The sequence below is a fragment of the Gracilinanus agilis genome, chromosome 3 (genome assembly GCF_016433145.1).
Source record: "Gracilinanus agilis isolate LMUSP501 chromosome 3, AgileGrace, whole genome shotgun sequence".
Lineage (NCBI taxonomy): Eukaryota > Metazoa > Chordata > Mammalia > Didelphimorphia > Didelphidae > Gracilinanus > Gracilinanus agilis.
Window position 1 is genome coordinate 515,276,458 of NC_058132.1, and position 72,089 is coordinate 515,348,546.

Sequence of the window (72,089 nt, forward strand, 5' to 3'; positions counted from 1 at the left end):
AAATATATTTACTTCTATCAGTAATTGTCTTTTGTGTAATAAGTAGAGAAGGGAAGCAAAACTAGACAAAGTTAGCTATTACTTTCTAGATCAGGAGTGGAACTATTTCCCCAACCATGGCCAGAGAATTCTATATTCAAAAGACATTAAAAGAAGAAGAAGAAGAAGAAAAGAAAAATAATCTGATGTCCAAAATTGAGCAATGCCTGAATAAATTGTGGCACTTGAATGTGATAGAATACTATTAAGCTGTGATAAATATGGAAACAGATGATTTGAAAAAAAAGGCAAGAATATTTTTAACTAATACAGAAATGAATAGAAACAGAAAGATAATTTATAGTATAACAGTAATATTATAAAAATCAACAATCTGAAGACTCATAAACTAATCGAGAATGAAATTAACAGAACCATGAGAACAATTTATACAACCTCATAAAAGCAAACAGCTTTGAAAGGTATAGTATCTATGATCAATTCAGTGACCATTCACATTCCAAAAGACAGATGATGAAACACACTATTCCTTGTAGAGAAGGGTGTAGCCATTGGAGGAATTTTTCTTGCTTGACTTTCTTTCCCCTCTCCCCCCCCAGTGGAGTTTGGAGAAGGATAGAAGGGAGAAAAATAGATTTTTGTTATTTTTTTTAATAGAGAGGTGGGGAGTTCCACAGATGTGAAATATTACATGAGGTCAGTGTATTGTTAATTTTACTCAACTGTTTTTCTTTGTTATAAGAGATTTCTTCATAGAATAGAGGCAATCAGTAAATGTCTATAATATAAAAACAAAACAGCAATCAATTAAAGGTGTAAAAAGTGTTTTTTGTCTTTATTTTCCCCCCAAAAGTCATATCCCTAGACCTCAAATCTTAATATGTGTTAGATAGGTATAATTCTAGATCAATGGCTCCTCAAGGATATGAGAATGAGGGAATGACCACCTAGTCTTGCTCCTAATCCTTCTGAAGGTGTATTTCAGTCTCTCTAAGACATGGAAGGGGGCATTCTAAATCTATCTATCTATCTATCTATCTATCTATCTATCTATCTATCTATCTATCTATCTATCTATCTATCTATCTATCTATCTCTATCCACCCTTCCATTCCTGTTAGATGAAGGCTATTTGGTCCTTTGATTACTGGCCCACAAGTTAAATATGCATAGAAAAAAAACCCCCAGTGGATTTAAAACCTCTGAAAACTTTCATTGTTTTTAAAAGAGATAAACACATTTACAAAACAATATCCATGTAATGGCACTCAGAAGTACATCATTGTCTCTTATGGGTAGAGTGATTTACAGTAATTAAATATAGTAGTCAGTGGGACAGAAAATGGAAAATTGCTGGAATAAATTGAATACATTTTCCCATTTGGCAAAGAAAACAGACACCTTTGGTGATTAGGACCTTCCATCCACAAGAAGACACAATTAACTCTTTTTCAATTTGTTTCCAAAAAAAGATATTTAATGATGTAGTACACTGTGTTGCAATTCAACATAGAGCATTTTGTCAACTGCTTGATATAATTGACAGATGTTTAAACTTAATGGAGCTGCAGAACAAATTTTGTTTTAAGAAGGCTACAAACCAGATGTTCACAATATTGCCATTTTGAAAGGAAAACTTTTTTTTTCACATTGTCCGTATCTCATAAGCTAAAAGAAAATTGGCCTATCATAGGAGCTTATGAACACATGAACATAGGAGCTTATGAACTAATGAACATAAAAATGTATTGGAATAAAATTTAGTACTCCAAAAATGGGAGATCACAATATCACGACATTCATCTTTTCTTTATGTTTAAAAGATTAATTTCATTGTTCTTATGAATTCCAAATTATTTTGAATAAGTGAAATATGATCCTTTTTATGGCCAAAATAGCAGCTGTGGGGTCAGGAGGCAAAGATGAGGTGGGAAGCCTGGTACTTTTTTCATCTTTAGCATCTTGAGTTCCCAGAGAAACCCCTAGGGCATAGCAAATGGTAAGGTCTCCCAGGTCAGGAAGTGCTTCCTGGGACACAGATCTGGGGGTGGAGTGAAAGAAGGTAGCAGCTGCTGCTTCAAAAACAAACAAACCCAAAACAGAAAATAAAACCTGAGGCACTGATATATGCCTCCCCTTTATTTTAATTGCATTTTTTCTCCACCTGTATTAAAATGTGAAGCAGTAGGCACCCAGTGTCCTCTAGCTCCTCATCCCCTTAGGGATGGGCTTGGACTCTTTGTGGATAAATCTGAGGTCACTGTAGATGTTAGAGGTAGATCCAAGAGTACAATTGCTCTTCCAAATTAGGGAGAAGATAGAATAATCAGGGGCATTACCTCTTCTCCCCCACTGCCTACTTTTCCTCACAAGATCACTTAATTTATTTCAACTCAATAAATATTTGTAAGCAACTGTATAGGCTACATAGGCAGGGCACTGTGAAAGTCCCTGGAGGAGATATAAAGGTTAGACATAACAATGACATCACTGAGTTTGTGTTGGATGGGTCAAAGATAAATATACAGATAACTTTAAGATATAGTAACTCACTAGAAGTGTATCCATGAGGGAAAAAAAATGCCATGTGAGGTTTGCTGGGGAAAGTATTTAATGGTTGGAGGAATGATGAATTCTTCATGGAAGAAGTGGCATTTGAGTTATTAAGGTTTTAAAGGATGGCTGGGAATCCAACAGCAGACAGAGAAAGTGGATATTCCAGGCATAGAGAATAGTGGGGACAAATATAGTGGAATATAGGTGTAGGAAATAATAGGGATTATTGGATTGTCGATATAAATCTGGAAGGGATCCTAAGAGATGATGTAATCTAGGTCTCATTTTCTAGAGAAGAAAACTGAGGCCCAAGGGGGCTTAAATGACTTGTTCAGGGTCACACAGGTCATAAGCATCAGAAGTAGGATCTGAGGCCGTATCTTCTGACTCCAGAATTATTGCTTTTTTCCCTTTCATTGCTTTTAAAAGAGAGAGATACATTTACATAGTAATATCCATGTAATGGCACTCAGCAGTACATCATTATCTTTTATATGTCCATTGATTTACATTAATTAAATATAGTAGTGAGGGGGAGAGAAACATCTTTGTTCCTAGAATGTATTTAGGAGGACAAAGAATTGTGTTATTTGGCTGAAGCATAGAATGTATGGGGAGGTATGAACAATAGCTGTAAATGTAGGGTGGACCCATTGGAGGAGATACTAGGTAAAAGAAGTTGATCTTTGCTCAGTGGACAAAATGGAGAATTGAGCATCTTTTTAAAAGAAACAAAAAAGAAACTCTTTACCTTCCATCTTACAATCAATACTGGGTATTGGTTCCAAGACAGAAGAATGGTAAAGGCTAGCCAATGAAAGTTAAGTGACTTGCTCAAGGTCATCCATCTAGGAAGTATCTGAGCCCATGATCTCCTGTCTCTGGGTCTGATTCTGAATCCACTGAGCCACCTAGCTGCCCCCAGCAGCTGAGTGGAGATGGGAAGTTCAGCAGCAAAAATATTGCATTAATCTAGGTAGGTGGCAGAGGTCTATATTCTGGTGGTAGCCACAGTAACAGACAAAGGAGAACAGGAGATGGATGACAAAAATGCTTTGGAGGTAGACTTGATTGTGATTTCTGATTTCTCATAATAGATAATGTGAAACAGAAAGATGGAAGGATCTAAGATAATTATTATATATTACATATGGTAAGTACCTTATTATATATGATAATTATATTAGTTATGAATCTAAAAGACTAGGGGCATAGTGGTCCAATAATATGTCTGTTATACCCTAGCCTTCCAACAACTACTTTTGTCAGTGTTTGTCATGTTTTCCATTCTGATAGGAGTGCTCTTAATTTGTAATAGTCTCTTTACAGACCTTCTAACTTCCCACCCAGCCTGCATACCTCTGCCAGTATAACTGTTCATATCTACTCAAAAATTTTTGGTGTGGCTACCTATTGCATTTTTTTTTAAACCCTTGTACTTCGGTGTATTGTCTCATAGGTGGAAGATTGGTAAGGGTGGGCAAAGGGGGTCAAGTGACTTGCCCAGGGTCACACAGCTGGGAAGTGGCTGAGGCCGGGTTTGAACCTAGGACCTCCTGTCTCTAGGTCTGGCTCTCACTCCATTGAGCTACCCAGCTGCTCCCTACCTATTGCATTTTGAATAAAGCTTAAAACCTTCTGCCTGTATTCAAACTTGTCCACAAGCTGTCATGATTCTTTCAATTTGCAACACACATTAACCTATGGTTCAAACAAACTGGACAATTTACCCCTCTCCACTCCATTCTACCCTCTCCCCCATCCATGGTTCAGGGGAAAATGTTGAAATTCGAGTTAAGAGTATCTAGATTCTGCCATTTCCTAAGTCTGTGTCTTTAGATAAACCTCTTAATTAATCTCTTTGGAGCTCACTTTCTTCCTCTGTAAAATAATGGAAGATTAAACCAGATAACTTTCATAGGCACTGGGTTCTCCTGCCTCTATATCTTGGTTTACCCTGTTCCTTGTTCTTACAATGACTGTCCTTTAATTTATTGAATTTTTATCCATTCATTGAAGACCAATTCAAGTGCTATCTCCTAGAGAAAGTCTTCACTTATCATTCCCTTCCAGCTGATATCTTATATAGCATTTTGGTGGTGGTGGTGGTGGTGGTGGTTGTTGTTGTTGTTAACACTTATTCAACTACATCATATTCTAAATTATAGCTATCTATGGCTGAGTCTTAGATTTTTAATAGATTGAGAGTTGGTCTCTGTGTTCTGCCTTTGACTTCTTTGCCCATGTGACCCTGGGCAAGTCACTTAACCTCTCAATATCATCAGGAAACTGTTAAGCCTGTTAATTGCAGAGCAATTGCAGATTTGCTTTGGTAGAATGAATTTACTCACATGATTTAGCCTATACAAGTGAAATCACAGGTCCAGATGAAAGTAATGTGTCTTCACACCTTAATATGCTGTGAGATCTCTGAAGTTAAGAACCATCTTTTATCTAAATTTATAACCTCCTGCTCCTGGTACTGTGCTCTGTATGGAATGGATGCTTCATGAATTTTTTTGTTGTTATTGTTTGACTAGACTTTTACAACTGAATGCTTATGTAAAAAATCTTTGTGTATATTCTGATGTGGAGTTATAATAGATTTTTTGGACACATCAGAGTGTCAGGGCTTCCCAAACCTTACCCTTGGCTTCATTTGTTCAGCAATTCAGTATAGGTTCAACAGAACCTAATTCATGTATTTTGGTAAGAATGAATTATGGTTAGGTATTTCTTGTTTTAAATTGACTGGCTTAGTAATTCAAGCAAAATATAGGGGAGAAGGCTCCTGATCTTTTATTATAAAATGATTATTGCTTAAATTATCTGGATTTATGTGTTTTTAGGCATCCCAATGGCTCTGGTCTGATATATCAACGTCTTATGGTTTAACCTGGAGGTTAGGTAAATTTTGCATGCAAAGATATCTCCCTTCATGAAACTGACTATTTTCTTTAGCATTTAATTGTACTGAAATGCCCAAATTCTTTTTTTTATTACAGGGAAAATGTTTATTTAGATCACCATGAAATTCGTAAGAAGCAGTGAAAGAAAGTGTTTTATATCCTCTTTGATTTTAACTAATTGCTATTTTTTGTACATTTAAGTGGAAAGTTAGTTTCAGTCCATCTTGACAACTCCTATTAGGTGAAAATGCCAATTATGATCATTTCACTTATGAAAACTTTAGGAAGATTGCTTGTGCATCAACTGTTGCCAAAAAAAACAGCATGACTAGGGATTATTGTGTGTATTGTACTTAGCATTACAGAGACCAGCAGTGAGGCTGCCCTTCAGGGGTCCTGCATCATCTATTTTGGTTTCACTGAATACTTTCTGGTGAGGATATATAATAATTGCAACAGAATAGTAACTTTATGCTCCAACATAGTGATTAAAGAATATCAATAATGTAGGCTCCAAGGCACAAAACAGACTCAATGTTATTTCCTTTTCAGTCTAGAGAAAGCCAAAATGAACTATCAATGAAGGTTACGGTCCATCAGCCTAGAAATCAATAGAAAAACAAGTCATTGCATAGCTCAGCCCAGCTCAGCGAGGGTCTTTAGGCATCTTTTAGGGAAAGAAGTGCATCTTCCTTCTTGCACTTTAATTTTTAGAACATTTTTAGTTCATCAGCCATCAGCATCACACCTCGCTGGAGTGCAAAGATACCAGAACAGCTATAAGTCAGGTATTTGTAGTTTATTTTATTAGTACTAACCAAACCACAAAATAGATAAAACAGTTTTATGGCTTACATCTGGTTGAATAATAAAACATATGGCTTTGGAGTAAAGTATGTGCAGCTGTAATTTACTGTAAATATCCAACTCAAGATAGCTATAGAGATAAAACCCTACGCTATCCACTCAGGGTTTATCCTACTATACATCACGGGCTGAATATTTATGATACTCAGACATTTGTGGTTTGTATGTTAATTAACCACTTTGGGGGCATTCTCTTTTTTATGTAATAGGGAAATTGTGGATTCAAAAAGAGTGGAAATGTAGAAATACTTTATTGCTCCTTTGCTTTATATTTTTATAGTGATTTTCATACTGGGAGGCTCAATTTTGTGTGAGTTTTCAGCTGACCAGTCCCTACTGACTTCATGAAGTGATAAATCCAAGACAAACAGAACATCTAGCCCATGCTTCTTTGTCCTCAGATGTGGAGACAGGTTCATGATTAAGATGTAAGAATTTAAAGGAGTCATAATGAGAGGAGTGAAATGAAAGACTGTAAAATGAAATAAGGGGGAAAAAGGTTAGATGTCTGGATGAATTTAACTTCAAACATTAGCTCCGGCTGCAAAGAGAAAAATATGTGTGTGTGTGTATTTTCCAACATGTGTGTATGTGCACATTTACACACACATACACACATGTGTATATATACTCTTAGAAATATGAATATATATACATATAATCTTGGAAAATACATTATAATAAATTCTTTTTTTAAATTGAATTTTTGTGAGACTTTATATAAGATTATAGTTAATGATTTGCTTAGTCCTGAACCTGCCATTCAATAACCAGTTGTTGGTTTGGAAAAGACCTGGAGAGCCAGATGTAGCTGTGATACGTTCTTATAGTCTGCTGGGGAGGCTGAGGCAGGCATGTCACTAGAGTTTGGGAGTTCTGAGCTGCAGTTAAGCTAAAACTGATCTTTAGTATGCACTTAAATTTGGCAACAACCAATATGGTGAGTCTCTGAAAAGAGAGGCCCATCACCTGGCTGCCTAAGGAAGAATGAATCAGTGTAGATGAGAAAAACAGCAGGTTCAAGCTTCCACTTGAGATTGGGTTTGTGAATGGCCATTGTACTTCCAGTCTGGGGGAGCTAGATAGACCTAAAAACAAAACAAAACCAAATATCAAAAAGAACAACAAAAAGAAAGAAAAAACAACCCAGGAATCTTAGAGGACTTTAACTTAATGTTGTGATATCAATTTAGCAAATATATACATGCAATTTTAGATTCCATTACAAATATATAGTATGCAGAGCTCTCCATAAAGTTCTACTATGATACCTCTTCTTAGGAAGCCCAAGGCTAAGCCAGTGAAACAAAGACTAGAAAAGCTTCTACTAAGCTGAAAAGACTTTCTCTTTCTATGGATCAGCACTACTAATCAAGGAGAGGCTCATCCACCAGTAGCCTGTACTTGTGGTGATGAATCCTTTGGAAATGACAACCCATGAAACAATGAAAAATAAAAAATGGTCCTCAGTTCAGTGCAGCCTCATTCTGACAGTGTCAGAGAGATAGAAAAGGGTGCAAAGGGTACTAAAAATGATATAATGTTCACAGAGCATCTATAAACATTAACTTTGGTATTGTTATTCTAAACATCAGATCCTTGCGCAGTGACCAAAAGAATGAATATCCTGCCAAAGGAGCCGAGTCCTATCAATCTTGACATTCTCATTATAAATGAAGCTCAGTGACTGAAAGTGCAGCTAAATGGAACAAAGTTTCATACAATCTTTTCAAAGATACAAATAAAGGATTTGCAAGACTTGATTTTAATATGAGTAGCAAGACAAGAAGAAGAATTATTTTATGGCCTATTTGGTAATCTTATTTTTCAATGTTCACGATAAGTATTTTAAAAGACAACAATTGCCAAGGATGACTGAGAGGAATTCTATGAAGAATTTGATGAGATCTTCTAAATGAAATTAAAATATACTTTGGTACTTTAAAATAAAAGTGATCTTAGAAGAGGTAAGTGAAGTACGTCAAAAACATGAGTTCAGGAATAGGGAGTGAGAGAGAGCAAGAGCTTTTAGAGTACCTAGAATCCTTACACCTATTCATTGACATTTCTTGTTTTGAGAGGAAAAAAAATTGGAAGGTGCTAATATGTAAAGTATTGGATAACATTAAAAAATTGCTTATATTTCAACAGTCAGGAAACAAGTTGTTACTAATATGAGAGTCATTCCTGAATCAGCTTTCTGTATAAGGTAAGACCACTGATTTTGTTATAATAAAGATCAAAGTTTAAAGAAAGAATAAAAATGAGAAAAAGATATGAGGGGCAATAAAAACAACTCCAACCTGACCTACTTAAACAAAGCAGATGAAACAACTACAAATGAAATATGGAAAAGGTCTGCAAAGATTTTTATAACAATTCTTTTCAACATCAAGGACAATAGAGCCACCACACTTGGATCTGAACATCACAGTTCAAGACCTGATTCTAAAAGAAGTGAAATTGGCACTGGAGAAAACAGAGAGGAAAAGCAGCTGGTCTTTTTTTTTCCTCCTAGAAGTCATACAGTTTTGAGGGCATTGAGGGATTGAATCTCAAGCTATTTTATGGATGGAGGGATACCAAAGGTGGGCAGGGGGGAGGGTTGGTAAAACTCAGGTATTATTATTACCAAAAAAAAGAAAGTAGTAGAGAGAACAATTATTTCTCCATCTATATAACATGTTTTAGTGAGAATAATCTACTTCTGTATCAGAAGGGACTCTCTTTTACTTTTTTAAATTTAAAATTTTTTTAAATTTTCAGGTTTAGCACATTGTCGGAAACATTGGAGGTACATAATAACTTCTTAATGACTTGATACATCAGATTTCCTCAATGAATAGAAGGGAAGTTAAGGGGTAGCTAAGCGATTCAGTGGACAGAGAGCCAGGCCTGGGGACAGAACAACCTGGGTTCAAATCTGACTTCACACACTTCTTAGTCAGTAAAACAAAGGCCTATACTCCAAAGACACCAAATAAAAGAGAAAATGACCATAATATACAAAAATACTTATAGCAGCACTTTTGGTGGTGGCAAATAACTAGAAACGAAGGGGATGCCCATCATTTGGGGAATGGCCGAACAGATTATGGTATTTGAATTGTGCCTTAAGAAATGACAAAAGAGATGGGTGCAGAGCATGCTGTGAAACCATATATGAACTAAAGCAGAGTGAAGTGAACAGTACCAGATGAATAATGCACATATTAACAATTTTGAAAATTTAAGATTTCTGATCGATGTAATGACCAACCATGGTCCTAAAGGACTGATGAGGATTGATATTACTCATGTTCTATAACACTACAGAGTGTTTTAGGACATGGATATAGACAATATAGAAATGTGTTTTGTTTGATTATTCATGTGTGTTACAAAATTTTTGTTTTTCTTTTTTTCTCTTAAATTGATGAGAGGAAGAGAAAAAAATACTTGTTATTTGAAAAATAAAATGAAAAAATTGTATTTGTATCTATTGGACATGTAGTTATTATATGATGATTTTAAAAAATAAACATTAATTTTGGTAGAGCAAAATACAGCTGTCAAATACCTCCAGTATAGTGTGCCCCATAGTACAAGATTTCTTGAAAGATATAACACTGGGATAACTTCTTATGATCCACTGATCTTTAATAATCAACAAGACTCTAAATAACAAGGATATGGGTTCTCCAAAGATATTTTTCATGGCTATGGAGGAAAGAGATCTAATTCAGCATCAATGTTGTGGGGGAATTTCATAGGTATTCTAGGTAATCTCTTTTGAAGATGACATTATGCTAATTGCACAAAGCTGCGGAATATCACATATCCTCCTAAATGAGAGCTATACTCACTCTAAAGAGTTTGTCCTAACAGTCTGTAAAGGAAAATTGTAGCAGATGAGGCATTTTCACCATCAACAAGCTGTTGTAGAACATAATAGGCAGTTAAATGTACAGGCTATTAATGCATGTACAATGGTACATGCACATATTTTCAATGATAGACACTAAAGATAGATAATGAATTGGGCTCTGAATTGAATAGGAAGAAGACGAGGGCTGAATTTTATTTGGAAAATATTTTAGCACCATTGTTTTTCTAATGTTGCTATACATCGAGTCATTCTCTGAAGAATCAAAATTGAGAGTCATTTAAAAGGTGACCAGGCTTATGGTGATTTATTATATGCTATATTATTGCCAGGGGCAGCTAGGTGATAGAGTGCTGGGCCTGGAATCAGGAAGACCTGGGTTCAAATTCTCCCTCAGGCACTTATTAGCTGTGTGATTCTGGACAAGTCACTTAAACCTGTTTTCTCAGTTTCCTCTTTTGTCAAGTGAGGGAAAGAAAGAAATGGAAAAATCATTCCAATATCTGTCTAAGAAAATCTCCCAGAGGTGTTACAAAGAATTAGAAATGACTAAAAATGACTAAACAACATTATTACCAGTGAGTGATAAGTTGGTTAAAAAAAAACCAACATTCATAAATAGAAAAGGAGGTGAGCTGGTCATAAAGCAAAAGAAAGGGATGATTGGTGTTTTTATCTATGTGCTTCACTGGTCTCTAAAAAGTAGTGAGGGAAAGACACCTATCATGATGGACAGACCCAATATAAGGGAAAAGTTGCTGGATATGGACTAGGAGCACCTAGGATAAGGCCTGGCTTGTTTGAGACATGTACCATGGAGGGATCTTTGAGATCATGGATCCATTAAAATATAAGAATTAATCAGAAAATAACACAAGAAAACAGAAGTCAAGAGGGAAAAAACCCAGCAGACTAGGAATCTACTGTAGCAGGATACTTGTTAATTCAAAAGTTCTAATTGTTGAATGAGAAGATACTTCTGAACAGAGAAATATTCTTCTCCCCCCACCCCCTGCCTACCGGAAGTTAGCCATTTCTCTCAACTTCTGGTTGTCAACTTCTTTCTCTTCCTCTTATCTAATCTGTCTGGAAGTCAAAAAAGTGAAATCAGCATGGTGACTGAAACCCATACAATACACCTACACCTCCTCACTTTAGAAAGTTAATTATATTTAAGAAAAAGGAAACCTATTCCATGAGTAGTGATTCACAGCCAATCCACCAGTATGTAGAAGTGTGAATTAACTTGGGAAAGCTCCTATATTTGCATAGCTCTGGCTTGGAATTATCTCTTTTCTTTTTGGGAAATGATATAGTGATTAGAGTTCTGGATTGAACATCAGGAAATCTGAGTTAAAATACTTCTTTGGAAACTTGCCATCAAGTAATTTGACTATTTTCAGCCTTGGTTTCTCCCCAACTCACTCCAGAGTTGTTGTAAAATGCTTTACTATGTAAAAGGTATCTATTATTAAAATAGACATCTTTCCCAAGGTATTGGGAGGGGGCACGAAAGGGAAAAAAGATAAGTGTGCTAATGATGGGGAGAAGTTTTAGATCATTGTTTGCTTAGAAGGTGACATTATGCAATTGCAACTTATTTTGTTCTCAGGTCTATATAGCAATTTGATGAAACAGCCAACTTCTTATAAAGTAAGATTGTTAGGTTATTGGAATCAAAGCAATCTGGGTAATACCACAAACTGTGTTAATCTTAAGCCTTGATAAGGTGAGTAGCAACTATCTCTTGGGTCCTTGGACCAGATAAACAGGTTTTTTTTTTTTTTCTTTTTGGCCTTAGATGTGTTATCATCCTTTAGTGTGCCTTGCACCATAGTGTAATCAAAGTAGATGAGTTAAAGGACAGGTTGACCTCAAGGAGAAACACATCAGCACAAAAATATCAAGAAAACAACTCAAACCAAGTAGAACATAGCAACCTAGGAACCCAGTAAGCTGCAATTGGTTTACGGTAAGAGTTGTTCAATAGAATTTGTCTTCTGTTAGAAAGGCAGACTCATTCACTAATTATTAAAGAGTCATGGACAGAAAGCATATTGATCAATGTCTAATCCCTGGGAAGATGACAAAAAAAGATGGTTTATCGATACACTTCTATAAAGCAAGGGAAACAAATGAAATGCAGATTTAACAAATTAGCCATGTGATTAGTGCTCAGTGGGATCACTATAAGCATTTAGGTTTTCCTCTTGCTAAGGTATAATCCTATTGAGAGTTAGCATCGCTCAAACATCCCTAGTGGGAAATCATAAAAGAAATTCAAGGACATCATGAGATCTATAGTGACTGCTTTCAAAGGAAGAGTTTAAAAAAAAAAAGACCATACAAATTTATGTGTTAGACATTAAATTTGAGTTTAACGCCTGGTTGTGAGAGACCTTTGAAGGGAGAAAATAGGATACTCTGCTCTGGAATAGATCAGTTGCTTGAATTTGACATTACTTTTATCATATATCCTTTGAAAGATGTCTCTGACTTAACACTTGACCTCTTTGAGAAGATAAAAGTCTTTTTATTCCTATTGATAAAAATGTGTTTGTATACATGATATATGTCCTGGAACCACAGAAACTGGGTTCAAATAACTTAAAGAGTAGTTGATCTAAAACAAATTGAAAGTAAAAAGAAATGATACTCTTTATTCAACCTTGATAATACGATAGATGGAGCTATGTATATAGATTCAAACTTGACTGTCTAGTTTTGCATTTTATGTGTAGGCATTATATAGCCTTTAAAGATGCTAAATGGCTACAACCAATGGGTATTGCAGTCTCAAAAGAATTTAGTTGAGGGTCGCCTGAAGGTCAATGGGAGGCAAATGGTAGGTTTGATTTGGCCATGACACATTACAAACCAAGAAATTTGCCAAAGCAGCAGCATAAGAGTTGCATGACTGGAAAAGAAGGTGGGCTGGTAAAATGGGGAGAGTAAGTGATAAATGCTGGTCAGCCCATGTGCTTCATCAATATTCAGACAATGCCAAGAGATCTAGAGGAAGGTCCTCCAAATGTTGGGTAGTCCCTCAGTGGAGGGTTTGTAGATAAGACTTACAGGAGATTACAGGGTTTAAATGAATTATGGTTTTTATCAATGAAGTGAGCACTCATATCAATGGCATAAAAGAATCATTGAAGTATGAAAATATTCTATATGTATATATGTATGGGTATATATGCATATATGCATTTATGTGCCAATATAGAGTATATTTAACAGAGAAGAGGCAGTATATAGTGAATGGAGAACTAGCCTTGAAGTCAGGAAATCTGGTTCACTTAATTTCTCAGGACCGCAGGTAATTCTCTGAAGACTCAGTTACAAAGAACATTCAGAATATAATTTGTAGAGAGAGTTATTACAACATTGAGTTTCCTATACTGATGAAATTACAGGTCCAATTTCTATCCCTATCCTATTTGTAATACTTTGTTATAATAATACACTCATTTTAAGCTTAGAGTACAACATAATGGCCCTTAAGGTCCCTTTAGTTCCTTCCTCTTCTACTTTAGGGAGTTTATTTTAGATGAAAAGTTCTGAGTTCAATCACAATAGTCACTGGGAAAATTCTCTTCACATAGTCAGAAGTTAGAATCTTTGCCTAACTTTACATTTAATACCAAATTCTAGTTAACTCCTGGGCTCTGTGGTTGAGGCAAATATTTGGTTTACTGGAAACATTTAGGTACTAGAAAAGTAGGTTATATAATGTCTGTTCACAGACAAGTTTCAAGTGGATAAATTAGGGAAAGAACTTAACTTTTCTTATGCATCCTTCAGCCTGGTTCCTCCACTAAATAAAATGCTTATAGATCCAACTATTCTCTTTGATATTTTCTTTTCTTGCCCCAGCTCAGTCCTGTCTTTTCTCTCAAAGATGTGTTGGAAATGTTAGGCTATTCCCACTTCTCAAATATAGATTCTCAGATTCTCTCTTTGATTCTAAGGGAGCTTCTTCCTTTTATACTAATTTTTGGGACATCACCTAGGCTCTCTTGCACAATGGCTTTGATTATTTCAAGGAGATGTTCAGGCCCTGTTTTAATTTGGTTTTGATTATTTGATTCAATCAAAATGTTTTCTTAGCTAATAAAATTGGATGGGATAATTTCATGTTTTCTTGACACCCTAATGGTTCTGTCTATTGCTGCCTCATGCCACCTCCCATTGACCAGTCCCTGATAAGAATATCACTACTTGTGTAAATCCATAATGGGAACACTCTCCTTTTACTTACTTCTGGTTCCTGTAGCCATTGGCCTTAGCTGCTCCATCCATTTCAGGAGAGAGGAGCATTGTTGGCCTGGACCAAGGAAGTGATGCTTATCACTATCTTGGAGAATCATTCCCTCAATAAAGTAGTTTCTTCCTAAAAAAATGTTTTACACTCACACTTGTGTGTATTCATTCTTAATCAATTACTCAACAAAGATTTATTAAATATTTAGCGCCAGGAAAGGGAGTTAGGGTATGAATATATAAAGACAACAAGTTCTCAACAAACTTGCATTTTGAGGTACATAGTATTGGAAAAATAAAGAACAGAGAATGCCCCAAATTTCCAGAGCATTTTTTTGGGTAACTGCCTATTTAAGAGTGAGATAATGAATCCTCAAAAATATTTAAATTCATTTTATGATACTATAATTGAATATGCTTGAAGAATGTGGAGTTCAAAGTTAAAATCTAACTATGTGTGATATTTAAATCAAGACTCATTAATTTCCTAAGTTTATACTATACCACAGATATATTTTGGCATAATAACACTTAGAAGCCAACTCTGGGCATATAATAAGAACAATTTACCAAACAATGCAATAGTAGGAGGTTGAAAAGTACAGAAAGAAGAATGCTGACTCTAAATTTAGGGAATCTGAATTTAAATTTCTGCTACATGCTTACATCTTGTATGATCTTAGGTAAAGCACTTTGTTCCTTTAGTTTTCTGCATGTGAAAATGGAGAGTAAGAGGGGGAAGGACAGACTGCTTGGCCCCTGAAGCCCCTTCTAGGTCCTTTAGTGCTGTCCTATGCCTCTATTTGAGGGAATGTTGATTTCTTTGCTTTGGGCATGCCCTCCACTAATGCAAATCTCAAACACTCTGTAATTTGGTCTACAAAGTTTATGAATTGCTCTATCAGGAACTGGTGACTTAACTTATTCTAAAAAAGCCTTTTCTCTCTTAGGGTGATGACCCTTGGGTGATAGACTCAGTCTGACCTGGTCTGGACTCCAAGCACTTCTCGCTTTGATAATGGTGAGATGCTGGCTTTGGGAGTCACCTCCTGTGGTCACCTCCTTCCTCTAATAGTTGGTCTGAGCTTGGGCAAGTCTCTGAACTTTCCCAGAAGCCAAGGTTTCCTTATTTAAAAAAATAGGAATACTAACTTCATAGTATCTTCTTCATAGCCTGGTGCCAAGCAAAATGCTTTCTCTGTTACAAAGAACTAAATAAATGTTGTGTTATTACTCTTATCAGAAGAACATCTATTCCACTGAATGTGTCTTATCACATTTTTCTTGGGGCAGATAGGTGGCTCAATGAATGGAGTATTGAGCATGCAGTCAGCTAAGAACTGAGTTCAAATATGACTTCAGATACTTAGTTTTAAGACCCTGGAAAAGTCATTGGCCTTATTTTCTTTTAGTAGTTTTCTTTGCAAAATGAGAATAATAATAGCACCTACTTCCCAGAGTTGTTGTACCGGAAACATATTAAGTGCTTTATAAATATCAGCTACCCATTTTTGCTCTGTTCAGTTGAGAGAAATACATGATATGACATTTCCTTTTTCATATTATTGGAGGTTTAATATTTTTAAAGATGTAAACATAGTTTATAGCAATATTTAAAGTAGGTGAAAAGGATTTCTTGGTTCCTTTTAGTATCTTAGGATAGAGTCAAGTATTTGAGGTAACTTATTTGAGGGGATCTGGATTGTCTCATATTTTCTGTCATTAGGATGATCTTACTTTGTCCCTTCTCCTTGAAGTAGGTACATACATATGCATGCATGCATATATTAATATATGTATATGTGTATTTGCACACAGGGAAACACATCACTAAATGTTTTTCCATTTCAAAAGACAATGTAACAAAATTCATGGAATGGCCAAGATTCAGTACAAATCTCTTCCAATGTTTTGGTGAAAATACAGAAAGAAATTTTTGGTGGTGGTTGTTGTTTTTAATAGAGAGAGCAATTTCTTTTCTTTTTAATCAAGACAATATATTCTCTTAAAATGGTATTTCTTGACATTTATAGTACTTGTGACAAGGTCATAATTTCCATTGTAATGAGATACTTTTTAATAATGCATAACCTCATAGCGCAGAAACTATAACCTTTCCTAACAGGCTAGAACCAGGTTCCATACATTTAGCTTATTTATTTATTTGTTTCTCCCGCTTCTCTAGTAAAGTCAAAGTGGTTTTGAGTAGACCTGATTTTGACTTATTCCAATGGACAAGGAATTGTCATGGTTTATTCTGAACAGATTTAAAGTGTTTCTAAATAATTAAGCCTGCTTAGTGCCAAGAATATTATGAGCTGCTGTGGCATTGTTACAATGGATAGTCACAGGATACAAAACCTTCCAGGAGATTTTTTTATTCCTTTCTGGTATTAGGTAGTAGAATGCACTATTAGATTGTGATTGTTTGATTTTTCTAACCCCATCCATCCAATTACTTGTCCAATTCATAAATCTTCTCTTTGTGAGTTTGTTAATGTATATTTTCAAAGATATTTTTTTTTCTGAGGACTGCTTTAGCTATATCCCTCAAGTTTTATATCATCTCATTGACATAATTATCTTCTATATTTTGTTGGTTACTAAGATTTGTGCTTTGAGACTTATTATCCAACACATCATTCCTTTTTATCTATTTTAAATCTTTTCTGCCAACCTTATGTCCCTTATTTTTGAATTATTGTCAGTAAAGAATGTATTTAATTTTTCTGTCTATTTGCATTTGTTTATATTTTCTCTGTGCCCCATCAAAATGATCTATTTAAAAAAATACCTTGGAATACCAAGAAACATTTATATTCTTTAATGTTTCCATTTATAATATGCCATGTCTTTTAAATATAATTTCTCCAGTAATTTGCTAATTTCTGTTTTTCTTTTTGTTTTGTCTTTCTGTTACATTAAATTCAGCCTTGAGGGAAGAATATTAAATTCTCTTACAGTTATTTTATTTCTATCTTTGCAATTTAGCTTTTTCTTTTTGAATTTGGTTTTCTGCCATTTGTTGCATATGTTTAATAATGATATTTCCATTGTTTGTGGTATCTGTAAGCATAAGGTAGTGTCCTTGTTTATATCTTTTGACATTGTGAGTTTTAATGTTTTGTCTTGAATGAGAGAGAGCAGATTGCAATAGCTTCTTTTAGAAATAATCTGACACACGGTAAATCTTGTTCTAGACTCAATTTCGTTCATTCTATATGAGCAAAAATGTTAATGATGTTTCTCGTATTCAGTAAATAATTAGGTTTTAAAGATTAATTTTACTGTTATCTTTCTTTTCGGAGGATTGTTAAATATATTAAAATTTAGATTATACTTAGTAGATTTTCTAAAATTTTAAAATTTATATATTTTACCTTTTCTTTTAATATTGTCCTTGTGATTAGTTTTGTTTATAATACTCTTATCCTATTCTATTAGCCTATTATCACAGGATTCTTCCCCATTTTCTTGGTTATCTACCCTATTCTAAGTTCCTTAATTTTAGTGATCTCTAACATTAAAACAGTTTCTACATGGAATCTGTCACAAGACATTCCTTCCAAATTTACCTTAGCCTATCAATAAATTGCTCTAGTGTCCTGGTAACTGATTTTGATATTTGCAAGATCTGAGAGGTCTTTTGAAACTTTGCTCATGGCTTTCTGACTTTTAGCAAATTCTACCATGGATTTCAGCTACTTCTCTGGTGGCTCACCATTTGGATATATTTACATTCCTAAAGTTGGGACCATTTCCATTACTCCTTCACCTAAATGTAGGAGTATAAAGTAATGTAAGAGTTTTACAAATGTAAAGCCAAGAACTGAAATTCATATTTTTGGCCAAATCTCAATCTCAGGTGGGAAAGATCCATGAACTCTACCCATTCAGAGGCTTACAGTATATGTCTCTTACCCCTACATTAGCTAAGCAAGGAAGAGTAAGGGGCTCTCTTTTGCCATCAATGCCATGTAATGACACCTGATTCCAGCTCAGCAATCTATCAAAATTTGTCATTTCACTATGTAGTTGCTTGACCAGAACTAGTTATAGAATACCTGAATATTTCCCAAATCACGGACAATGGCCACTCCATTATATGTCATCATTCTTTCTAGAAGCAGGCATCCCAACTTCTTCCATAAGGGCTCACAGCAGACAGAACATGATGTATATGCTCTAAGGAAGGAACTCCCATTTTCCAGGTTCCCTTTAAACAGAATGTGCAGAATATGGACTAATGTATGCATCTTATCTATGAAATGTTACAAATGAATATTTTCCTAATATCAAAAGGAGGAATATATTTCTGGAAGATGACTAGTCCAATTTATCCTGGTCTATTTTTGATGTTGTATTATGCTAGGGCAAATTAAGTTATTATAGTAATATATGATTTTTATTACAATACTAACTCCTTTTTCTGCTCTGACAAACTTGGAATGCAAAAATAAATTTTGTGAAATTACCAATGTCTCTCCCACCTATGAACTTACTTTCATGTTTGCTGAAACTTTAATATGAATCATGAGTACAAAAGTATGCTGCCAAATATCTAACTTAATTTGCCTCAGTTTTCATTCTCAATTAATTTTGCTGGTATGTGAAAGGTTATTTATAATGCCAGGAAGTAACCTGTGAATTCCCCTGTTCTCAGAGGAGAATTTTCAGATAGTATATTAAACATTAAATTTATATAAAATTAATGACAAAATTTCTAAATTATATACATTATAATTAATATTACAAATATAAAATATTTGTTTAAAATTATAATTGTGTTATATGTAAATATTTATAAAAAATAAAATTATTAACAATTCTCCTCTGAATACAGAAAAATCTGCGGGTACTTTCTGATACTAGAAATAATGTGTATTATATATATGTATATATTTTATGTCTATATATATATGTGTAGACACACACACAAATATATATATACACATAAAATATTATCTCTGAATGTTTTACAATTATCTCATTTGATCTTTACAACAATCCTGGGAGGTAGATGCTATTATTATTCTCTTTTTTTCAGATGAGGAAACCAAGGCACAGAGAAGTTAAATAACTTATTCAAGGTTATATAGCTAGTCACTGAGACAGAATTTGAACATAGATCTTCCCAACACCAGGTGTGGCTCTCCATCCACTGTACTTCCTAGCTACCATATGTGTGTGTGCATACACACATGTATGTATTACATATACACATATATAATGTAGATATATATTTAAATATTTAGTGAATGCTTCAGTTCTAGCCAGTTACACTGACTCTGATTTAATCCTTTGTTTTATGAGGTCCCATAAATAAAAAAATCTTTAAGAATTTCCCTTTTTGTGAGTCCTTTCAATTGTTTCTGTGAATCTATTATTTATTTCTTCAGATTTGGGGCCATCATATAACTTATCAGAGACAGGATAAGATTTGCTTTGTGGGCTCTCTTCTCTCACTTTTTCTGTTTGATGGCTTTGGCTGGGCACAGCTGTTCTGTCGCTTTGCTGCTGTAGTGATGGTTAACTTGAAGGCAAACATCTGCTGAATCTCTTTTAATGTTTCCAACTTCACATGGCACTTCCCCTCCTCACTTTTGTTTTGAGAAATTGAAGCAAGACCCCCAATCCTTTAAGCAGCAATCTCTAGAGGGACGAAGATTTTCTCAGCAATCTCCCATCTGGAAGAAACCTCAGATTTCCTTAATTTAGCTCGTCCCTACCTACCAGGAAATACCTAAAGGTTTGTTATTGTGAACTTCATAACATAGGTATAAGGAAAAACAAAGCAATTACCTTTTTGTGGGCTGAAGTTAATTTGATTCACACATTGCTTTGGACAGTGGTACAACAACAAAGGGAGACCAATACTCTTTCTTCACATTCTGATAAGCAAACTTTATTGCTTCTGACTGAATGTCCCAAAACTTTTTTAAAATTCTGATTTAGCCACTGGGTTGAAAGTAAAGTTTTTCTAAGCATTACTTTTTTCCCCTCTTATTTTTTATTTTTTCTGTTACCTGTAGAATTATTTTTGGACAATTTTTTTTAACATTTTAAAATTCAGACTTTCTCCCTTGCTCCCCTCTGTCCTAGGAGGCGAAGAGTGATATAAATTATACCTGTACTTTCATGTAATACATATTCCCACATTCCTTATTGCAGGATAAAAGACACATATGCTACATACAATAGACATCTCATGGAGTAAATATAGTGGAAGATGTCATGCTCTGATATGCACTCAAATTCCAGTAGTTCCTTCTTTGGCTGTAGATAGCATTTTCATCATGAGTCCTTTATAGTTGTCTTGGAGATTTGTTTTGTTGATAATGGTTTAGCCCATCACAGTTAGTTTCCATATAACATTCCTTTTATTGTATGCATTGTTCTCCTGGTTCTTTTCACTTCGCCTTGCATCAATTCATAAAACCCTTTTCAGGTTTTTCTGAACTCATTCTGTTCATTGTTCCGTATGGCACAATGGTATTCCATTACAACTCTGTAATACAACTTGTTCATCCATTCCCCAAGTAATGGACAACTCCTCCGTTTCCAATTCTATGACACTACAGAAAGAGTTGATAAAATATTTTGGTATAGTCAAATCTTTCCCTCTTATCTCTGATCTCTTTGGGATACAAAGACAGTAAAGGTATTGGGTCAAAGTGTATGCATAGTTTTGTGACCCTTTGAGCCTGGTTCCATATTGCTCTCCAAAATAGCTATATCAGTTCACAGTTCCACCAGTAACAAATTAGTGTCCCAATTTCCCTACATCTCCTCCAACATTATCATTTTCCTTTTTGATCATGTTAGCCAATCTGGTAGCTGTGAGGTAGAACCTCAGTATAATTTGATAGCTGGTATAGTTGGGCTTCCTTCTTGAGCTTATAGCAGACTCACTGTAGCATGTACAGTGGCCACACCCCAGTAAAACCATCTTGCTAGATGGCTAAACAAGGTTGAGGGCAACCCACATGCCTCAAATATATTGATGAATTGGGGAAATGTCTATCCCAAGCATGTGAAGATTTCTTTGGGTGGAATGGGTGGATTAGAACTTTTTATTCCAGTAGCCATGAAGATTGCTAAAGCAAGTGATGTGGAGAACATGGAACTTGGTCAGATATTGAAGATTCCATTGTCATCCACTGCATCAGTCACTGCTAGGATTCTTAACCTTTGTCTTGCCACTTGACTTCTTTGATTTTAGAAAAAAGAGTGACAGTGGATATTGCAATTCTGTCTCACTTAAATCCAATTCACAGGCAAGTTAAGACATCACTCGGTGATGTCACTGATCCTCTTCAAAAATGAAGGACAAACGACAGCAAATACTTTGACCATTATCCTTTTCTTTGTGCTGTAAACAATGGTATGCTATTTAACAACTGGCTCTCTGGGTGAAAAATGTATGCAGGATATATTTTTGAGCTTAATCTATATTATTAACATTTTCTCTATCAGTTTTTAAGCCTAGATGATTAATAAAACCGATTTGCTAATAGTACATCTCTTGCTTTAAACATATGCCAGTGATCATTTCCCCCACTTTAGCCCATTTGATGCAGCCAATGAACTGATGGTAAATTAGTTAAAATAAAACCAAAATAAAAACAACAGAAGTCTTTACTTTCTCACTGGTCAATCTGATTACACAAAATTTGCCCCCCTCTTTTTTTCCTGAGTCAGATATAGAGCTAAATGAAAATGGCCACCAAAATAAATGAGAAATGCAAAGAGATGATGATACATGCTGCCTTAGGAGATAGAGAACCTTGACCTACATCCTCATTCTGCTCCCAACAAGCTAAATGTTCTTAGTCTGAGCCCATGCTTTTTCTGTTCAATACTGATGTTTAATCAGATGGTCCTTTAGGGTCCTTCTTTTAAAATTCTATTATTCTGATTTCTTTACTAACATGCAACGTATAGTCAACACTTTCTTATTACTAATTTCTAGCTGAGTTTTGGAATGTTAACAATGCTTAATATAATCTTCCATGGTTTTTCTTCCATTATTTCTTCTTGAAACACCATAGAAATTAAGATATGCTTGAGCTCCCTTGCAAACAGTTCTAAGATATGAAGTCCTAGGGATCAGACTGAAAGTTTCTGTGGAGGCACCTTATCTATGAATGAGTCTTTCCTCTTGCTTAGAAAAAATGGTCCCCATGGAAACCAAATCTAGGATGACTTACCTGAGCATAATAAAAGATATATCTTTTCAGTTAGAGTTTTTTTCTGATAAATCATGCAGTCATTTTAGTTATCTGACAATGGAAATTCTTTGGTTAACTGGAATGTTATTCCATGTTGCACGCAAATATTAGATATATAGGGGTTATTTCAACTGGCACCCATGAGGATGCTTCTACTTAGGCTGTGCCTTAAATATATCAAAATGATGATTCGATTTAGCAAAAAACCAAAATTATCTTGAACAAGAAGAGACAAAAACCATCAAATCTGAACTTTGGTACAGATGAAATACCGTACTTTGATTTAAAAAAAAAAAAACAGCTGTGTTAGCTAGGGTCCCATAGACAAAGTCTTAGGAACTGTTAACATTTACAATGTGTTTTACTACAACTTTTATTTGTTGCTCCCCAAATGTTCCTGTGAAGTAGATTAGCAGAAAGAAGAAAGCTGAATGACAAAGCTATTAACTTACCAGTAATCAGCCAACACAACATTGTCAGATCTTGACAGGGCTTGGCCTTTTTGTAAAGTATGTGAAGGTTGACCTTTTTGGGAACTGCTTTTGGTATTGGGAAGAGTTAAAAAAAAAAGATTCCAATCACCAAAGGACAAAGAATCGTTGAAAGGGAAGGGAATGGCTTGTGCTTTGGGGTTATAGAAAAATGATATATTGAGAAGAGTAGAGACAATTTAGTAATTAGCAATATAGCTTTTAATCTGCCCTTTTGGTATTATGTACATCTTTTAAACATACTTTGTTTTTAGTGTCTGTTACTTCTGTAAAAATTTATGCTCCCTATGCTTTTTCTATTGCTTATCATGATTTACGACTGCTTTTAATTCCATTCCTGGAGTGTTGTTGGAATTTCTCTGCCCTGCAGAGTGAGGAACAGGAACAGAAACTTCTGTTGGTTGAAATCACTCTTGTGCTGCTCTTGAAAATAATGAATACAGTTATCTAATTGCCACTATGCCATCAGAGGACAGTCCATCTGGTTGGAAATACATAGAGGGCTTTCATTTTGCCATCAGATTGTTCAGTTTCCTGAAGGGAATTAGATTTCTAATGAGATTATACCCTTTTTTCCTCTGAAAAATTATGGTAAATCTAAGACATAATCTATTAAAATAGATCTACCAAGATAACTGAAATCAAGTCAGATTTGTAACTTCATTTTTTCTTTTTTAAAAATCATGTACATTTTTAATTGTGTGACCTGGGCAAATCACTTAACACTAATTGCCTAGCCCTTGCTGCTCTGCTGTCTTAGAATTGATACTTGATTGATAATTGCATAAGAATTGATAAAGCAGACAATAAGGGCTTAAGGAAAAACAAAACAAAAACGGGCACCATTTTATGATTTATGTGTAGGTAAAAATCAAGTTGATTCACTTGTATGACTTTTAAAGATTCATTTGAACTACAGAGCTATAAACAGCTCAATCCTGTTATTGTCATTAGTGTGTAAGTCTAGTTTGAAACCTCCCTCTTACCTTTACCAACCATGATTGTGCCACCAGAGGGAAGAGAACAATTTTCCTTAGAAAAAAGAACATTGTCTATACCTGGTTAGTTTTCTTTTCATGACCATTGTATATTGATTTATATTTTAATGAAACTTTGGTGTAGTCTGCTAAATGTAAGTTTCTCAGAGACAAGATGTTAATCTGTATTTAATGCATGTATCATAAGGTTAAATCTGGCATGAAAGGCAATTGAGATCACCACATTTCTTTGGTTCATTGCTTTGAGAGAGAGAATAGTAGCACAAATCTAATTTTACAAGGAAATTGCTGAAAAAAATGAATGTAATAGAATGGATATGATAGAACAAGGTATTTAAAAATTGCATGCTTAGGTGGGTAATAAGCACTTAGAAATTATCTCTGGCCACTGGGAAAAGGCATCCTGACACAAAATATACTACTGTTGTTTGATAACTACTAGTCAGGTTATTAACTTTACTTGGTCTTGATTTGATTTTTTACTATTAAGGTGACTTTACTTCAAATACATTTCATTTTGTATGATCTAACCTATGTGTATGTGCAATTATGAATATATAGACACACACATGGTAGAATCCTGGTTATAATTTCTATTTGTAAGCTTTATGTGTTAGTGAGATTATTTTCTATATATTATATACATAGTGACATGATTTGGCCAACAATATAGCCATAGTATACAGCTATAGATGATTTCCTTATAAAATTAGGAAATGAAAAAAAAAGGTCATTCTTTGAATTTTATCTTTATTAGAGGACAGATTTAATAATAACAGCTTAGTTGTATAGGGCTTTACAACTTACAGAGGGCTAATTTAACTACCCTGGGAATATATCCACTATTAGGGGTTCTAATATGATAATGGTCTCTGTTCATATAATCATTTTCATTATATTGGAAGAAAGTATAATGCTAAAGATATTAAATTTATATTTATATTAAACATGGCCATGGTATCATATTTTTGTAATGACTGCATTTTTCAAATGTCCAAAACTTTTACTGAAATATTTTTTAAGGAAGTCTGGTAGCAATTTTTTCTGACTTGGTCACCACAGTGACTATAAAAATATCCTCTGTGCCTCAGTTTCTTCATCTGTAAAATCAGAGTGTTAAAGAATTTATTGTTTTTCCTCTTCAAGAGGCATGCATAAGAATGGCCTTTTAAGCTCTAACTTCTATATTTAGGAAAGACTCTAATGGATATCCTTTTTTAAGAACCAAACAACTTCATTCATTAAAAAGTCACAGAGGAATAGAATCTTAGAATTTAAAAGGGACCTTGGAGATCATCTAGCCAGACTCCTTGATTTTGCAGGTAAGGAAACTGAGGCCAAGAATGGTTTACAAAGATCCATTTATTATTATTATTAATTATTATTTACCATGCCTTTCTTGCTAGTGATGCTTGACATTTTGAATTAATTACTCATTTTATTAATTAGACTCCACTAAAGTGCAGTTCTGATATCACATCATGGTACGAGGTGACTTTGGGCACTTGAAGGCCATGCTAATGGAACGTAAACTGTGGAAGATCTTGCCAATCTGGGAAGGCTTTTAGCATGAGAGGTTGGCCTCGCTATTCTTTGGGAATCTCATCACTAGAATATTGGTGACAAAGATTCTGGCACAGCAACTCCTGAAGACCATCTAATAAATTATGAAAGGCTCACAATCTGGATGCCTGGGAAAAGGATAGGCTAATTCACAGATTCTTGATGTACTGTAGAAGTTCCCAGATGTTAATATTATAAAATAGACTCCATTGTTCATATTAAAACTAAAGTTCTGTCTAAAGAGGTAGAATCCTATATATTTCAAGTCCCAAGGCAAAGTTTGGAAGGTAATGACCACAGCCTGTTTGTACAAGTGAGATGTTTTAAAATGCCAAGCTGCCCAGCTCCAGGGAGAGCTCTGAGATGAGGTGCTGTCAAAACTTGCATGGAAGACCTACCTATTTAAGAGTGCTATATTTTCTGGGGTAGGCCTTCACATGTTTCATTAACTCCAGTTATTATCATCATTATTTATGCAATGGAACCAGACCTATAAATGGTACTTTTGAGCAATTAAAATACAAATGAAAGAGACTCCTATTACAGAGGCCAGATAGTCTAGGGCCTATAGTAGAAGATGGCGCATGCATCATGGTGGTGAATTTCAAGTCTTATGGGTTTCTCTAGTCATAGAGGTCTAAAGGAGTGATTTTACTTGTGTGCAAGAAGTTGTTTGGCAAATGTTCCAGAAACTGGGGGTGGTATGAAAGTAGGTTTGGAAATAGGAGTTGGCAATGGAGATGAAAGGAGTTTCCAGGAAAGTAATCTAGACAGAATTCACAGTGGTAGGTGGGTATGGGTTTGGAGAAAGGAATGAGGTTAGTTTTAAGCCCTGGGGACTAGGGGGCTATCTCTGCAATTTAACTTGAGGGAAATTAGGAGGACTTTCCCCCATTCCTTGCCCCTGTTCCTAGGGCTACATCTACTGGCTGAAATGACCCAATTAGATTTTCATTCCTTAGTGGTAGGGTATTTCCCTCTGTTTAAAATGCAAACATACCTAGAAAGAGTAAAACATTAATCCTTATCAGTTGTTATCACCTTAGTTTATCACATTTTTTCCTAGTATGACAGCTAAGAAGGCTTTTTCTGGAGGGGGCAGGAGGTTGGAGGGTCAGAAGGAAAGTGATTCAAGATTATTTGGGTAAAGCAGACCTAGATGGAATTATGCAGTGGAGAAAATGGGTAGCATGAGAACAATAGAAACTTGGGGATAAGAAAAGAAGGGACCCTTGAGAGGGAAAAGAGTGGAGAGGTGAGATAGAATGGTGTCAAAGACAAAATAAGAAGGAAGGAAAAAGGGAAGAAAGAAAGAAAGAAAGAAAGAAAGAAAGAAAGAAAGAAAGAAAGGAAAGAAGAAAAAGGAAAAATAAAGAAGAGAGGAAGGAGGGAAAGGAGAAAGAAATAAAAGAGAAAAAAGAAAGAAGAGAGGAAGGAAGGAAAGAAAGAAAAGAAAAAAGCAAGAGATGGAAAGGAGGGATGGAAGAAGGAAGAGAAAAGACATTTGATTATAAGTCAATTAAAATGATTATAAATAGATTTAAATTTATCAAATTTTAAAATTTAGTTTATAAATCAAATATTTACTATTTGCTTAGTCACACTATACCAGATTATTTCACTGCTTTGTAATATAATTTGAAATCTGGTGCTGCTAGGCTGCCTTCCTTCACATTTTTTTTTTACAAATTCCCTTGATATTCTTGACCTTTTGTTCTTCCAGATGAATTTTGCTTTTATTTTTTCTAGCTCTATGAAATAATTCTTTGGTAGTTTGATTGGTATTGCACCGAGTAAGTAAATTAACTTAGGTAGAATTGGAATTTTTATAATATTGACTTGGCCTATGGGCCTAATTTTCTTTATAAAAAGAGAGGATTGTATTAAATGGCCTGTGAGATCCCTTCCAACTGTATATTTCTTGTTCTATGTGGTTAGAATTGTTGCTCTTTTAGAAACTATTGAGTATGAAAAATGGCATAAAAGATGTTACCAAGGACATATTTGTATGACCTTGGTTAACTTGCTTCTTTTCTTTGACTCTCAATTTGTTAATCTGTAAAAATCAGATGATTAAAGAAAACATTATCTTTAAGGTCCATTTTAATTTTAATTCCTATGCTAACATATTAAAAAAAAAAAGAAGTGAGGAGGAATAGACAATGAAGTTGGATTTAAAAAGACTTTGGGACCCAAGGATGATGAATTGGACCCAATAAGACAAAATTTATTAATCATAAGTGTCTTTTTTTCAGTAATCAGTGACAGAGGAGATTTTAATAGATTAGATTCTTGCTATGAGTCAAACAGGGTGACATGGTAAACAAGAAAGCTAATCCCTTACTAAGTTATAGTAACAAAGTACCATGCAATGGTAAGGAGGGCAAAGTCCCCACTGTACTCAGTCCCACCAGACCATACTCTGAATGTTCTCTTCTGGTCTAAGTATCACATTTTGGAAAGGAAAATAGCCAATTAGAGTGTATTCAATATAGGGCAACCAAGATGGTTAAGACACTGAAGACATTACTGGATGAGGAACACTTAAAGGAAATGGTTCAGTTCACAGTTCTACCAACAGTGTATTAGTATTTTTCCACATCTCCTCCTTTCATTTTGCCCTTTTATCATTTTAACCAATTTGACAAGTGTGAGATAATCTCTTAAGGGTGATTTGCATTTCTCTAATCTGTAATGATTTAGACCATGTTTTCATATAGTTATATAGAGTTTTGTTTTTTTCATCCAAAAAATTGTTCATTCATATCTTTTGACTATCAACTGGGGAGTGGCTCACATTCTTATGAATTTGACAAATGTTAGGAGCACTATCATATCAAAGAAAGTTTAGATTTGTTTTATTTATCTGGATAAGTATATACTAGTATTAGTCAGTGGAAATTGATGAGAAGTAGGTTTTGTCTCAGAAATTTTTAAAAAGCTTTCAAGCAATTTGAACTATACAAAAGTAGAATTATTTTTTTTCAGGAAGTAATGAATTCCCAAAGACTGAGCAAAGGCTAGACAGCTCTTTATGGGAACATCGTAGAGGGAGGGACCTTTGACGTATGAATTAGACTAGATTAGTGATAGTGAATCTTTTAGAGATGGAGTCCTGTGCCCTACCTTACTTCCCCCTCCCCCTTTACCTCAGCTAGAGGAGGGAAGAAGTGCTCCCAATAGGCTGCTAATGAGGGCAGGGGGGCAGGTGATGAGGGGTGTGTGTATGGATAAGGGAAGGAGAGGGGCCTGAGTGCTCCACTCCCCTCCAGTTCTGCTCCCCTCCAGCTATGTGCCCCACTGTGAACTTTGCTCCCCTCAAACCTGGCTCCTCTCCAACCCTACCACCAGAATCACCTTTACTACTGACTCACTAGGCTACTGTCTACACTCTTCCCTCATGTAGCATATGAGCCCCCTTACCCCAAACAAGGGAGGAAGGAAACTCTTCCACTGGATGCTGGGCAGAGGGGCAGGGGAAGTAAGGAGTGTCCTCAGGGGCATGGAGAGGGTGACAGGAGCAGCTCTACCCTGATCTCTCTAGCTTTCTAGTAATGAACTCTGGTGGGTCACTGTAGGTGTGCCTACAGAGAGGGACCTGCATGCCCTTTTAGGCACACATGCCATAGGTTCACCATCACTGGACTACATGATTTCCAAAGTACTTTCTAACTTTACTAATCTTCTATTATATGAAGGGAGTTGGGGTGGTAGGCAAAAGAGAATAAGCATCTCTAAAGTTCCTATTATAAACCAGACATGGTATTAAGCATTTTAAAAATACTATATCATTTCATCTGCACAGCAACCCTTTGAGGTGGGTGCTATTATTATCCTCATTTTATAGTTGAAGAAAGCTACTGAGGGAAACAGAAGTTAAATGACTTGCTCAGGGTTATATAGCTAGTAAGTATGATAGGATTTGAATTCAGATTTTCCTGACTCCAGGTTGAATCTACATATTCTAGTTGTCTATGATAAAGTATAACAATATGTATTTTCATAATTTGAAAAAAATTTGTATGAAATATTAATGAATGCATTTGTAATTGATGTGATTGCCTGCACAAATGGGTCTCTCTAGCAGTCTAGTCTCATTTACTATATTTCAGAACTGAAATGAAAAGGCTGAATACCATTGTAGAAAAGACCTTGCATTTGGAGTCAGGAAGATCATGAATCATATTCCTTCTATATTTACAAGCTGTATGACCCTAGGCAAGTCGCTTAATTTTTCTGTGTCTCAGTTCATACGTGGGACTTGAAGACCTCCACTTTCCCTTCCTATTCTAAAGCTTTAATCCTATGAACTTTTGCCAAAAATTTCATGATTCCAATTCATCTCAAGATAAGTTAGTGCTGTCTTGGCAATAGCCCCTCTCTTGTGAAACATAAGGATTTTAATGGAAAAGACTATCTTAGAAGATGTTGAGTGCTGTGTATTTAATATGGTCACATTAAAATACATACACACATATGAAAATATACATGCACTTTTGCCCTTTAAACAATTTAAAGATTATGTTCTTGTTTGTGAAGCAAAAAAGGCGATTGGAATCTTTTGGAAGCCTGGACTGGAGGATGGGCTGGGAATCTGATGGAAGGGTGAATTCACCTCCCTTCTCCATGGGGGTGAAAAGAAACTGAAATAACAAAACATCTTCATCATTTGTCCTGACATGAGATCAGATAGGGAAACGAAATTTGCCTCCAACTTAGAGGTGTTTTACTGCATTTTTGTGCAGGGCTGTGGAGAATGATAAGAAAATCTGTTCGAAGTGCATGTTAGTCAACTTTTATAGATTGTGAACTTGATCTCTGTAAAGCTGACGGTCACAGAGTTCAGAAGGTTAAAATCACTTTGTCTATTTAAGTGTACATTAGCCCTAGAATAAGGAAACCAGAGTACAGGAGACTTAGAGAAATGAGTAATCTATTTAATTCTAGAAAGGGATTCAAAGAGTGATTGAGATCTGATAGATGTCTGCAAGAGAGTGAGTGCTGTTAACTTTCTTTTTCTTTTTTTTTTTTTGCTGACAAGTCATTTGTATTAATGGCAGTCCAATCATCACAGCTCCCAGCTTCTCCTTAAAATATCAGCAGGGAAACATCTGGGTTGTGTGTAGACCATCACTAGGATGTCTTTCGTCAGATAAATTAGCAGCATTGTTATGCAGTGACTGTAAAAGGCAGACAAAAAATATTCAAGCACACTGATGCATATCATTTTTTTTTCTGCTGAGAGCTGATATTAAGGATGATCAGTGGGAAAGGAGTTATGCGTGCTAGAGCCTGATAGAGTCAAATGCACAGAAGCAAATGAGTTTTCAGGTGAGGGGAGGCTGCTTGGTGTACATCCCAACAAACTGCTGATGCACAGCTTTTTCTTCCTCCCCTCAACTGAAGAGAAGCAAGAACCAAACATCAGCCCCTGTTGCTCTGATGATAGCTTGGGCAGAAGTAATTCTTTCTACTTTAAATACAGTGTGAAGAATCCAAATTACAATTATTTTAAGACTCTCTGTGAGATTCTGGTAATGGAGCCAAGTGGGACACTTCCCTTGGAGTCAGAATGCCTGGGCAAAGGTCTTGGCTCTGAGGTTTACTAGCTATGTGCCCAGGTGACCTGCATGTGTTAGGTATGGGACCGTAGGATTTTATAGGTGTGACTATGGGCAAATCATTTAAGTCTTTTATGTAAAATGAGCACATTTTATATTAAATATAAATAATAAAATATAAAATAATAATATTATTTACCTTACAAAGTTGATGTGAATAAAGCACTTTGTAAAACCATTAAAGCATAAGAAGGTAGATTTTCCCATGTAACATATGTGTATAGTTAGAACAAATTCCCTATATTGACCATGTCCTACATATATGGAAAAATTTCTGTATTAGTTATTGCTTTGTGTGGAAGTCAGGTAGACATGAATATAGATGAAGCCAGTGTTAGCCTCTGTGTTATGATTTCAGGAGTTTAGGAAAGTTTCCTGGCTTAAATTTACATCAGGGTAAGGGGTATAATGTATGCATATATTTTAAAGGTATAAAAAAGGTATTTAATATGTGTATTATTATATTATGCATAATATAATATAACATGTAACATTTTAAAATGTATAAAATGTGTATATTTAAAATATATTATATATTATTATATGAATATTATATGTAGTATAAAATTACTTATAGATTTTTATAAAATATATACATATATTTAAAAAAGATATACTATATATACATATATATAATAAGGGGCTTAAGTTCATACTACAGAATAAATGATTCATGTGATCCTTTCATGAGAGCAGATTTTGATGTAGTGGGGAGGGATGAGATGGCAGAGCATGAACGATAACATAAAAGGTGGAAGAAAGAGCTCAGAAAGATAACTTGGGGTATAAACAAAAATCGTCTGTTTTGTACTTTTACCTAGGTTATTCATTAATGTTAGCTGATTGATTGGATGGATGAATAAATGTTTCATTTTAATTTAGAACTGACCTTGATCTTTTCTCAAATATGGTAACTTGTCAATTTGAAATTTTGATTCAAAAAAAATTTTTTTGCGAAGGTTAAATCAAACCAGTCAATGTTTTCTCTTACTTTTAAGCATATTAGCTTCCATTTGGAAAAGCAGCATTCCATAAGAGGGACTTCTTAGTCTCTTGTCTGTTAACTTTGAGTAGCACTGATTTTTTTAAGGGTTTCTTTGAACAGAAATACTAAACTTACTGAAGTGCCTGGGTGAGTTGGGGCAGAGCCCAAAAAAATCTGTTGGCGTTTCTGCACGGCTATGCAATTTTTAAAACTGTGCACTGACTTTTTAGCCATAGAGAGCCCATTTGAAAGTAAATGAACCTGCAGTGTATTAATTATCTGAAGTTAATGTTCCACCTATTACAAGAGCATTTCATTTTCCGTTGTATGTCTTTAGAAAATGATGGCCTTTGGGGGGCAGCTGGGTAGCTCAGTGGATTGAGAGTTAGCTCTAGAGACAGGAGGTCCTAGGCTCTAATCCGGCCTCAGACACTTCCCAGCTGTGTGACCCTGGGCAAGTCACTTGAACCCCATTGCCCACCCTTACCACTCTTCCACCTATGAGCCAATACACAGAAGTTAAGGATTTAAAAAAAAAAAAAGAAAATGAAGGCCTTTGGTTATGGGTAGAATGCTGCTTTTTTTCCCCACCCAACAGAGGAGTAGCTGCATGAGAAGCCTGGATGAGTGTCATTTTCAGAAATGTGGTCACTCTTTCCCTAGCAAAAATATAAGAGGAGAAGTGTTCAATGTACTGACTTGGATGAAATTCTCCAGACAATACTATACCTCTTGACACTTATTTATACATCATATTGGTAAAGAGATGTCTTTTGATGCTCAGCAACTTGAAGCGATTCACTTAGACTTAATTTGTTTTCCCATTGACAGAAAACTATGCACAGTCACATCAAATGTTATAAATTGAATTCAGAAATTTACCAAAGCCTGAGGGAAAAGTCATATTGTCATACTCAAACCTAGAGTTGTGATGAAACAAAAAAATGTCATTCGTAACAGATACAAAATTCTTTGCTTTTGACCAAGATTGTTTTGCTCCATTCCCATCTTTTTCCCATATTGTCTTACCTTTCTTCTAATTTAAATTTTGTATTCAGAGTCCCTAAACTTAAAAAAAATATTTTGATAATAGTATTTCAATAAAACATATTTTATCTTACACAAATTTAAAATGTTATTCTGAAAAGGAGTCCATTGGCTTTTCCCATTGCCCAAAGAGTTCTTGCCACAACCCCAATAACAATTATTCTTATCAGATGGGAACTCACCAAAGTCAGCAACAATGGGACTGATCACCTGGCTTAGGCCACCCCTGTTTACTAAGACAAGGGAAAGAACATTGGATTCCAAGAGTCAAATGACCCTCTATCTAGAACCCAAGGGGATCTTATGGGTCATTCCTGCCTTTTACAGAAAAAGCAACTGAGGCCCAGAGAGAAGACAGAGTTGCTTAAAGTCACATGGGAAGTAAATGACACAGGAAGAGTATGAACCCAAGTCTTCTGCTTCTTCTCTGAATCTCTCTGTTGCCCAATTTGTAAATGTACTTTTTGGATGAGGTGATTGTTTAAGTTCCTTCAAACTCTAAAATCTTGAGCTGCTCAGTCTCCTGGTGAGAGATGAATGTACTATTTTTATCCTCTGAGTGACTTAAGAGTAAAACTGAGCTATACCTAAATTAGCAAAATAGACCCAGTAATAAAACTCTAATCTAATTAATCTCATCCAATTAAGATTTGTTTCTGAGGGCAGCGTGGTGGTTCAGTGGATTGAGAACCAGGTCCAGAGATGGGAGATCCTGGGTTCAAATCTGGATTTAGACACTTCCTAGCTGTGTGACCCTGGGAAAGTCACTGAACCCCCATTGCTTAGTTAACTTTATTGCTCTTTTGCCTTGCAACCAATATGCAGTATTAATTCTAAGATGGAAAGTAAAGGTTTAAAAATTTTTTTTCCCTCTAGGCTCCCTTATGTTTTAATGTAATTAAAAAAAATTTTTTTGGCCTTTTAAACTGGAATCTTATCATCTCACCACCAGAAAAAAGGAAAAAAAATTAATAAGCACTTTGAGCATACAAAGCATTATTATAGGCATTTTGGGGTTGGGGGAGAGGGAGCAAAGGATTTAGAACTAGGAAAGACTTAAAAATTATCTAGAACAAATCCTGTATTTTTAAAGCTATAACTAGGAATTAAAAGGGGCCAGCATGGCCCGATGGATAGAGAGCTGGTCTTATGCCAAAGAAGACCTGAATTCAAGTCTAACCCCTGACATGAACTCATTGTGTGGCTCTGGGGAAATAACAATCTCTATATTCCAGACACTCACTAAGATAAGATTAGGAACAATAGAGCAGCTGCTGATCTCCATTTGTAGAGGGAGGCACAATTATCTGGGGTGAAGTCATTGGAGTTTAACTACAGAGGACAGTTGAATTGTGAATATAGTTACATTAGGAAGGACTGTGGCCAGTCCCCTAAAAGTGTCTTTCTCACTTCTACCATGGATTTAAGGGGAACTTGACCCCACTAGAGGGGAGATATGGAACTTAGACCTTGTCACCAATGATACAAAACCAAAGGACAAGAAGAGATACTTCAAGCAAGATGTCAATCCCATCTCCCTAGGGCAAAACTCAATTACTTTGCATTAAGTATGGTTCTGCATATTTTACATATGAGTAAATTGAGGTCTAGAGAGGTTTGTGACCTGCCTAAGATGGCATAGATCATAAGTAACAGGATCTGAATGAGAACCCAGGTCTCTTCTGACTTTAAAATTATTGCTTCATCCCTTATAACACACTGTCTTTCCTTTAGGAAAGAGGTATAAAAAAGGTTATAAAAGAGGCTTCCTTTTTTAAAGTTTGCAATCTTAATAGAGTAACAAGACATATAGAAAGATAAACAGTAAAAAAAATTGTACTTTGAAATTTACAAAACATTTTTCTTGCAACAGCAGGGAATTGAAAAGGAAATGTATATAGAGACAAAGAGGAGAAAGGGAGGGATGAAAAGGGAATAAGGAAGAAATAAAGACTGGTGAGAGGTTTTTAGTAGACAACAATAATCTTTTATTTAAAATTTAGAGAAATATCTTTACAGGATAGCTCTGAAAATCACAGATGCCATGAATAATATTATCTTTCTTTAATCATTTCAGAAATTAGGATTCATGCCTAATTTCAACATTTAAAAGTAATAGACTTTAGAGATCATCTAGGTCAATCTGCTTATTTTACAATGGGGGAAACTGAGTCCCCTGAGAAAGTGTAATGAATTACTTTAATTCACAGAACAAATGGTAGAGTTGAGATTTAGACCTGGATCTTTGTATCCTAGATCCAATATTTTTCCTATTATACCATACTTTCTCCCAGGTACCATGTGAACATTAATAGAAACATTTTATGGAAGAATTATGTCTTCTTTTGTTTGTTTTTAGCACTGATCAAATTGTCCCTTCAATTCTCTTAAAGTTTTGGGTATTCCCCCTTCAACCCATTCCCTCTCCTTCAAGTCCTTCCAATCTACCACTAAGTACACAAAGGGCTTTGTGCCACCCTATACTAGGCAGTTCAAAACCAACTCCAGTGACATGTTCCACCAGCTTCTTCTCTCTCACACCCCCATGTCACCAGCTACTTCCCGATGAGATGAGTGGATCTTCTCAGCAGGTAAGTTATTTTGATTTTATTTGGTGAAGGGGAATGTTTTCTTTCCCCCTCTCAAGTTCTGTTGCGTCTGGTGGCCACATGTAGCCAAGAAAGAATTACTGGCATATTGCACAAAGTAAGATTCATAATTTAATTTTCTGTGGATGGGCTAATTGGGATTTGAGATAGATCTCGTTCATTGTGCTAAAGAGATACAGCATCGAAGTGGACTTGCTGCTCGTCCGTTATTATAGTTTTCTGTTCTCCATATATTCAGGAAGCATCCCTCCTTTTACTGAACCTTTCAACACCTCCAGGATCCCTGAGGCCCTAATTTAGGGCTAAGACTGGTCTCCTTCCACTCCTTCTATCAATCATTTTTGCTCCTTATGCAAACACAGACAGTTTTGTCATTATACTAAAAATAGGTCCTTTTAAGAAGGTTTGCAACCAGTTTGTCTTGTTCTTTTCTAGAGCTGTTTTTACTTGTAGCAGCAATAACAAGACGTGCCCACCATTTTTCAATGCAATAATCTGGTTCCCTCATTGATATAAACCACTCACCTTTTGGCCTCACAGTTTACTCACTGGGGAGCATGATTATTTTTTTTATTGCCTTGTAAAATAGCCTGCCTGTCACATTATGGTTTAATTGGGAGCCCGGAATAATAAATAATTAAAAATAAGGAATATCACTGTTCATGCAGGGAGATGAATACGGTAATACCCCAGCCTGCAGTTCTTCTGGTAAATCTCATATGAATGTTTAGAAGAAATAAGTTGGGAATAGTAAGCATCATCCCATCTCTATACTTGGGTGTTTTTCTGAGATTGTTTCTGTCTTCAGTTTTCAAATGTATATTCTTCTTGTAGTGAGTGGATTTTTTTTTAATTGCTATACAGATTCCTTCAACAGCATAGATTTTTTCCCCCAAAGTTTGAGATGGAATAAAAGCTGCTGTAAGGATAAAGTTAAATTTTTCTCGAGGGTGTGGCAGAGGGCAGACTTTGGTATCTCTCATCACCATCTTACTACTAATATACTGTGCCAACTTGGGAACTGCTAAGACTTATTACTTTTCAGCAATCACCGCTGGGGGTAGGGGTGTGTATCAGGCACATTGTGGCTTTCAGTGTGGCGTGTGCTAACTAGACATCAAATGCCAGTAGTTGTAGTTGGCGCCGATATACTGTCATCACTTGTCATTGTCTGAAATACTGGCTAGTTATAATCTTATGCCGATTGCGTATCACTAAGAAATCATCAAATTGACTTAATGGCCTATACAAGCAATTAATCTTTTGAAATTCAACGATGGTTGTTAGGTGTGCCAAACATCTATTTCTTTTTTTTTTAGAATGTATTTTTATTAATATAACTTGTATTTAGCCCCTCCCAGAGAACCATCCCTTATGGCAAAGAATAAAAAAAGAGGGAAAAAGCAGTTCTTTAATACTAACTGATCTATTAGAAAAAAATCTAATATTTTATGCAGTGTTCCACATCCAGAGTCCCCCAACTCTACAAAGAAGGATGGGTGGGGGAACACCTGCTCATTTCAATTCAACAAGCATTTGTTAAAGTTCCATTATGTTCAGGGAATTGTGAAACGACAAATCTCTGCTTTATTGAAGCTTACAGTCTCATCAGAGAGATAAGGTATTTCTGCTAATAGTGTGATAGAAAGCAAGATGGGACAAAAGCAGAAGGGTACTCTGCCATATATTGGCTCTGACAAACTTGGGTAGGAAGAAATTCCTCTCAGCTGGGGGGATGAGTGAAGGTCTCATGGAAGATGCCCATCTTGGCTGGAGCTGGAAGAAAAATAAGCATTGCATTGATTGAAATGTGGAGAGAAAGCCTCCAAACAGGGTTGAGAGTCTGCTGGAATGCATGGAGGTGAGAAAAGAGCCTGATGAAAACTGACAGTTTGGTTTGACTAGAATGTAAAAGGCAGGAAAATGAGGAGTGTTAAAAGTGTATTAGAATGAGATGCTCAGGAGTTTGGATTTTATCATGCAAGCACCAATAAAGAGTTTAGAATCTATACTTTAGATGAAAGGAATGCAAAGATTTGACTGGTACATTAGGAAAATCACCCCAGTGTACGAAGGATGAATTAAAAAAGGGAGAATCAAGTGACAGGGAGACCAATGAAGAAACTACTACAAAATTCCATGCATGAGGTAATGAATGAATGCTGGAACTAGGATTAAGGCAATTTTGATGGAATGAAAGGAGAGATTCAAATGCTACTAGGGAAAAATTTTGATAGGAATCACAACTGATTGGGGGTGGCTAGATGGCACAGTGGATTGACAGTCAAACCTGGAGTCACTCATCTTCTAGAGTTCCAATCTGGACTCAGTCACTACCAAGCTGCGTGACCCTGGGTAAGGCAGTAACACTGTTTTCTTCAGTTTCCTCATCTATAAAATGAGCTGGAGAATAAAATGGCAAATCCCTCAAGTTATCTCTTTGCCAAGTAAACCCCAAAATGGGGTCAATGAAGATTTGGATATGACTGAAAAGACTAGACATTAACAACAACTGATTGGATGTTGGGGGAATGAGTGAGAGAGAGTGTAGAGTTGAAGCTTGCTTGGAGATTGTGAAGCTGGATAACTGGAAAAAATATTGCCTTTGATAGCAATAGGGAAGTTAATAGGAAGGGTAGACATAGTAGTTTTGTTTTGGAAATACTGAGTGTGAGATGCCTATGGCCATCGAGGGATATCCAGCATGCATTTGGAAATGCAAGGCTGAAACATAGGAGAAAAATGAAGTCTAGATTTGTAGATTTGGGAGTCATCTGTATAGAGATAATATTTGAATCCATAGCAATTGATGAGAAAAATGTAAACATTCATAGGAGGTCACGAACTAAGATTTTTAGTATATTTGAACTCACTGATTATCTTGAACTTGGCTAAGGTGACTACACTGAGAACTCCATGTGTGACTGTGATGCATTCCTGGTACTATATAGGCAAGGGAGAAAATCATGATTCAGATGATCATTAGACTGAACCTCTCTGAACCCCAGTTTCCTCACCATCGAATATAATAATCTTTAAAGTCTTTTCTAGCTTTAAGGTTGTATGATTCTTTTTTTTTGTCCTATACAATAATAGCTAGCTTTATATATATATATAACATGATATATATATATATAATGCTTTAAGATGTATACCATGGGAGGTAGCATGGTTTTGTGCAGTGGTTCTCAAAATTCTTAGTTCCAGGAGCCCTTTATAGTCTCAAAAATTACTGAGGACTCCCCAAAGAACTTTTGTTTAGGTATATCTATAGGCATTAAAAACTAAAACTTACTATTATTGTGAAATAGTTTTGATCTCATGTGCCCCCCTCAATTAGTCTCATGGATTCCCAGTGATCTTTGGATTACATTTTGAAGATATTTCACTTAATGGGAAGAGAAGCCAGGAAGATGTGGGTTCAAATTTTCACCTCTGAGTAGGCTGGCTATCCAGGGAAAAATTTCTCAGTGCCTGCCCCCAGTTAATTCTCTATGACAATAAATTGCAGAGAAGTTACTGAAAGTGGCCTGAAATGGTAGAGGAAGTTTCTTATTTCAGAACTCCCTATATCAGTGAAATCAAAGATGTAGTTCCTATCCTTATCATTTAAGATTTGCAAGGCATTTTACATATTATTTCATTTGAGCCTTGCAATAATCCAGAAAAGTATCTGTTGCTATTCTCTCCATTTTTCAGAGGAGGAAACAGAGCTTGAAAAATGTTAAGTGATTTGCTCAAGATCAAACAGCTAATATCTAAAGCAGAATTTAAATTCAGATCTTTCTGACCCAAACTTCAACATTTTATCCACCATTCTACCACACCTGATCAATTAAATTGGATTTTTAAAAAGGTAAAATAACACTATGATTTCTATAAAACCAGAAAAAAATCCCTTAAACTAGAGTTAGAAATAAGAGTATATGGAGACATGGCAAAGGTGAGCAACTAGTGGACAAAAGATATTTCCAGGTGATCATGTGAATTTTCATATCAGTACCATATGATATGCCTTTGGCAAGGTAAAAGTTATTCTAAGAAAGTAAGCAGTATTTTTCCCCCTTCAATTTTCTAGATCCCCAAAGTAATCTCTTACAAGATGTACTTATATCATTCTTCTACTATCTTTCCTATCTCTCAAATTTACCAGGGTCAAACCTGTTCATTCTATCCTTTGGGACTGAATTTCTAACAATTCTGTTTAACTCCTGGAGGAAGTGGTATTGGTGAATCAGTGTTTGGCAATCTTCCTTCCTCTGAGTCAATAATGAACTAATTCCTCATCGGGTGTTAGGGGGCAAGTTGCTGGAGGTGTAGTCTTTTAAATAAGTAGTAAACCTGACCACAAACTCTCAAGGCACCTTTTCTAAGAGCAAGGAGGTTAATACCAACATGTTTCCTTGTTTCCAATTTGGGTCATTATAGTTTTAATTACTTAAATTATCCCTATAGATTCAATGGGATAAGTCATTATCTGTTTCCTGTCTTTTAACTAGAAAGCCTCTGTGTGCTGTTTAGCCTTGTCATTAAGAAAAAGAAAAGAATTCTTCCAGTGTTTTTCAAAAATTGCCTATCCACATTTCTACTCTGAGACAACATCCCTTTGACTTTTTCCTACCCTCCTTTCTTGTTAGGCTTTGCCTCTTTCCCCAAGTATCTTCCAACATCTTCTTATAATGACCATTCCACCTTTGCTTCTTTGCCACTTTTCTGTCCCTGAATATTGTTGGGGTAATAGCTTAATGGTGCCTTCCATTATCCTCAGTCCCCAACTCATCTTAAAAGGTATTTAGATGATCTGAGAGTCTTGATTAGCTCAAGGGGCTAATGGTTCAAATTGTTTAATTTACTTTTTGGTTGCCTGAATATAAAACATGCACAAGAAACTGTAGTGGTTCTTTAATGCATGGTGGGAAGCTTCTCTTAGCTGAATCAACTCAAAGTGTCCTCAATCCTAGTCTTTTTTAAATATCCTTCTCTAAATCTCTTTTTGTTAACTGTAGAATGAACTACAAATTCTCATTTTGTTTCAGTATCAGGGTATCGATCTAAGTCAGACCCAGTGCAGAATATCTCCCCTGTTCTATGATGGTTTTTGAATAGTGTGGACCTGGCAAGAATGACTTGTTTTTAAAAAGTAGGATATAAATAGACATCTGCCCTAGTCATTAGATCTGAGGAGCAACTGGGCAGACTTCCCTGTCATTAAATATTTCCTTCATGGCCTTTTATGATATCTGAAATTCCTCTATCAGAAATATTTTTTTTTGGTCACAGAGGACTTCTTTTCAAGAGTCTCCTAATAAGATGCAGAGATATCTGTGAAGATTGATTCTTTTAGCCAATATCAGGTAACAGTTGAGTGGAATTAATTAACAGATAGCTGAAAGCAAGACAGAAGGTGGAGGTGTACGTAGAGGTGAGGGGAAAGGGAAATATGGTGTCTTGAGACAAATAGAAAATAGAGAAGGGGACAACATGAAAGTGGAGGTGGAAGGATACTAAAGAATTTTCCCCGCACTTTGCTATTTCATCTAAGGCTTTTTGGTGCCTAGAAATGGAATCAGGTCCCTCCTTTGACTGAAGCGGCAAAGCTGTGAAATCACTCAGGACTAATGATCACTTTAGGCTCTTCAAATCTGTTGGTGGCTCTGTTTTGTCTCCTACTATTTATGACCATGGATGTTGTATACAAGTACCAGGGTTGTATATCTAGTCCCATAGGGAACTGGCCTACTCCTCCCTGGTCAACTCCTTCCCACTGATTGTTTGGAATTTTTATGATGGTGCTGTAAGGTTAAGTTTCTTTGAATTCCTCAAGTATTAAAGATGAAAGGCATCCCTTTCTGGAAGAAGAATGAATTAATATTCCTTTAAAAAAGTTCTTTTTTTTTTTTTAACTTGGCTAGTCCCTTGACTCCCACGATGACATTTCTTTAGGAGAGGCTGGGATTTTTAAGAATAGTAACAGTGATTTGTCTTTCAAATACTGTTTTACTTATAGCAGCAAAAACAGGAAATATGCACCATTTTTCAGGGTTACAATCTGATTCATTCAATGATATAAACAGCTTTATCTCATCTCATTGTTTATGTCTCATCGCTATGCCATTGGCAAAACACTATTTTTCCTCCTGAAAAGTGATATATTCTTTTCCAACAATGACTGAAATAAATAACTGGAAGACTTCCCTGCTCCTCTCCCTTAGTGATTCAAATTGTGTAATCAGTTACTTTGAAAACTTTACATATTTCTAGACATTCTGCACTCCTGGGTTTGTGAAGAAGTCAGTCCTCTTATTTATGTGGAAGGGATGGTCCTTGGACGATTTCTGAATATAAGCAATTGATTAAATTTATTTGATCTTGTCAAATGAGATGTGTGTGAACAAATCTCCTTCCTGATGCATAGTTACTCAGCACAGTCATGGCAGGGATAGAGCAGAGCACTAAATATATACCAGATGTTTATGACCATAAGGCATGGGCCTGCTATATATACCACATTCTCATCGTACAAGTTCCTTGACTCAGCTGACAACCCGATTATAATATTAAAATTTGCTTTTGAGAAAAAGAAAAGAATAAAATGTGTTTCTTTGGATCTGGACAAGTCTGGACACAAGGAAATATGTTGCTGGTGTTTATCCACTGGCTTTCTGTGCAACCTTAGGCTAGTCAACTAACCCTTTTTGCTTCTATTTTCTTATCTATGAATTGGACAATAATGATTCCTGCTCTTTTTACACCACAGGGTTATTCTGAAGACAAAATGAGATAATAGTTATACAAAAACTTTTGAAAAGTTTAAATATATATATGTATATATGCATACACATATACAAGCACATATTTATAGTTTAAACATATTGAATTCAAGCTATAAATCAAATAAGCTATATAATTCTAGACTGATGTATAATTCTTTTATAATTGGGTCAGCTCTCTTGCTCAACCATAGCCTCTCCAAATGATCTTTTCTTTCCAAGTGAGAGTTTCAAACAAAAAAGCCAATTTTCATGTGAGATTGCTATTGTTTGCCCGTCTATGTGAGAAAGGAAAACATTCTAATCTTAAAAATCAGTCAATTGTTGAAGTTAATATAATTAATTTTCCAATGTTCAATTAAGTTATAGTTATCAAACTTCGTTCATGCTTTCAATAATTATGCAATTATAAGTAAGAAAGGTGTTATAGTAGATAGTAAGACGACATACACCTAGCCTAAAGCTACATATTCTTAAATCACTTTGGGAAATAATAATATTTCACATTTATTTTATGATTTAAGGTTATTCTCTTTCCTCACAATGCTGTGAGGTCAGTGGTACAAATATTGTTATACTAATTTTGTAGATGGGTAACCTGAGGCTCATAGTTTACTTAACTTGTCATTATACCACTTAAATTTCAAGTTATTTTACCATAGTTTAAAGAATGTAAGAACTTTACTGTTTTATACTTTATAGAAAAATAATTTATTCCCTTAGCATATTTACAGATTATGAGAATAACACATTAATTTATTCATCAATAAGTGCCTATTATGTGCAACTTGATGTGCTAAGTGCTATAGAAGATAGAAAAGAAGCATAAGATTCAGAATTGTCCTTAAGGAAAATATAGTTGTTTTTTTTAAATGAGTGCATCATGATATGGCACCTTATATGACAGTCAAAATGAAAGGAAAATACAATTAATGCTATGGAAATTGAGAAGAGGGGGGGAAAAGTCTGGAATATGGGTGGATTTAATGGAAAAATGGAGCTAGAAGGAAGAGTAGAATTTTAATAAATTCAGAGAAATCAGGAGGTATTTCAGGTTGGGGATGTAGCACAAATAAAAATGTGGTGATGAGAATAAGCTTGAAATGTTCATAAGGATAGAGGCAACACATTTTGCTAGAGTAGAGTATTTCTATTGAAGAGTACTGAGAAAATTGAATAAGTTATTTGAGACCAAATTATATAGAAGGCCTCAAATATCACTCTGAAGTGCTTTAACTCTATCTGGTAGGCTGTGGGGAACCAGTCAAAATTTTTTGTGTAGGGAAATGAACCAATGTATGTGAGTTTTGAAACTTTAAGCTTATGATATATAAAAAGTGGAAGGACAAAATGGACTCTAGCATCAGGGAGAAGAGTGTTCTAATGTATGAGGTATGAGGAATGGATTAGAATGATGAAGATCAGAATGCAAAGAAGGAAACAAATTTGAGGGTCAATTTCAAGGAAGACTCATCAGGACTTTGAAAGGTACTGGAGAGATTAGAATGAAGGATGACTTGGGCATCTCATATGTGGCATAGTCGATAGACTGGAATCAAAAAGACCTGAGTTCTAATTTGATCTCAAAAGAATTACTAGCTGGGTAACCCAGGGAAGTCACTTCACCTCTGTCTGGCTCAGTTTCCTCATCTATAAAAAGGAGATAATCATAGCACCTATCTCCCAAGGTGAGACAAAATAATATTTGTAAAGAACTTTGAAAAATTTTAAGGTACTAAATGTACCTTACCTTATAAAGGTAAAATAATATTTGTAAAGAGCTTTGAAAAACTGTAAGGTACTATATAAATGCTAGATCAGATGATGGTGGTGGTGGTGGTGGTGATGATGATGATGACTCCAAGGGATAAATGCTTTACATAGTGGCACCATTGATAGAAATAGGAAATCAGAAAAGGAAGAAGTTTGGAGGGATAAGATCTGAGTTCCATTCTGGACATGCAAATTAGGTTTGACTTCTACAGAGGAATTGGATATATCTATATACAGTTTATATTCTCACTACAGAAAAGAATAATTAAGTTTTCAATAGAAACTCCAATAGCCAAAGTGTATTACAGGGATAGGTGGTTAGGATATGAGTCTTCCATGGTATCTCTCTTTGTTCCATTGGGAGAGTTTATGAACTCTCAAGGTGAAGGAAGTAGACATTTGTGAATAGGGCATATTCTTGCTGCCTAATTTGGAAACAATGTAGGAAACTTAGTATCTCTGGTTTTGAGTTAGTAAATCAAAGGAAGACTCATGAAAAAAGAGATTAATTCTCTTAGAGAATAATGTATGTTGAGAATGCTAAATGTAATGCCCCTGGCTATCAGAATACATATAACTATTGACTTTTGAAATCTAAAAAAAAATGACATATAGGCCTATGTTCTAGAATGCCAATCTCATAGTGAGCTACAAAACAGTCTTTTTTGAGAAGTTGAAACATTTTCTTTCCAACTGTGTGAGGTTATGTCCCGTTTTGACCGACTAACCTTTAGGCAGATCAACCACCTCTGTTTCTATGATTGACATGTTGGATGATCTATTTGAACACTTTTCTAAATTAGAAAAGGTTACCATTTCTTGGTCAGACTGAGAGGACTGCAATTGTCAAAACTTTCTTTTATTAACTTTTTTTTTTACTGGAAAATACCTGTCACATTTTGGTGTGCGATTTAAATTGTCAAGCTTTTAGTCATCTCAGTTCTTGGAAGTGTGATGTAAAATGCTGTAATGTGGTACGTTGCTGCAAATTAGGTTTATCGATTTGGTATTGTCAAGAAATATAACACCTTCAAAATAGTCTGAGTGGTGAAAAAGATAGTGCATTTAATGGCAGTTATTGGGGTGCAACTGTATAATTTCCAAGCACTGAAATCTACAAAAGCATAGCGTTGTTGATTCACAGGCAAATTTAACATCAAAACAACATTTTCCTTCTCCCTACTCATTGAATGGAAGGATGCTTGTGAAATGTTGGGACTGCTGGAGAGAATTGCTTTGATTTTTTTCTCTCTTTTATGTTCCATTCTCCTATCTTTAATAGCATTTAATATAAAATGACAGATGACTTTTTCCATTCTTTTATTAATGTGATTTCACAGGTTTCCATTAGGACCCTGGATTGTTTTCCATTCATGACTCAGTGTCAAAAGGAGAAGAATATCCAGAAACTATGATTTTTGAGGAGTGGATGAGTAGGGAGTGACCAAAAAAAGAGAGATCTGGAAATGCATTTGTGGGTTTCCTGCTGTGCCTAGGACTTTTACTACTCCTGGGCTAATATTGGTTTTCAGATTCACACAGCTGCCTTTTAAAAATCAGGTAAGTTATATCTGAGTATCTGGGGAGAGTCTGTATCTCTGAGGACACTCATGTTGCTAGCGTCCTTTTAAAGAACTTAAAAAATAGCTTTTCAGAATTATTATTTGCATATTATATATATATATATAAATATATAATCTCAAAACAAAAAAAGGTCACGTTCTTGTTATGGAATAGATTTTTATATGTTGGACTTCTGGGTACAAAAGGTCTTAGTGACAAAGTTTAGACATTGCTTCAACAATAAATTAGACAATTCTTTGTCAAACCTCTACATTGTTTAAAGCACTGTAATTGGAATTTAAATAATCATGATTTAAAAAAAAGATGTCTCTGCACTCAAGGAAATTGTAGTTTACTAGGAAATGAGGAGAGATATGACATGCTCATAAATTGGGACTCGGTTTCCTCATCTGTAAAATGAAGGCATTAGATTTCAATGGTCCCTTCTAGCTCTGATATTCCATGAATATGGTTAATGGTTCTTTTAAAAGTACAGTTTGGGGAGAGCTAAGTGTCTCATTGGATTGATCCAGGCCTAGAGATAGGAAGTTCTGGGTTCAAATTTGATCTTAAGACACTTCCTAGCTGTGTGACTCTAGACAAGTCACATAACCCCCATTTCCTAACCCTTGCTCCTCTTTTGCCTTGGAACCAATACAACACTATTGATTCTAAGGCAGAAGGTCAGGCTTTTTTTTTTTTTTTTTAAGGTACAATTTAAAAACAAAGATACAAACATTCTTCCTATATTCAGAATTAGGGATTCTTTCCTCAACAAGTACAGGTAAGGTACAAAATCTAAGCTTTATTTAAAAAAAAATGAAATTATTCAGACTCCTTTCCCCCTTACTTTCTTGTTATTTGCTTTATCAATTACCACCAGGAGTGCGTGTCTTTTGGTTATTAATGAGTTCTGTTATTTCGCTGATACACGGTGGTGGTTTCTTAGATTTTACAGGAAACAAACCACATGACAAAATAAAACACCATGCTGTGTGCAGGATAAAAGACAAAAAAAAAAAAAGTCCTTTGAGCCGAAAGCTGCTTAGAGCTCTGTGATACATTAGCTAGGTTTCCTTTACTCTAAGTCAATGCATTGGCAAATCTTCAGCCTGCCTTAGGGAGAAATTCGCCCCTCAACAGCTTTCCTTCAAAGCCTTTACTCTTTTCAGCTGTGCTCCTGTCTCCCTGAATTACTCCCCAAAGACCGAGCAATTTTCCTTCGCAGTTTTTTTCCACCCATTTGGAATTGAGGCTATTCCTGGTTTTCTCGTAGGGATTTAAAGGCAGTTTCGGGGAATACCTAAGGTTTTCCCTCTTCTCTAACTGCATTACGTTGGGAACCTAAGCTGGAGTGGTCCCCCTGCATCATCTGATGGCTTCCAGAGCTCCTCAGAGACTTTTAGGTTATATATAATTTCAGACAAGGTTGGCTGCTGGATGGGAACAGTCTTCCCTTTTCTCCGACATCAGTTCTCAAAGTGCTATTGTTCCCCTCTCCGCTCCCCGTCCCCCCACCCCCAAAGGCGACCTTCTAATAGAAATGAGCATCTGAAACCTTGGCGGGGACACTGGCAGCCCGCGATTTGAAGAGTTCAGAAGGGATGAGAACCGACATTGCTAGAGAAGTTGGATTCTTCAAAAGCACTTTATACTTAACCTTAGAAGAACAGGCTTAATTTAAGAAGCCAGATACAAAACTGTATCTACAAATGTAGTTTGGTGGAGGAGATAAGACACTGCTTTCTTGATGAAATACTTATTTTCTGCCCTGCTGTAGTAGATACTGACCACAGGCATTTATCATGTTCACTTTCACTGATGGTTTAGAATATAGACCGTTGGATGGAGTAACAGTTTGAATGACTGTGACATGCCCTCTAGGTTGCTACAGGAGGTGATAAATCAGTTTTTCTTTTGTCAAAACATTCTGTTGTACCATTTCTTCAGCTAACCAATTGCTCATTAGGTACAAAGTCTTACATGTGTAGACATACCTCAGCAACTTATTCCGTAAAGCATATTAATTTGCCAGGGTCCTCTCTTGATTGAAAATAAAAGCCCTTCTAAATGGAAAAGTTGATTTTAGTTATTAAATTATTTCATTTTGGGATGTAGATTTGATATCTAGTCCTCTTAAAAAGAGCATTTTAAGGACACTGAGTAGAAGCCCTGAAGTATGGTGGATAGGAACTGGACTTGAATTCAAGCAGATCTTGGTTCAAATCCAGCCTGGTTGTATTACTAGTTGAATGACCTCATACATGTCACAAACTCTCTGGGATCTGAGTTCCCTTATCTGTAAAATGAGGAGGCCAGACTTGATAACCTCTAAGATCCTTTTCAGTCCTAAAAAGCCATAATCCAATTGCCAAAGCAGCGGTATTCCTAGGACTTATGAAGTGTTTTTGACATTTAAAGTAGTTTATGATGAGGTAGAATAACCTTTAGATTCAATAAGGTTCTGCTTTCATGCATCAATTGTAGTTTGAGAGTACCAAGAACACTACCTTTACTTTGGTTCATATTTTATGATTAGAGAGTCTTTTTTTTTTTTTAGTCTTCCCAATAGACTATAATAATAACACTTCAGAAATAAGTTCCTCTCTCTATTTACCCCTGACAATTCCCCCAACCTTTAAAAAAAATAATAAAAAAACTGTTTAAAATATTGCTTCCTAGTCTTAACCAACTTCAGTTTTCTTTCATAAACAAATTTATGGAAGTGTCTTCATTCCTAACTGTGCTGAGAAGTGACTATTTAATCCCTTACAATGTTCTTTTTGGCCATTACAGGCCTTGGGTCTTACTGTTAATCCTGCCTAAGAAAAACAAGCATTTCCTTCTGAAAGCCCTCGACTTTAGCAACAACTACAAAGTGTTTTTATGTGCTAAATGCTAATCATAAATTACTGTCTCTGAAACCCCCTGTGTCTCCCTTGAAGGGCAGGAGAAGGGGGAGAAGTTTGTTCTGTGACCCACCCTGCCAGGAACAAACCAATCATTTGGGTTCACCGGACACTTCCTGCCTGAACTCAGCTATTTCTATACTAGGTGACCCAGTTACTATGGCTATCCTTAAAAACAAATCTCCCATGGGAAATACCCCACTACCACTGACTTGAAGCAGGAAGAAAAAAGCTGAACTTTGTTTTAAAATCCGGGCCCTTTGACCTGTAGAAGTTAAGTTCTTTTCCTGGAGGTTTTTCCAAAGGCTATAATGAGTAAGATGTGATTCCCACCATGACACATGAACATAAGCAGATGTGGTCGATTTTCAAGAAACTATCCTATGTTGATTTTATTACTAATGATTAAGAACAAATTCTACCATTTTATTAATGAATTAATAATAATAATAGTTAACATTTATATGGTGTTAGGTGCTATTATTTTCCCCATTTTCCAGTTGAGGAAATAGACAAACAGAGGTGAAGTAGCTTGCCAAAGGTCATACAGCTAGTAAGACTGTGAGGTTGAATTCGTATTCAGACCCTCCTAACATTAGGCCTAGGACTTTATCCAATATGTCACCCAGTTGCTGAATTGCCCTTAAAAGGAAATTTCATATAATAGTCGCTATCTCTATTCTATATGATTCTCCTTCTAGGATTGAAAGAGATCTTAGAGGTCATCTAGTCCATTTTATAGATAACAAGGCTGAGGCCCACAGAAGTAATGTTTATATATTATCAATATTATAAATAAAGTTTATACAGGTGTTACGTGAGAAAAGAAGGATCCGAACTCAGATTTCATGAGTCTAAGTTCATTGAATTATTTGTCCTCAAACCCATCGAATGACTTTGGGAAGTATGAATATAAGTAGTGTTCTTTCTTAATTAAATCCAATTTACATGACATTTTATTAAGAACTAAAAGCATAATTTAAATTTATAACATTTAATTTTTTTAAAAAACAAATTCAATCCCATAGTTATTTACAGTTTTGGGGATTTGAACTCAGGTCTCATGGTTCCAAGTTCTTCCAACTACTTATTCTTAAACTGTCAAATTACTTTGGAAAGAACTAAATGGATTAATGATCTTTAATAAATTTATTTTTCTGTCATATTTTATTGAAAAGTAAACAAAGCATAAATCAAGTTTTTAATATTTTATTTTATTAAAATAATTTCAAGACTAACTAGTTGTCATTTTAAAGTCATTAAATATAATTTCATAAAATATTAGAGTATGTAATATAGCCTTAGAAATCACCCTGGCCAATCCTGAACCGATAAACTGCTTCACAATTTTACAGGCAAAACTAAAAGACAAAGGGTCATTTAGTCTTTATTTGAATAGTTTAAGTGACTCACTGCTTCAAAAAGGAACACTTAATTTTTTTTTTTACAACTCTAATTGCTGAGGAGTTTTTTCTTATATTGAACTGAAATCCATTTCCAGGAAACTTCCAACCACTGATTCAGTATCTCTCTGGAATACTATAAAGTAGTTCACCTCTTATTTCGCATCACAGGCATCCAGAGACTTGAAAATAATTGTCATTTCTTCATAGTTTTCTGTTCTTCAGGCTAAACATCCCCATTCCCTTTAGCCAATCCTTGTATGGCATGATCTCTAATCTTCTCACCATTCCTTTATATGATTAGAGCACATCAACATTCTCTTAAAATGTGCAACTCAAAAATGAACAAATACTTAAGACTAGCAACCTGGAAAATTTTGGGTCAGCCCATGAAGTAGTTGTTTATATTCACTGTAGAACAATATTCGTTGAGTTGGTTTATTGTTGCCATAATGTAATAGTTACCTTTGCTTAGAGATGAGAATGTCCAGTTATTTTTCTGTTCCAAATACCTAAACATAGAAACTCACTTGGACAATGAATCTTCTGCTAGAATTTAGAAAACATACATTTTTTTAAATGGCATCTGAAACACCTCTTTGAACTTAAATAATTTTAAATTAATCAAACTTATCTTCTGTTACATCAATAGACTGAGATAATATCTATAAAGTGCTTAGCACAGTGCCTGATACATAGTAGGAGCATTAGAAATGCTTATTCCCTACCTCTTCCCTTTCCCTAATAGATATTATGGCAAGTGATTAGGGAAAAAGGGGGTTTATTTATGAATATATTCTTTTTTTCCCACTTATATGTAAAAACAATTTTTGGCATCCATTTTCTAACATTTCTAGTCCCTATTCTCTCTCCCCAACTCCCCTGAGACAGTAAGCAGTTTGCTATTGGTTATATTGTGCTATCACACAAAACATATTTCTGGTATTTATCGTGTTGTGGAAGAAGACACATTAAAAAAACATGAAGAAAATAAAGTGAAGAATGGTCTGCTTTGATCTGAATTAATACTCCAATTCTTCCTCTGGAGGTAGAAGGCATTTTACATCAAATGTCCTTTGGGATTGTCTTGGATCATTGCATTGCTGTGAGTAGCTAAGTCATTCACAGATGATGATTGTACATTATTGTTGTAACTGTGTAAAACATTCTCCTGGTTCTGCTCACTTCACTTTGTATCATTCATTTTGGTCTTTCCAGGTTTCTCTGAAATCCTCCTATTCATTATTTATAATAACTCAATCCTATTCTATTACACTTATACCACAGTCTGGTCATCCATTTCCCAACTGATGGCCATCTCCTTAATTTCCAATACTTTTCTACCACTAAAAAAGTTTTGAAATATTTTTGTACAAATAGATCTTTTTCTCTGGGAAAAAAAAAAGATTTTGAATATGCCTTCCTCCTCCTCCCCCCTTTAAAAGTTTGGCCAGATCTGACTCTGCTATTAACTAAAACAGTAAGAGTTGAAAGATGAGATAGGTTGTTTACGATTCACACTTGATTATTTACATGAGGATTATTCATCATTCCTTTATTTTCCTGAGTTCCATAATCTCAAATTTTCTGCTTCATCAGAACAGCTGGAAACTAAATCCACTTTTTTATCTATTGTGTTCTTTCTTTTGGTTGGAACAGGTTGTGTTATATCAGAAAAGCTACTGTGTTTGAAGTCAAAGGAGATCAGTTCAGATCCCAACTCTACTGTTTATTACCTGTGTGATACCTCTGGGTACCTTAATTTCCTCATCTGTAAAATTAGGAATGAACTAGATGATCACTATGGCTCTTTTAAACTCTTTATATATGATTCTATGATCCCTAATTTCTGGTAGAAGAATTTAATTCTATGTGGGCTGCTTAGTTAATTTCTTTGCTGACTTAAAGAGCTGCGAATTTAGATGAATTCAGTCACAGGATCCAAAAGGTATATCAGAACCAAGTAGGCAGAACCTTGATATTTGGCTAATTGCCCCCTCAATGGCTGGCAAATCTGTTTTAAATCAAAATCAGATCCTGGTTACCCTTGGTTTCAATAGTTATGGCTGTTCCTAGACAAAATTAGCCCATATAACTTCATGATAGTGAACTGAATACTGGACTGGAGTAAGTAATACCTGAATTCAAGTTCTGTCTCCAATACTTATTGGTTGTGTGAGCCTAGACAAGTCACTTCACCTCTTCAAACTTCTTTCTGCATCTATAAAATGGGTATAATATTAGCACCTATAAACCAGACCCAAGTCTATAATTCTTACTTCTGAGGAGGCTGATTGGAGATCTCTTGTTTAGAAGTTCTGAGCTCCAGTGGACAATTAGGCATCTGCTCTGTTTGGCATCAATATGGTAAACACCCAGGGTATGTGTTATAGGGTATCTGGTTGCCCAAGGTGGCATGAACAGGCCTACGTCAAAAACAGATCACACAGAGTAGGGCAGGCTGAGGTGAGATAGGGAGACTCATTTAAAAAATAAAGCACTTGGGGCAGCTGGATGGCTCAGTGGATTGAGAGCCAGGCCTACAGACAGGAGGTCCTAGGTTCAAATCTGGCCTCAGACACTTCCTAGCTGTATGACCCTGGGCAAGTCACTTAACCCCCATTGCCTAGCCCTAGGGAAGGGAAGGGAAAGAAAGGGAAGGGAAGGGAACAAATAAAATTAATATAGAAGGACGTATAAAGATATTAGGGTTTAAAAAATGAATAAAAAAAAATAAAGCACTTACACCACAAGGTTGTTTGAAGGCTCAAAGGGGATGATGTATTTTGTAATGTCTTTTGTAAACTTTAAAGTGATATATTTTTCTCCATTATTGTTATTACTACTCTTGGTAGCAACTTTATAGCAGCATGAGATGAGCACTTTCACTAAAATAGTTTCAACTTTAAGTTAGTAGAGACTTACAACTACTCTGCTACTAGCTCTGGTCATCCCCCAGTGGCAAAGACGTGGTGGGGATGGATAGAGGGTGAGAGCCTGAAGTCAGGAAGACTCATCTTCCTGAGTTCAAAGCTGACTTTAGGTACTTACTAGCTCAGTGACTCTGAGCAAGTCTCTTGATCCTGTTTGCCTCAGTTTTTTCTTATGTAAAGTGAATTGGAGAAGGAATGGCAAACCCTCCTAGCATCTTTTGCCAAGAAAACCCCAAATGGGGCCATGAAAAATCTGTCACAACAAAAATATGACTTAACAACAACAATGACCATCTCCTAAGGAAAGGGTGGCTTCATCAGATATGATGGAAATAATTCTGATCAATTGACATAATATTGTGTTGTTAGCAATGGAAAAAGAAGGAAAGTGGATGGTGGTAGTTGCCAAATGGTTGGATGTATTCCTTTATACCCACAGTCACTTCTATGGTTTTAGGGAAATGTTAGGGCCTCCTGGTGACCTTTTCCCAGGCTTCTGTACTTCCATTTTGTATACCCACTGGCCTTGGCTCTCTATGAGGATGATGGTGAGATGCACACTGGGGCTCCATCCAGAATTTCTGGTAGCAGGATCATCTCCTTCTGGCAATTTACCCCAACTGTCACAGCAAACATGAACTGATCGAAAAGATCATTCACTGAGGCTTAAACTGATCAGAAGTTCATCTTAATGGCTTCTAATAAAGACCAAGATGGCGCCCCAATGGAGGCAAAGTGTTTCTTTCTCACTGACTAATGCTATTGACATAATTTTCATTACCATCAAAGAAAAAATCAGATATGTGAAATGTATATAAAATTGCCTTTAGTCCAAGATAAGTCTACAGTAGGAAATGCTAGATCGACTTTATGATTATTTTTTTAACTCATTGCTCCCAGCTGGGTGTCATTTGGACTCAGTTAGTATAAATGTCCTCTACTGAATGGGCCTCTTACAATCAATATGTTTTCTGTCTGAATAATCAATTCTGAATAAACATGGGTTGGGGGTGATGGGATTAAGGAAGTTAATGAATTACAGGAGTGTTTTATTAAGTAGCACAGATAATTCTTGCAAACCATGAATTAATTTTTATGAATCAGGTCCAAAGAACTTAAGTAAAACACAGCTAATATTTCATAAGTAATTTCAATCCTCCTTAATAGAACAAGTCTCTGGTGTGTAATATTTAGGTAATGATTATCATAAAATAGACATCTTTTGAGTGCAATTATGTGTTCTCAATTCTTTTTTATGAGAGAGCTGGGAGGAGGATGTCATTATGTCTGACAGTATATTTATCTCACATAATATTCATGATATTCTGATGGGAAAGCAGCGGTCTGACTATACATGAGTATACTTATGGAAGTGCAGCATACATTGCTAAACCTGTTTATACATGAGAAAGCAGCGTGACTCAATGATCTAAGCACAGGCTGTTACTAGGCAGGTACAGAGAAGTATTGTATATGAAAACATAGGGTTACATGCATTGAGTAAGCTCCCCTAGGGGAGTAGTAAGGATGCTTAGGGGAAAAGAGGAGGCATAGTCTGGGAAGGGATGAATCTTTTCTAAGTCAAAGGTAAAATTCTTGGTCCCAGTCTTTGAGAAAAAAGGAATCCATTAAAGGATGCTAATGAGCAGATGTAAGCTAAGACGTTCCTTTACATACTTTTATAAGATTTTTGGCTTTTCTCATTTTTTTTGCATAAGAATACCCAATAGGCAATTAATATGAACAAATATCGGAATATATTAGCACTGGTATATGTGCATATATGTGTTGTTATTCAGTCATTTCTAATCCTTTGTGACCCCCATTTGGGGTTTTCTTGGCAAAAATATTGGGGTGGTTTGCCGTTTCTTTCTCCAGTTCATTTTACATATAAGGAAACTGAGACAAACAGGGTAGAGACTTGCCCAGGGTCACACAGCAAGTAAGTGTCTGAGGCCAGATTTGAACTTAGGTCTTTCTGACTCCAGACCTGGCACTCTGTCCACTGTGTCACCTGGCTGACCATATACACATAGGTACACATATGTATACACCCATATACATACACACATATATGCATATGTCACATATATACATATATGTGTATATTTTCCACTTCTAAATTATATATCTCTGTAAAAAATGCTATACCCCTAAGGTATTTTATACAATAGAATTAGATTTTCAATATTGCATTGTCCTTTAAAGGTTTGCTTTTTTCTCCCCCTGAATTTCCAGCCATGTAACAAGGTTATTAAATTTTGCATGTGTCTGATTTCTTTAGCTTCCTTTCTGTTCCCTTGGAGTATAATAGAATCTGTGTTGTCATTGTTGACTATTATGGTTAAAGCTCTTGCAATCATTCTACACATTGTGAGAGAAATTAATTGGCCTTATATTATGACACTAATATTAGCTCAACCAAGTAAGGGTCCAAGTCTAAGGATGTTTATTAAATGGAGTATAAGACCTTTCTGAATTTTACCAATGATAGTTATTCTGAAAGCATTGGCATATATTAATTTCCTTTTTTAACTAAGTTTTGAGAGCAAAAATTACTACTAACCTTGAAAGAGAAAAAAAGCTGTCTGTCATAGAGAAAGTCAAGCTGTAGGTTTTATATCTTAGTTAATTCATATTTTTTTAAACCCTTACCTTACATCTTGAAGCCAATACTGTGTATTGGCTCCAAGGCAGAAGAGTGGTAAGGGCTAGGCAATGGAGGTTAAGTGACTTGTCCAGGGTCACATGGCTGGGAAGTGTCTGAGGCCAGATTTGAACCCAGGACCTCCCATCTCTAGGCCTGGCTCTCAATCCACTGAGCTACCCAGCTGCCCCCTGTTACTTCATATTTTTAAAGAACCTTAAGGTAGTACTTTGAAGCACACATGAAATACTTTATTTCTGCTCTTAAGTTTTCACTACAATCCTATACCACAACTTGATAAGCTATGTCCTAATTGATGGACATCCTTTCAATTTTCAGTTCTTTACCACCACAAAAAGAACTGCTATTAATATTTTTGGACAAGTAGGTCTTTTCTCCTTCTTTGATTGCTAGGTCAAAGGGTCTGCATAATTTAATAGTCGTTGGACATGTTTTCAAATTGCCCTCCAGAATGGTTGTATCAGTTCACAGCTCCACCAATAGTGTATTAGAGTTCCAATTTTTCCACTTCCCCGCTGACATTTAGCATCTTCCTCTTTTTCCATATTAGTCAGTCTGATGGTATGAGATGATCCTCAGAATTGTTTTAATTTGCATTTCACTAATTAATAATTATTTGGAGCATTTTTCATATGACCACAAAGAGCTTTAATTTCATCACCCGAGAATTGCTTGTTCATATTCTTTGATAACCTTAAGATGTCTTATAAAGGGGGCATAAATGTGGGCATTATGAAATCTTCTTGCCATGGCCAACATGCTGATTTGTTTTACTTACCTTTCTTTCAGGGCAGGGACTGGCATTCGTATGCACTTTTATGCTCAGTTCCTACAATAGTCCCAGAAACAGGAATGATTATGGACTGATTGTCAAGGAAGTTTCTTTTTAAGGGGAGGAGTTAGAAAACCATTGCAAAATTACATTGAAGCTAATATTTTTTAAACATTTTAAAAGCTTAAAATTATTCTGGAGAGAGATATTAATATCATGAAAGGGACTGTGCAAATAGCATTTTTCCTATTGGTTCAACGTTAAATTGTATTTTGTGAAGCTTTCTTTGGTCCTGGTCTAGGCCAGGTACAGATCTGAGATTTGTGATAAAAGTTACCATGCTCTTATAATGAGTAACATAAGTAGAATGAAGAAGAAAATATATATGATTGTAAATATAAACAGATTTTATTTTAAAAGAGAAAGACTGAAAAGTCTGTGATTATAATGACCAAATTTGGCCCTGGAAAAGAGTTGAGAAAATGTATGTTCATTCATTACTTTGGTGGTGAGGTGGGGGGTGATCTCTACGATTGTGGAATATTGTATATACTGTCATGTAGAGTTGAGGTGTTGGCTGGTTTTACTCCATTTACCAATTTCCATTTTTTTCTTTTTTGTTGTTAGAGAGGGCTCACTTCATTTTTTAAAAATTTTTTCATTTTAATTTTGAGTATTTTCCCCAGTTACATGTTTCATGTTCTTTCCCTCTCCCCCAAACCCATGTAACACCCCCTTAGCTGATGCACAATTCCATTTGGTTTTACATGTATAACATTGATCAAGACCTAATTCCATGTTATTGATAGTTAGGCTAGAGTTATTGTTTAGTGTCTTCATCCCCAGTAATATCCCCGTCAGCCCATGTGTTCAAGCAGTTGTTTTTCTTCTATGTTTCTCCTCCCCTAGTTGAGAAGGCTCACTTCAAAGTTGAGGGGAAAGGTATATATTCAGAAATACAAGAGATATAAAAACAAATTAAATAATAAAATGTCTATTTTTAAAAAGTAATAGAGAGTATCAGCATGGCTACACACCGGTATCTTCACCGAGAATAGAGGTACATGTCCATGCCAATGACATTTTCTCTATGTTTCTATATAGAATAAGGCAGCTAGGCTGTACAGTGGATAGAGTACCGGGCTAGGAATCAGGAAGACTCATCTTTCTGGGTTCAAATCAAATCAAATCAGATTGGACCCTGGGCATGTCACTTAACCCTGTTAGCCTCAGTTCCTCATCTATAAAATGAACTGGAGAAGGAAATGGCAAACTTGTCCAGTATCTTTGCCAAGAAAACTCCCCTAAATGGGGTCATAAAGTCAGACATGACTGAAATGACTGAACAACAAAGCTATACATAGAATTATAGTTTTAGAGATGGAAGACACTGGAGATAATTTAGTTCAACCTCCTCCTTTGACAGGTGAGAAACCAAGACCCACAGAGGTTAAAGAACTTTCCCTTGGTCACAGAGAAGCTAAACCGGGATTCTGATTCCAAATTCAGTATTATTCCCACCATGCCAAAATGCATCTCTTATTCTTCTTACATGTATATGCCTTAAGATATTTGGAAAATAACTTTGGAAAAATGAGATGAGTCTATAATGGCATGAAATCTGGGGAAAGAAAGGAGTATTTGAGTAAATATAGATTTGGAGATTATTTATGAATCAAACCTATCAAAGCTCAAAGTATTTTTGTATATTATCCCCAGGGTATTAACTTCCCAATTCCTTCTTTGCCTCCCTGCTGGACCACTCCCTAACCCTCCTTGTTTTGATAGTCCGAGCTCATTCCAAATGACATGGTTTAGGGAGCAGCCTGATGAGAGGCGCTGAGAAGGGACTGAAAAAATAACTTCCAAAAACCCCATGGGGAAGGGCTCCATTTAAGTGGTGCCTCTCCCATTCCAGTTCCTTTTTATCCTTCCTGATCACCAAGGGTAAAATATGAAGGATGTGGTACAAAAGTACCCTCAGGTTCAGACTCCTATTTTGCTAGTCCTGATTAGTTGTTGAAGTCAAAGGCAGGAAAAAAAAATACATTCTTCCCCATTCTCAGGTGATCAAGTTAATTTGAGTATTACATTCTCATCATTTACTTTACCTTCATTTGGATAAGATTTCTTGGGGAAATGTCCTAGAAAAGATAGAAGTAATTAGATCAAGGCTTAGTGACAGTTTAAGTCATAAGGGATGTCATGGGAAAAGATTTGGAGTTGGGTGTGACAGGTGGGGGAAAAAGTAGGCCATGAGAAGCTTAGTTTGACAGAGATATATTATTACACTTATTTTATACAGTTCAACTGACTTAGTCAGCAACATTTATTGACCAACAACTGAGTATAAGCAACTGTACATGCATTAGGAACCTTGGGAGATGCATGGGCAAATAAACACTTTTCACGGAGAATCTCAAGCAGAATCTAAAGAGTGAGGCCTAAGATTATGTTAAAGGTCTTTAAATAAGTCATTCTTATGTGAAAAGAAGACCTATTCCATTGAGAAGATTCTTTGATTCTGAGGGACCTAAAAAAATGAAAAAAAAATTTAAGTAATAATTTTTGAAGATAAAATAGATATATCTGGAAGATCCTTAATGAGTTCTTTGGGTATGTTAAAAGAGGTATAGTGTCCAAAGCAAAGAAGGTAATAATACTCCTCTGCTCTGCTTGGTTCATATTAGACTAGATTCAATTTTGGGTACCATATTGTAGGCTTCTGGTTTAATGTACCTGCCAACAAGGTTTGCTGGAGTGTGGTCACTGGGCATGCTACAGCTTCTTGCTGTGAGAGCTGGGTGGCAGCTGGACATCAAAGGAAGAAACCAGCTTTGGAAAGGGCTCAGCAAGCCCTCATGATAGAGGTACTAGTCTTTCTGGAACTTTCCAGGTTTGTGAAGACTCCTCCCAGCAGAATGTGTGGATGAGAACAATTCCAGTGGTCATGAAGGCAGGAGAAGCAGGTGCTGTGGTGCTCTTAGAGCTTGGTTGGATATTGAAGAATACAAGGTCATCCACTGCCTCCCGAGCCATCACCAGTTGTCTTGATTTTTGTCTTGTCACTGGACTTTGCCTCTGAAAGAGCCTGAGGCTGACAGCTTTGTTCAACTCTGCTTCACTTAAATCCAATTTATGCTCAAATCAAAAGATATCACCAGTAATGTATTTTTGGTTCTTTTCAAGTACAAGTACAAGGGACAACCACCACCACAACATAGGAAGAAAATGAATTATCCTGAGAGTATCCAAAGGAAAGCAAAGAGGATGATGAAGGGCCTCAATATGAAACCATATGATAATTGTTTGAATAAACTAGAGATATTCAGCCTGGAAAAAAAGATATATTTTGGGAAAATTTGATAGTTATTTTCAGGAAGGCACAGCCCTGATACATGGATGAGAGACTGGACTTATTTTGCTTTGCCTAAGAAGAAAGAACTAAGATCAATGAGTAGAAGTTCAAAAGAGGGACATTTAGGTTTGATAAAAGGGAAAACCTAATAATTAGAGCTTTGCAAAAGAAGAATGAGGTGCTTTAGGAAGCAGAGACTTCAATACAGATCTTCAAGTAAAGGCAGGGTAATCATTTGGCAGGTATGTTATTGAGGGAATTTTTATTCAGCAATTTATTTGTTAAACTAGGTGGCTTTTGAGTTTCTATTAAAATTTTAGAATCTGTGATTCCCAGAAAGATATACCATAAACAAGCAAATTTTAGTAATTACTTAGTGAGATCATGTTCTCAGACTTCTTTTATCTGATACCTTTGTAACATTCTTTCTGAGAATGCATAAATTCCTTCTGTGAGAAATAGCAAAACCTTTTGTGAAGCACTTTTGTATATGTGATAATGGGCAAGATTTTTTTGATAATGCATGTTTTTTAATATTTTAAAATATTTTTTCTGATTACAACTTGTTCATAGTTCCAAATTGTCTTCTAGGATGGTTGGATTTGTTCACACTCCACCAACAATGTATTAGTGTCCTACTTTTGCCACATCCTCTCCAACATTTACCACTTTTCTTTACTGCCATATTGGCCAATCTGAGAGGTGTGAGGTGGGACCTCAGCGTTACTTAATTTTCATTTCTCAATATTTTTTTTTCTATGAATGTTTAGACAGACATAGCTCTTGCCTTCTGTTAATTTACTTGTTTCCCTCCCCCTTATTAATTGCCTTAAATTTATTTTGCATACATTTTGTATAATTATCTGTGATTTTGTTGTTTTTCCAAATCAGATGAAAGTTCTTTTGTCAGGACTGTTTCATTTTTATCTTTATATTTTCAGAACCTAGCACAGCATATAAGATGCACTTAATAGAAGATAGTTAATTTATGGATTGAATAAAATTAACTATATCATAAGAAAAATATAGAAAAATTTAAAAATCTTTAAAAAATTGAAATTGGACATAGCAGCCAACAAAATTTAATGTAATTAAGGTAAGGTTATAGTAATACATATACAGAATCCAGAACTAGGGAAATCATGGCCTTGTTGCACTTTCCTCTAGTAAGACCCATTTTATATTATAATTTTTAGTTCTGAGCTTTGCATTTTAGACAAGGACGTCAACAAGTGGAGAACATCAACTAGAGGGAGCCCCAAATGAATAAGATATTTGAAACAATGCCATAGGAAAATCAGTTAAAGGAATTTAAGAAGTTTAACTTAAGAAAGAGTTTATATTGGAGATGGAGAAATAGGATGGTATATGATTTATGTTTTTTTTCCATTTTTATGTGAAAGATAAATTAGATTTATTACACTTGGTTTCAGAAGGCAGAACTGTCAACAATGCATGGAAGTACAGGGATACAGATTTTAGCTTAATATAAAGAAAAACTTATTAAGATTTTCTTTTCAGCAAGTGTTCTGTCATTGGAGGTCTTCAAGGGAAAGATGAGTGATAACATGTAGGGAATGTTATAGAGTAGATAAGAGTTCAAATAAGTGTTCCAGATAAGCTCTGGAGTAATTTATATTGGGATTTTTGATTCTTTGAGTTTAGCTAGGCAATTAAATATATAACAGCTAGAGAATGATGAAGGAAGTTGTATGGTAGTGGAAGATGGCCTTGAAATTGAAATCAAGTATCTGAACTTGATAGAAAATGTGATAAATCACTCTGGGAAACTATCAAGATATAATTGACATCAGCCATGGGGGGGGAACTCGGGGGAGGGTGAAGGGGAAAGTAAGAGCATGAATTTTGTAACCATGTTAACTTTTCTAAAAAATAAATATTAATAAATGTTTTTTTAAAAAACAAAGTACAGTCCTATCTGGATTTTAGAACAAATGATGTTTATCTGATAAGAATTTAAGCTTCTTGAGGAAAGATACTATTTGGGTTTTTTTCATTTTTGTCTTTGTATCCATAATGTATCACACATTGTCTTGAAGAAAATGACCTTAATAAATGCTTGCTAGATTGAAAAAAAAGATATAATTGACACAAAGTAAAATGAAAAGAATGAAAGATCATGGAATCTTAAGCAAGTAAGTGTTGGAGTCAGTTGGAGAGAGTTGATTATTAAATCAATAAAGGTTACAAATCAGGTCTTGTTTTATTGTTTTGTTATTTCATAGACTTAAAGTGATGGAGAACATGTTAATAATGCAACAATAAGCTCAAAAGTGTGTTGTTTTTACATTTAAAAATTATATTGTAGAGCCATTTGTGAAGCAATTACCTGTATAGGTTTAGGTGGATGTTGAACTAGTAGGAAGATGAATGGGAAGAATAGAAGAAATATATTAAGGTAGTATTAACTTATTAGGCCACCTAAGAGATTTTAATATATTTATATCATGAATTGTTCTTTTTATTATAGATTACCATCAAGTGTCTTCTGTGACAGCTACAGACTACTCTGATTTGAGGTGTACCCGATAAGTGAATTCATGCCTGTAGAAATAAGACTAAGTGTCTAATTAACCCTCTTTCCCTAAAAGGGATTACATGCATTTTTTTCCTTTTATTCATTTAATATTGAAACTGTAAATGCAGTTCTATTTGGGAAAATTTCCTTTTTAAGTTGAAGAAAAACTTACATTAAAGAAAATGTATTATAATCATTTCTGCCTGTATCTTGTTTTAATCGTTACTTGTAACATCTTAGTTTATCCATTAAACATTGTTCAAAAGTTTTTTCCTCCTTCTGTAACTTTTGTGAGAAGTCTTATTTACTACGCATACTTTGCTACATCTCTTAGCAAAGCCTTCTAAGATAATGTGAACTCATTTAAGGTACTATTCAAGAGTTATGAGAAACAAAGTAGATTGATTTTCCATCTATCTTCCAAGGTTGCTTAATATATTCCAAGGCTGACCTTCCCAAAAGTCCAAGCATGAGTTCAAAATGACTCTCTATAGCTAGGTGACCTATATCTAGGTCATTAAATGTCCTCCAAACCTTTAAAGTCAGATCCAAATGAAATTTATTGATAAATATTGCTAAAAGCAAAGTATTTTTTAAATATATATAATCAAGACTAATCCAGCCTCATAATGAAATGCTTGCTGCCTCTTGTCTATAGACTTGGAGCTCACTGCCAGTGTAAAAGCTCATCATAGACCTGAGAAGAATATCAAAGGTAATAGTTTTCAAGCATTCTTCTCCATTATTTTGCCATCCAACCATGTATATTATATACTTCAAAAAACTCTACTTGGATAGGTATTTCGTGGTATGGTAGATTTTTACTTAACCAACCATTCAGAGAATATTCTCTGTTAAATGCTGTAGAATGGGCAAGAGATATAATATCTCTCCTGCCTATGAAATTAACCTCATGAATTTTATTTAGTATGCTCACCCACCCCTACCTTTGAGCATACTAAGTTGGCCTTCTAGTCATGTACGTGAAAACTTGGGATGGGATTGGTTCAAGGTAAGATGTGATGGAGGGTATCCTCCTTTCAGTTCAAAGTGGGTCCAGATATCCTTTGATTTTTTTCTGTTGATCTTAACTCCACCGAGGTTTATGATGTCTTCAATCCATTGTGAGCCAGGAATCCAAGGAAATACTAAAGGAATGATTGCTGTTCCTTAGGCTTCTTCCTACTGGTCTTCAAATATAAGGACAACTCTCTGAGATTTCTCTAAGATTTGTGTTGAGTATACCTCTTTCAACTTGGCCCCAAAACCATGAGCTCATGGCTTGCTAGGAAATCTGTGCCTGGGCAGGGCCTCCTCCTATTTGTCTTTTTTTCTTTGGTAAAGAACTTTGTAGGATCTTGAAAGGCACCTGGAGTCTTCTGATTTCCCAGTATCCACAGAGCAGGGTAGTGGTTCCTGGAGGAGTTCCAGAAGCATCAGAAAAAACAAAAGCAACAGAAGCCAATATACAAAAAGGTAAAGGGTTGGGGAAAGAGAAAGAGAGAGACAGACAGACAGACAGACAGACAGACCTACTTAGTCTCTACTCACTAAAGGTAAAATGTAAAATGGTCACACAGGAAGCACATGTTAACAAAGGGAATATTTGAATACAAATTCTCCGACTTTAAAATCATTTCTAGTTTCATCTTTAGCAGTGTTTATTTAAAAAGAAAAGACAGAGACCTTCCAGACCAACTATAAAACTATTCTAATCTATCATAATGGAGCTAGAAAGAATGAACACACTTGTCTCTACTCACCGAAGGTAAAATGTTAAATGGTTCACCAGATCTGAGTAAAGAAAGAAATGGTTTACAAATGTGGTTTGAATTTTATCTTCTCAGCTAATTATATCAGTAATGATAAGTTCCTGGATTCTGGTCTAATCATCTTATTTTTGTGGTAATAAAACTTCTTGCCTTTTTAATTGTTTTTTTTTATTGTACTCTGGATACCTTTTTCCTTTTCCTCAATTTTGAGAAGACTAGAATCTAATATATAAATATTCCTTGAGAATCTGAGGTGATTTTAGAATAAAGCATTGGGGATTATAGTTCCTCTATTGAGAAGAGAGGAAACCCCAGAGCAAAGAACCCATTGCAAACCATGAAAACATATAAAGTACAGGAAGTGGCAAAGGTGCCAGTCCCAGTAGCCTCAGTTTAGTGGTTGCTAGATGAGTATAGTTTTATAGCTGGCCAGCCTCTGCCTTTTCTTTTCAATTGGGCTCTTACAGAGATGGAACTCTAAATTATTTTTGAGGTAGAGAATTTGTATTCAGATTTTCCCTTGTGTTACCTTGTGTTATCTGAGTGATATTGGATAAGTCATTTATAAACTCTCTGAACCTTAATTTCCTTATCTGTAAAATGAGGACATTGGACTAGATGGCCTCCAAGTTGATTCTGAAGCTCTAAATCTATGATCTTATGATAAAGCTTTAGTCAGGAGGAAGCTGTCTGGACAGGTGTGATTTCATATTCCCTGAACTTTCATAGTTCCTGAACTTTCACTCCTAAAAAGTTATGGTTGGTATTTCATCATGCTCTTAGGAAATCTTTAACGTGAGTTGACATGTCACTAAAAGTAATGAATAAGACGAGTAAAAATCATTATATTATATATCTGAGGGTTGAATAAGGCCTGGGAAAAAGGGCCCTTCATACTGACTGTCTGTGACATAGAGCTGAAGGGGATTGTGTTTTGAGATGATAGAACAATCCCCTCATTGGCCACTGAGATGGAAGCCCTAATAACAGCATAGAGTAGTAAAGAGATTAATGGACTTGGAGTTAAGAAGATCTGAGTTAAAATCTAACCTCAGATCCATACTTGCTACATGATCAAGTTCTTTAGCCACTCTGTCCCAGTTTTATCATTTGTAAAATGGAAATATTAATAATACTTACCTTCCATGGTTGCCATTTGGATTCTGTTAGATAATATTTGTAAAGCACTTTATAAGTCTCAAAATATTATAAAATTCTAGTTATTATTACTACTTGTGTGATCCTGGCAAGTTAATTAAAATATTTGCCAGGTTTTTTTTTTTTAATTATAAAATGATGTATTTGGACTCAGTGGATTCTAAACTTTCTCTACTGGATGTTTAAAAAGGGAATGACTCTTTCTCTGTTTCCTTCCTGGCTCAAGGATTGTTTCAAGTCATTTCCCATGAGGAGTTGAGTGAGGGACAGTTTGCCTTGCTCTCACCTTGGCTGCCATGGGATAGCTAGTGTTCATGTCCTGACTAGGTGAGAAGGACCTTGGATTTTTAGGTTGCCATTTCTTTATTTTTTTTCTCTCCCAATCATAGATGAATGACTACTGATTCTAAGATGCATGGGCCCTGGATTGGAGACTAATTTATGAGTCCAAGGTGTTTGATAGTCCTGGGTTTTTTGGTTGGAGTTGACTGGTAGCAAAGGGAAGAGTTCATGACAACAATCTTGTGCTTTTGGAAAAGAGCATCACCATCAGTATGAGCTCAATCTACCTATCCAGCGCACCTGGAATTTGGAGGAGACAGTGTAAAGGCCCAGGTGAAATGTAAAACTTCTAATCAGCCTTCTTTCTGATTGCTTCATGTTTAGATGGTTTTAAGTACCAGCTTCTGGTAGACTATGACAATATTTGGTCCTAATGCTTGTTCAGTTTGTCTTTCTATTAATTTTCACTTGTGAGTGATTTTTTTTTTGTTAAGCATGTCTTCTGTGTGTAAGAAATAAATTATTGTCCTATATTTTGGCCAGCGAAGTGGTTCAGTAGATTGTGCTGGCCGTAGAGTCAGGGAGACTCATCTTAATGAGTTTGAAAGACTAAAAATGAATGAATACTCCAAGTATTTAAATTGATAGGATTTAATAACAACAAAGTGAGAGAGAAAAGGGGTTCCTTCAGCTGAGTGAATAGAGCAAAGAACCAGAGACGCTGCAGCCTACCATGCTGGAGCCAAAGCCAAAGTCCCAAAAAAGTGTTCCTCAGCATGGGTTTCAGCAAATTTTTAAATAAACCCATGCCAGGGCACAACATTGGGACTGAAGACAAGGGAACTCTGGGAAGAGTAAAAAATGCTGGGAAATGAAGTCCCCAGGATACAAAATTTTAAAACACACAAGTTCAAATCTGACCTCAGATACTATGAGCTATGTGACCCTTGGCAAGTTACTTAACCCTGTTTACCTCAGTTTCTCATCTGTAAAATGAGCCAGAGAAGAAAATGGCAGGCCCCTCCAATATCTTTTCCAAGAAAACCCGAGTGGGGTCATGAAGACTCAGAGACACCTGAAAAAAACTAAACATCAACAATGATCTGATTCATATTGTTCATTTTCACTCTTCCTTTTGGGAGATGTACCTATAAGCCCAAATATAAGCTTTAAGCAGTTTTCCCCAAGTCCAACTATACCAGGTGATGTGATTAACCAATGAATATGCAAAGTGGCGTCTGACACCTTGCCTAAGTGGTTAGCCCCCGAGATTTGAATCTAGTCTAGATTTTGCACATAAATTCAGAGCAGAAGGAGCCCTTAGAGAAGAAGGGAGTGGATGTAGTGCCCCAATGGCCCTGGGTCCAATAATACTTCTCTTTTTTTAAACCCTACTTTCATCTTAGAATTAATACTAAGTATTGGTTCCAAGGTGGAAGGGTGCTAAGGGCTAGGCAATTAGAGTTGCATAGGGTCCACTTGCCCCAGGTCACACAGCTAGCAAGTATCTGAGACCAGATTTGAACTCAAGATCTACCATCTCTAGGTCTAGCTCTCTATACTCTCAGCCACCTCACTGCCCCTCCACTAACACTTCTTTAGGCTGGAATAAAACTGATTGTCTATAAAATTTTTTAATGTAGGACTGGAAATCAGTTACCTAATGTACATATCTAGCTGTTGATGCTGGGAATTTTAAGAATAGCCTGGCATAGGCTGGGCATACTTAAAAGCAGAAACTTCATGGTAGATCACTGAGTGAACAGAGATGTGTATTTACAAGCCTATTCTGGGGCCTCATTCTGACTCTTTGCTGTCATTCTCATGTTTACTAGGTCCTTGTATAATTACCTGGTGAGCAACATTTGGACTACCTTCTTAGGCAAATGCACATGACCTCTCTCCCATGATTTCCCCACCCTATTGCCAGATTGACTCTACTCTTGACATCATCTAATCAATTGTTGCACCATACCTGTGATGAATTGTCCTCCCTCTTCCTTCACCTTTCCTCCAGTAACATCTAGGTTCTAATACAAGTTCCGCAGCTTACTCAATATGGAACCTTGGTCAAATCAACAGAAAATTCTTATTTTTTTTTCTGAGAAAAAATTTTGCATGTGAAACTGATGCCTATTTTCTCCCCCTGAAAACCATCATGTTATGGTATTTGGTAACTGGGATTTCTTTCCAATTAGAATCAGGTTTTTCTGCCAAAAAATTATTACTCTTAAGGTGTGACATGCTCACACATGGTTCACATCAGTCAATACAGCTGGCCCATATATTGGGAATTGGTATAATGTATAAAGCCCTGGATTTAGAGACAGAGGGCCTGTGTTCTAATCCCTCCTCTATTACTTATTATATATGACTTTGAGCAAATTATTTGACCTCTCTGGATTGTTCAGTTTCCTCATTTGTAAAATGTGCCTTTCAGGTTATTTCCAATTTTAAAACCAAGGGTCTTGCCCTCCAATTTGTGGTTGCCTTATTATTTCCTACTCTGTCATACTCCTCAGTTTGTGAAAATTCCACCTGGACTTTGAATAAGCCTTGGTACCTGCCACAATTTTACATAACACAATACAAAATGAAAGCAACAAACAAAAAACCAAAATCTGAATGGAATTATGACAAGCTTCTAGTGTTGAATGAACAATATACATTTATATTCTCCTGTGTATTTTACATTTAAAAATAATCTGTGAAATAAACATACTTCACATTGAAAAATGGAGACACATAGTATTACCTTTCTCCTGCCAGCAGATCGATAGTGCAGTGAGCTTTTCACTCCATTCTGGAATTCTTGGTGAATACTTCACTCATGGAAGACTCATGAAAGGCAAGAGAAATCTTCAAGTCTGGAAGAAGATAAATAGGTCCATTATAGAGCAATGAATTTAAGTTTGAGGGCTGGGAAGATACCTTAACAAACCACCAAACAACCAGTTACCTGGGAGTAGACAAAATACTGATCTTTCTGAAGAGAAAATCATGGCAGATCAATTTCATTTCCTTCTGTGACAGAGTACCAGGTCATTTAGATAAATGGGGGAAAATAGAACTGCACTATCTAGATTTCAGTAAGAGTTTTGGTGCTCAGTGAAATTCTTATCAATATACGTCACAAAGCTATCCCCTCCTGACTTTTGTTCTAAGTGTCACTCTCCAAGGTATTACTTATCTTTTGGAAAGTTTCCCCTGGAATTTAGATATGCTGCTACAAGTTCACCATGACTATATTTTCTGAACTACAAGATAGGTGTTTTTCCTAAGATTCAAGATGGTCTTTCTGAACAAACCTACCCGGATTATCAAACAATTTTTGTATGAGAATTAGCATATTAAAGTTCAAATATTAAAAGTATGAAATAGATAATATTTTAAAGCAATTTTAAAGCAAATAATCCCTAAGATACAAGGTATGTGTGTGTGAGAGAGAGAAAGAGAGAGAGAGAGACAGAGAGAGAGAGAGAGAGAGAGAGAGAGAGAGAGAGAGAAAGAGAGAGAGAGAGAGAGAGAGACAAAGGGAGAAAAGAAGAAGTTGGGGGAGGGAGACAGGGAAAAGGAAAGAGAGACACAGAAAAGACAGAGGTAGAGACAGAGAGACAGAGATGGAAAGATTCTTGGAATTAAACTTGTTCTGAGTGAAAAACTTTAGAATTGACTTTTGGCTCTGACACTTGGAGCATGACCTAGAGCAAGTTGCTTAACTTTTTTGAGACTCAGTTTCCTCATCTATAATCTGGAAAATATAACTTCCACTTCACAGATTTTTTTTTGGCAAGATTAGAGCATGAATAGTTCCACTGTAATATGTCTTATTCAGACCACAGTTGGGGTATTGTGTTCAGTTCTGGGCACCACAATTTAGGAGGGACATTAGTAAACTGGAAAGCCCTGGAGGACAATTAAGATGATGAGGGATGCTATATGAGTATTATTTGAAGGAAGTTTTGCCTGTAGAAGAGAAGTCTTTCAAGCGACATGATAGCTGTCTTCAAATAGTTGAAGGGCTATAAAGTAGAATAGGGTTTGGATTTTTTCTGATGGCTTCCAGAGGGTAAAAGTTAAGAGCAATGCATTTAAATCATAGTGAAGCCAATTAAAGCTTGAAGTAAAGAAAAACTCCTAAAGAATTAGAGTTAGTAGAAGAGGAATGTATTGCCTCAGGGGTTAATAGAATCCACCTCACATGAACTTTTCAAGCAAAGTCTTGTTGGAGATCTATACAAGCTGTTAAAGATTGTTTGTTAGGGATTATAGACCTGGAAAGGACTTTAGAGAGCACTGAGTGCAATCTTCTCATTTTATACTTGAGGAAACTGAGGCCCAGGCAGGTCAATGGCTTGCTTTCCCTCAAGCATGTCATAAGTATCAGAGGTGATATTTGGACTCTGTTCCCCTGATTCCGGAACTCATGATCTAGCCAATATGCCATAGTGTTGTGGATGGACTTCTCAGCCAGGTTTGAGTTAGACTAGTTGGTCTCTGAGACCATAGAACTGAAAGATTGCCCTCTTCATTCTTGCTCCTAACATGCTATTTTCACTTTTACCATCAAGCCTTTACTTGTGCTCTTACTGCGTTCTATTCAAATCCACCCCTCACTTCCTCTTTAGAACCTCCTATCACCCAACTATTCTTTTTCTGTTTGATGAACCATTCCATAACTGAGAAGTTACAGGATCTTGAGATCCTTTCTAATTCTGAAATTCTCTGATAAAGTAAATGTACTTTATAAATTGTAAACCTGTATGCAAATTCAGGGTATTATTTTCCTGACTAGTTGAACTCTAACCTATCTGGAGATTCTGATTAAAATACTAACCGTTATAGCCGACACTGAATCTTAATTTAATGCCATATCCTTCCAGACTTGTGCTTCATTCTTTTGTCTTTATACTATTCTGGGATTAAAATCTCTCAGAAATTTTCCATCTACCCGACTATAGGAATGTTATTTTTAGGGAATACTCTCAGTGACTACATATTCACTCCCACAGCCTCCTTCTAAAGTAAATAATTCTCCCAAAGATTTTATCTCCAGCTACCTATCTCAGACCTTATAATTCTTACCCGAGGGGGTAAGAGAGAGAAGAAAGAAATTCAAGTAATATTTTACTTTTGGAAGCCATTAATTCTTGTGATTAGTTCTCTCTAGTCATGGGCCTCAGTTTCCCCTTACTGTAAAGTGAAGAGGCTGAACTAGAATAATTCTAAAGTCTAGTCTATAAAACCCTATGATCTTCTGATAAAAAAAAATCCCTGCCACTTTAATCTCTCAGAGTAAGATAAATTCTTTTTTCTCTCCCTCCTTTCCTTTTTTCTTTCTCCAGGATCAGAGCCACCGGTTTCATATGCATACAATACTGAAGTTCTTTTTTTTTTTTTTTTAATTTAACTAGGTTGCCACTAGCAACTACTTCAGATACTAGCTTCTTTTAATTTAAAGTTGAATCATAGATGTGGAGAGCTGGACGTGACCTTAGAGATCATTTAGTCCACTGCTCTCATTTACAGATGAAGAAAAGGCAGCTCAAGAGAGGTTAAGAGACTTGCTCAGAGTTACATACAAGCAGATCAGAGGTAGGAATTTAGGTCTTCTAACTCTTAGTCCAGTGCTCTTTCTTCCATAGAATATATTAACAGTTTCCCTTATAAGATTAGTAAATGATTAAATTCATGTTAGAGTGAAGGATTTGCTCTAGAGTAGATTGCTGGTAGAGAGCTGGTAGCTGACTGGATATTCGCATCCAAGTGGAGGTAATTAATGTTCCAGCATTCATTCAGTTGGTCTCTGAGGGGGATACTTAATGGTGTCTCCTCGTGATCTATCCTTGGGGACAAATTTGTTAATGACTCAGATGTTGGATTTAAGTGCCTTTTCAGTGAGGTTGCCTCTCCCTCTTATATTGTGCAAGTTAAGCCTCCAAAGTTTTCTGGTCTCAATTCCCTGTTTTTGTCTCTGTCCCCGCCTCTGCTTTTTCTTTCTATTTTGTTGTTCAGTAGTTGTTCAGTCGTGTCCAACATTTCCTGACCCCATTTGGGATTTTCTTGGCAAAGATACTGGAGTGGTTTGCTATTCCCTTCTCCAGCTCATGAGGAAATGGAAGCAAACAGGATTAAGTGATTTGTCCAGGGTCATGGAGCTAGTAAAATATCTGAGTTCAGATTT